Raw genomic sequence first — 52,925 nt, 5'->3', positions numbered from 1 at the left:
TGGATTACGCTAGGATTTAAGACAAGGCCTAATAGCACTTAGATTTGGGACAACCAGAGAACTGATAGAGGCAGCACAAGCTCTTGAGGCATGTATAGTTGAAGGACAGCAAAGTCAGACAGAGGTGGGTAAAAGGAAGGATATCGATTTTTCCTCAAGTAGACCTCCTTTTTCTAAAAAGGGTAAGGGACAGTTCAACCAGTTTAAGAGGAAGGGAGGAGCAGTATCTAGGCCTATTCAGAGTACTGGTGCTGGGACTACTAGTAGACAACCATCTTTTCAGGGAGGTTCTACTGGAGGGACATCAGGATTAAATGCTTTATCTTATCCCCAATGTGTTCGGTGTGAGCAGAGACATCCAGGAGATTGTTCAGTGACACCAGGACGATGCTATATTTGCAGGGCTGAGGGGCATAGATGGCGTGATTGCTCTTATTTAGGCAGAGGATGCTACTATTGTGGAGGACAGGGACACATCCGTAGAGATTGTCCACGGAGAGCTGAGTTCATACAAGGACAAAGACAACAGACCCAAAGCCAGCAACAGTCTGTCACTGTGGATAGACCGGGTAGACCAGCACAGTCGGGGGCTAGTGGAAATAGAGGTCGGCCTAGAATGCAGGGTGACAGGACCCAGGGCAGAGTATTTCATATGACGCAGGAAGAGGTCAGAGTCGCCCCAAATGTAGTAGCAGGTACTTTACAGTTAAATTCATTACCTGTACATGCATTGATTGATCCTGGGGCTACACATTCATTTGTGGCTAATAAAATTGTGGGGAAAATAGGAAAAAGACCTAGTAGGGTAGATAGAGGATTTATGATAAGTACTCCTTTAGGTGAAGTTGTAGTCATTGATGTAGTCTACAAGGGAATTGGGATTAGTATAGATGGGCTCGAGTTGGGAGTAGATTTAATTCCCTTGGAATTACAGGATTTTGAAGTAATACTAGGTATGGATTGGTTAAGAGTATATAAGGCTCAAATGGACTGCTTTGCAAAAACGGTGACTCTTCATGGATCGAATGGAATGAGAGTGATTTTTAGAGGGGAAAAGAACATTATACCGAATTGCATCATTCGGTTATGACTGCAAGGAAGATGGTTAAAAAGGGATGTGAAGCTTACCTTGCTTACGTGTTATATTCGAAAGAAAAAACTGGAGAATTGACAAACATCCCTATAGTGAGAGAATTTACAGATGTGTTCCCAGATGAATTACCGGGGTTACCACCAGATAGGGAAGTGGAAGTTTCCATTGATGTACTACCCGGGACCACACCTGTTGCTCAACCACCATATAGAATGGCGCCTGTGGAATTAGCCGAATTGAAAATTCAACTACAAGAATTACTGGATAAAGGATTTATCCGTCCAAGTAATTCCCCTTGGGGAGCTCCAGTATTATTTGTAAAGAAGAAAGATGGGACCCTTAGACTCTGTATTGATTACAAACAATTAAATAGAGTAACAATAAAAAATAAATATCCACTCCCGCGAATAGATGATTTGTTTGATCAACTTAAGGGAGCGAAGGTGTTTTCGAAGATAGATCTCAGATCCGGGTATTATCAATTAAGAATAAAAGAACAAGATGTGGTAAAGACTGCATTTAGGACTCGGTATGGACATTATGAATTTCTAGTAATGCCATTTGGGTTAACAAATGCACCGGCAGTGTTTATGGACTTAATGAATCGGGTTTTTCGACCTTATCTGGATAAGTTTGTGGTAGTATTCATAGATGACATTTTGGTCTATTCCAATTCATATTTGGAACATGAACACCATTTGAGACAAGTGTTATCAACCTTAAGGGAGCATCAATTGTATGCCAAAGTACGTAAGTGTGAGTTTTGGTTGAAAGAAGTAGTTTTTCTAGGACATGTTATATCAGCTCAAGGAATACTAGTAGATCCTAGAAAGGTTGAAGCAGTGTTGAAATGGGAGAGGCCTACGAATGTGACTGAGATTCGTAGTTTTCTTGGACTGGCAGGATATTACAGGAGATTCATTGAAGGGTTCTCCACTATAGCTATTCCAATGACTCGACTGACACGGAAGGAGACAAAATGGGAATGGACCGATGAGTGTGAACAAAGTTTCCAGGAGCTGAAAAAGAGGCTAACAACCGCACCTGTGTTAACACTTCCATCTGGGTCTGAAGGATTTATAGTTTACAGTGATGCTTCAGGGAAAGGATTGGGTTGTGTTTTGATGCAGCATGGTAAAGTGATTGCCTATGCCTCAAGACAATTAAAAACTCATGAGATTAATTATCCGGTGCATGATTTAGAATTGGCAGCTGTTGTATTTGCTCTCAGAGTATGGAGGCATTTTTTTTATGGATCCCGAGTTCAAATATTCACCGATCATAAGAGTTTGAGGTATCTAATGACGCAAAAAGAGTTGAATATGCGGCAAAGACGTTGGGTGGAGTTAATTAAGGATTATGATTGTGTAATAGAGTATCATCCGGGGAAAGCAAATGTGGTTGCAGATGCCCTTAGCCGAAAAAATAAGATGATAGATGTTGTTTTAGATGACAATGATGAAAGAGAATTGCTTGAGTTGAGGAAGTTAAATGCTAAGGTAGAAGTTGGACCTAGAGGTTCTTTAATTGCCCAATTGCGAGTAAGGTCGATACTCCGGGATAAGGTATTAGAAGCACAACAAAATGATGACAAAGTCGACAAAATAAGGGACAATGTGAAGTCAGGAGTTGGGACTTCCTTCCAAATCCTAGAGGATGGAATGATAGCATTTGGAAAACGAATGTATTTACCTGATGATGAAGCATTAAAAAGAGAAGTGTTGCAAGAAGCACATGAGTCTAGATTTGCAACTCATCCTGGGAGTACTAAAATGTATCAAGATTTAAAAGAATGTTACTGGTGGTCGAATATGAAGAAAGATGTAGCTGAATATGTGGCTAAGTGTGGTATATGTCAGCAAGTAAAGGTGGAGCACCAGAAACCTGCAGGGCCTTTACAGCCATTATTGATACCTCAATGGAAGTGGGAAGACATTTCTATGGACTTTGTATCAGGTCTGCCTAAAGGGAAAAGAGGCAATAATGCTATTTGGGTCATAGTGGATAGATTGACCAAGTCTGCTCTCTTCTTGGCTATGAGAAAGACAGATTCGATTGATAAACTGGCACAATTATATGTAAATGAGGTAATAAGATTGCATGGAGTGCCAGTGTCTATAGTATCAGATCGGGATCCTAGATTCACATCTCGATTATGGCCAAGCATACAACGGGCTTTGGGGACAAGATTGAATTTAAGTACAGCATTTCACCCTCAAACTGATGGGCAGACAGAAAGAACAATTCAAACCCTGGAAGATTTGTTGAGGGCTTGCATATTAGAATTTGGGGGCAATTGGGAGGATTATCTACCATTGGTAGAGTTTACTTATAATAACAGCTACCAGGCAACTGTGGGGATGGCACCGTATGAAGCCTTGTATGGAAGAAAATGTCGAACGCCATTATGTTGGGAAGAGGTAGGGGATAGAAAGTTAAATGGACCTGAGATGGTTCAAATCACCACAGAAAAAGTGAAAATCATAAAAGACCGAATGAAAGCGGCTCAAGATAGACAAAAGAGCTATGCAGATGTTCGAAGAAGACCTCTGGAGTTTAATGTGGGTGATCGAGTATACTTGAAGGTCGCTCCCTGGAAACACATGTTAAGATTTGGAATGAAAGGGAAATTGGCCCCGAGGTATATTGGTCCCTATGAAGTCCTTGAAAGGATTGGATCGGTGGCTTACAAATTGGCCTTGCCCTCACATCTAAATAAGATCCATGATGTATTCCATGTTTCGATGTTAAGAAAGGCTGAAGTAGATCCATCTCGAGTCCTACCACAAGTTCCTTTGGAGATTGCAGAAGACTTGACTCTGGAAGTGAAACCAGTGAAGGTGCTCGATTATAGTGAAAAAGAACTGAGGAATAAAAAAATTCCTATGATTAAGGTGTTATGGAGAAGTTCACAAATCGAAGAAGTAACGTGGGAAAGAGAGTCTGAAATGAGAAGGAAGTATCCTGAGTTATTCATAAATACTGGTAAGAATCTAATTTCAAGGACGAAATTTATATAAGGAGGGGAGGATGTAAAACCCCGAATAATATTATTGATAGTAAGAAAAGTCAGGATTATAAAAAAATGAGGAAAATGGATAAATTAAATTATAAGAATGATGATATATTTGAGAATTTGAATTAAAATGTTTTGTTCAAGTGTTAATAAATAAATATACACGAAAATGTTAATGAGATTTTTTTTAGAAGTGAATTTCATGAAACTAAAAGTACCAACGAGTAACTTAGTGAAATTCAATATAACCCGGGGCAAGATTTGGTATAAACATGTACCAAGATTCGAGAAATTTTACCCAAAATCTTAAAAGTTACTGTTGAGGGATATAGAAGAAAAAAAAAAAAGTGCAACAAAAAAATTTAGGGACATGGATAGTATTAAAAAAAGAAAAAAAAAAAGAAAAAAAAGAAAGCTATATATATATGTGCAAGTGTGTGCGGAAGAAAAAGAAATAAGGACATGGATGGTATTTTTAAAAAAGTTAATTATATATATACATGTATAAGTGCAAGTGTGTGTGCGGAAGAAAAAAAAATAAGGACATGGATGGTATTTTTAAAAAAGTTAATTATATATATATGTGAGTGCAAGTGTGTGCTGGAAGGAGAAAGAAAAATAAAAGTAAACTTACCTTTCAAAGAGGAAGAAGAAGCATTCGGGCAGGAGAGGAGTAAAAATAATTCAAGCAAAGAAAGTTTCAATACAAAAGTGTTAAAGTTTTGGCTATTATTTGGTAAAGTGCTCTTACACTTTTAAATAAGATTCTTGGTGAATAAATACTTTAAATTGATTGAATTTTGTGAAATGAGGAATTAGGGTTCATGATAAATTTTGGGGGAAATTATAATTGATTGTGAAATTGTGTTAAGATTGTTGAAGTGAGTAGAGAAAGTAGGAAATTATGGAAATTGAAGCAAAATTTTAGGTGTTCTTGAAGAAGAGATTTTTTTGGAAAAATAATATTAAGAAGAATAAAGTTTAGGAATTTGAATAAGATGATGAGATTATATAGGAAAGAGATGATGTTAATGTTAAAGAGAGAATGGATCATGAATTTTTTTTTTTATGTTTACCTTTAATTTTAAATTTATATATATATATATATATATATATATATATATATATATATATATATTGTTTTGAATGATGAAATATTATGTGTTACAATGCGGAAATTGAAGAATAGGAAGGAAATTTTTATGTTTCTCTCTAAATTTTATTTTGGCAAATGAAATGATAATTGGAAGGAATTTATTTATTGAGTGTTTCGATATGGAAAGTAGATTAATGATGTGATATACATGTCAATTCAGGAGAGGCTGCCAGGCCGACACCACAGCAGGGAACTACGGCTCGAGCTCAGTCGTCAGGTAATTACACGATACCTGAATTTAACATTAGACAATATGTATTTTTTTTTTATCGGATTGATTGTGGTTGACATGTTAGAAATTATTATGTTGTTTACTTGAGAAAATAAGATATGCGATATGATGAATTAATTCCTGAATGAATGGGATTAGTGCCCTGGTGAATGGGCGTTGTAAGAAATTGAGTCCCTGGTTAATGGGATTAATACCCTGGCGAATGGGTAAATTGTTTAACTAATTCCTGATTTAAATGGAATTAGTGCCCTGGCAAATGGGCGAGATGAATAATGAATTCCCTGGTTAATGGGATTCGTACCCTGATGAATGGGTGAAATGTTTTAGTTTTTGGACTGATGATAACCGTGCTTGTTGAATGGATTGGTAGATTATTCTGAAATTTAATTGATATATAATAATACTAGATGAGCAAGTTAATTTAATGATCTTTTGACTAAATTTACAAAAAAAAAAAGGGGAAGAAAGAAAGAAAGTAGAAATAATTTTATAAATGTCTTTAATTTTATTTGTCTAATTGAATTATTGTATTAAATCTATTTTCAGGTACATCCCCCAACAGGACTGAACAGTAGATTAGTTCCTTATATTTTGTTAAATATCATGTTGTAATGAATGAATTTATCCTTTTGTTATGTAATATAATGCGTCTACAATTTATCGAAAGCTTTTTGTGTAGCATAATCTATGTTATGAATTTCTGCTTTAATTATGAACTTATTTCGATTACAATTTCGTTAACGATCCTTATTAATGTACTCCAGTTACTGTTTTTAGAATCATTCTTTAGATTGCATCCATGTAAATATGGGATATTGGATTGTTTAGACATATGTGAATTTAATTATTGAGAAGTTGTGATGTAATGAGAGGGTGATGTCCTGGATGATAGGACAAGTAAGAAATTTGTTAATTGGGGATTGTGGAAGAAAAGTCGATAACTTGGTACCTAATAATATAGAGGAAACTCTGCCGAATTTTTTATGGATTACAAGAAAAAATAAAAAAATCCCTTATTTTAATTGAATTATCATGTCTTTACTATCTGTTTGAATATATAAAATTGGGGTTGTTACACCTACTGAATTACAATATCAACCTTGAATTTTAGTGTCTTTTTCATATTAGTCCTTAGTCTTGAATTTATATAATTTGACCCTTAGTTGACCATTAAACTTTCAATTTTCTTCAATTTCACCCCTGATTTTCATCAATTGGGTCCTCATAGTTCGACGCCTTTTGCATATTGGTCTTTAGCAGTGAATTTTTTCTATTTAACCCCAAAACTTTGATTTTCTTATATGTTTGAAATCTTCATCGGCCTACTTTCTCTATGTTGTCAGCTTTTATTTTATTTTTTATTTTTATTTTTAAAAAAAAATAGAGAATAACCCACAAATAAATTATGAAACAGAATGCTTGGTTGTGTAAAACACATGCAAATGATTTATCATTATTTGGTGTATAGACATAGTTTTAAAGAAATATATGTAAATGATTATAACAAGAGATAAATAGTATGGGAAATCACTGTAGATTAAAAAAACATTTGTTTTGGTGATGGAAAAATTAGCTTGTATGATAGCAAAAGAAATTACTGAGCAGAAGTGGAAGCCTATTCATGCTCCAAAAGGGGAACCTGTTGTTTCTCACCTCTTTATCGCCGATGACATTCTCTTCTTAGCTAAGGCTCGTAATTCTCAGGTAAGACTTATGGGTAGAGTTCTTTCTGATTTTTGTAAAGCTTCTGGGTTGAAAGTGAATTATGAGAAATCTAGAGTTCTGTGCTAGAAGGCAGTGAGTAGAAAGAAACGAGGTAGGATTTCTTAGTCATCTTCTATTAGAGTTACTAATAATCTCGGCAAGTACCTGAGGCTCCCTTAACTTCAAGGGGGAGTTAGACAAGAGGATTTCAATTTTATCTTTGATAGAATTAACAGGAGATTGGCTAGTTGGAAAGGCAAATTGTTGAATAAAGTTATCCGAAGCTTCATTTGGAAGCATGATGACTCGGGGAGGGGGTTACACGGTGACTCGGCCACAGCAATCAGGTGGGCTTGTCATAAGGGAAACTCGTTCTGCTAATGTTTCTCTTTTAGGTAAGCTTATCTGGCATTTGCTTCAGTCATGGAAAATTGTGGGTCGGTCTCCTTCGGCACAAATATGTAAGTACTTCGACTGCAGTTTCATACACATGGAGGTCGGTTTTGAAAGCTCTGTCCTAACTACGGGATGGGTTCATTAACAGAATAGGGACGTGAGATTTGTCCCTGTGGTATGATAAATGGCTGTCAGAGGGTCCCCTTGCTAGTTTGATTCCCGCTGTCAACATTACGGAAAGATGTGTGGATTCAGGATTCATGGCACCTATCCACTCTTAACACTGATTTTCCCGAAGAATTGAAGCACAGAATTATTGCAATTCCCATTTCTCGGACTGTTCATTCGGAACATAAATGGAGATGGCTTTGGCGGTTAAGAGTTCCAGAAAAGATCAGGAACTTGTTTTGGCTTGTGTTCCACGGAAGTTTACCTACTGCTTCCCTTATGGGGGCACGCAATTTAGCTTCTACTGCAATCTGTAAGAGATGCCAAGCAGCGAATGAAGATACAGCCCATTGTATGTATTGGAATCTACAACACTCTACATATCTGTAAAGTTAAGAGAAATACAAGAGAAAAAGGAACTCTGCATGCAGTATATAGAGTTGTAAACAATTCTTGTTTTCCTTTCAAGAAATTCATTCTCTTCTTCTATTGCAAATTTTATCTGCATATTTTACATTCCTCACGTTGGAATTCTACAGTATGCGGGGACTGTGCTGGGGCGAGAAGAATTAAGGTAACCTCGAGGATATGCACTGCTCCCAACTTCTGGACCACATGGATATTGTAGAGCGGATTACGGTGATGGCTGATTCCGATAATGGGTTCTTGTTCCTGGCGGCTTTGTGGTGGATATGGAGGCAGAGGAATTGTTTTGTCCTTGGAGAGTTGTATAAGGGAGATGTTTGGCTCCTAAGGAATATATATTGTGCGGCTGCTGACTTTCATTTGGCTTGGACTACAGGTCTAGCTATTTAACCCGTGTTTTGTTACCTATTTAAATCATTTTAATTTTGAGAAAAAAAATGAGTATGCAAGCTTTTTCAACATGGTTTTTTACCAAAACAATTCTTAAACAATTATTTAGAATAATCACTGCCTATTTAACCCGTGTTTTGTTACCATTTAAATAATTTTAATTTTGAGAAAAAAAAAATAAGTATGCAAGCATTTTCAATGTATTTTTTACTATAAAAAATTCTTAATAAAAAATTAAAAAGCTTATGTATACATCTAATTAAATAAATTGAGAATTATTTATTCTAATAAATATATATAAAAAACAATTGGTAATAATAAGTAAAGATTAAACTAAAAAAAATTAAGAAATACATTTGAATTAAGATATTTAATCTTACAACACGTGTCGTGTATTCAGTTTTTTAATAAATTTATTTCTTTGAATAAATTTTTTATTTAATTAAATTAAGGATTATACATCCCAATAAAATATATAAAAAAAATTGTTAACAATAACTAAATACTAAACTCAAGAAATATAGAGATAGATGTAAAATTAAAATATTTAATCTTGTAATATGAGCTATGGATATAATAACTTTATTTATTAAAATAAATTCTTTGTTTGAAAAACTAATAATAAAATTGATCTTTTGCGGTTCTCAAAAATTATAATAAAAAAAAAACAATTTTGAACACTCTAGGCATCACTAACATGCCAAGATTTTCATTACAAAATAATTATTTAGCAATCAAAATCGTTTACACGAGTGGATTTTCATAATCATTTGTTCATTTTTAAAAAACAAACGTCTTCCAACTAAGAAATTATCAAATATTTTTTACAGAAATGTCAAGATTAATACAATATTAACATTAACAAAAAAAATTAGAGGACGAGGTTATATTCTTCACTTTACACAAAAGACTACTCACTGTAATAGGTTTTTTTTCATTGGGTTTTTTTTTTTAATTTAATTTTTATCTTTTAATATTATATTTAGATTAGATTTTTTTTAATTTATTTTTTATGAGGTCATCTCAATTTCATGTTCTGAATCATAGGTTTTACATGTTAATTCAGTTGACTCAAGTTTTTTTTTTTTTAATTTCATCATTTAACATTAGATTAATTAGAAACTAAGTTTCGTGATTTATTTTGTTTTTCTTTCTATAAGGTTATTATCGTATCATGACTCGGGTCGTGAGTTTGGCAGGGTAACCCAGATTGACTTGAGTTATTTTTTTTCTTTTTTTAATTATTTTTTATTTCAATTTTATTATTTAACACTGGATTGATTGGGAATTGAGTTTTATAATTTATTTCAATTTGCTTTTTATTAGGTTATACTTGTCACATGACTCGATTCATCATTTGACATATTAACCTCAGTTGACTAATGTTATTTTTTGTGTTCTTTAATTGAATTATTTTTTTAATTTTATCATTGAACATTAGATTTAAATTGAGTTTTATAATTTATTTTTATTTACTTTATATGAGGTTATCATGGTCAATGACACAACATGCAGAATTGACCTGATTTGATCTAATATGTTGTTGTTTCAATTTCTATATATAAAAAATAGCATCTTGAATAATTATTTTATGTCAAATTATATTTTTACAAATCATTTAGATTTTTTGACATAAAAATGATCCAACATTGGGGTTTTTTTTTTTACTGTAGTATACTCTAAAAGACATTGGCATTTTAATGCAACAATAAATAGTGAAATGCTAATGTTTTTTTTATTTTGGTTCTAAACAATTTCGAGGATTATTATTATTATTATTATTATTAAAAAAAATAAACTTAGCTCTTTTTTCAACTGCATTCTCCAACATTCAATTTACTCGGTATTGAATTTCATAATTTATTTTGATTTGTTGTCTATAACGTTATCCCAGTTTCATGATCAGAGTCGTAAGTTTTGTAAGTTAACCATGTTGACTCAGGTTTTTTTTTTTTAAATTTTTTTCTCAACTACATCATTCAACAATAAATTGATTGATAATTAAGCTTTATAATTATTTCTTTATTTTCTTTATTTTGTGTTATCACGATCTTCTAGGTGCATGAGTTCTATAGGTTAGCCAGATTGATTGGGTTGATTGAGAATTGAATTTATTTATTTTTTTACTGAATTTTTATTTCAATTTCATTCTTCAACATTTGTTGATTGGATTAAACTTTATAATCTTTTTTATCTTCTTTCTATAGAGTTATCTTAGTCTTTTAACCCAAATTAACTCAAGTTATTTTTTTTTATTTTTTTTATTTTGTTTTTAATTTTATCCTTCCACATTAAGTTGATTGGTAATTGAGATTCATAATTTTTCTCATTTGTTTTCTATGGATTGTCACGATTTTATGATCCAGGTAACGAGTTAGGCCGGTTGACTCGAGTTTTTTTTTTTTTTATCTTTTTTTCTCAATTTCATTCTTTAATACTAGGTTGATTATCAATTAGGTTTCATAATTTATTTTGATTTGCGCTATGAAATTTTCTCAGTCTCATAACCTGAATTATAAATTTGTTCAGCTGACTCAAGAGTTTTTTGTATTTTTTTTAATTTTATCTTTCAATATTAAGTTGATTGAGAATTAAACTTCATAATTTGTTTTGATTTACTTTTTATATTTTCCCCGATTCCATGGCCTAGGCATAATAGATTAACTCGAGTTGACTCGACTCAACTTTTAGTTAAATTTTATTTTTAATTTTATTATTCAACATTAAATTGATTGATAATTGAATTAAATAATTTTTTATTTTCTTTCTATAAAATTATGAGGGTCTCATAACCTGGATAGCAGATTCGACAGGTTAACCTAAGTTAAGCTGAGTTTATCTAATATATTATCATTTTAATATTTATAAAAAATATATCATCTTGATTTTTTTTTTCAAACTATATTTTTTTTTATTGTTTGACTTATCTTTAAACATGCAAATTCAACTAGATTATATAATATCAATTTTTATATAGTTTAAATTTTTTCTATTAAAAAACACATTAACAATAATTGAATATTTTTTCATGTCAAAAAAAAAAGAAGAAGAAGAAGAAAAAGAAAGTAATCCGAATGCAGCCTAGCAATGGCAATGATATTAAACAACATGATGATTTGGAAATGTACATGACAACATGGTAGTAAAGTAGTTGAGGGTAAAAAAGGTGATACTATTTTAATTTATCAAATTTACTTTTAGTTAACGTTACTTTTTTACTTTATTTCATATTATTTATAAATTAAAAAAATACAAAAACAATGAAACAACGGGAAATAGAAGAAGAGAAAAGAAAAGGGGGAAATCAACCCTATAAATCCAGTCCCCCATCTCATTTAAGTCTTCTGCGATTAGCCCTCACAGAGCGGTTACTCTCTATCTTTTTTATTTATTTTTAAATTTTCATTTCATTTCTTTTTCCTCTTTTTGATGTATTAGTAAAATTAATTTTTCATAGAAAACATTTTACATAGCCCAAGCAAGAGTAAATCATAGCTTAAGCCAGCAACATCCTCTACATTCTACAATATGGGGAGAGAAGGAGATTAATTTTGACATCAAATCATGTTGTGTAGTTGAACAGGTGAATTGGGTTTTGTGCAAGTGCTTTGGTTGTGTATAGAAGAAAAAATAAATGAATAAAGAGTAAAGCATTTTTCTTTTTTGGGCTGGGTTCTTGGAATTGTTGATCCATAAGGGTTTTTGGGGTTTGTTGAATTTGTGCTGCTGCTGTTGTTGTTGCTTGAGAGGGAATAATGGACAAGAAGAAGGTGGCAGTGCCATTAGTGTGCCATGGACATTCACGTCCTGTTGTGGATTTGTTTTACAGTCCTGTCACTCCTGATGGCTTCTTTCTCATCAGTGCTAGCAAGGGTATGCCTGCTCTCTCTCTCTTTCTTTTTACGGCTATCTGTTGTTTTCAGCGGTGAATTTTATCCATTTTCATTTGGGCATCTGTTGTTAACTCTGATTTTGGATTCCATTAAGCAATTGGATTTCCTTTGCATTGTCATTTAGTCGTTACTCATCAAGGTTATCAGTTCATTTCTGTTACCTATGGCTTAGTTGAAAGCTTGGTCTAGCTTTTGTTGACTGGTGTTAACCCTGAATTTGATTGCAGTCGAATTTATTTTTAGATAGCCAATCAGATCTTTTGTTATTTTAGACTGGGAACCCATATTTCAGCGCTGATTATTTTATTATCTGTTTAACCTAGAATTTGGATCCCATATATAATTCTGAATCGGGTTTTCTTCTGCTTGTTTCCATGTTTCACCTGTGGACATTTTGATTAAAGTAACTGCAAGTATAGTTGTAAATCAGGCATTCTTCAAGTAGTTTTGATGTTTGTCTTGTTATTTGGAAATGTAGCTTCAATTTACTTACATGGTTACTTAAGGGTAAGCTTGTTCCAACGTTAGAAGACACAGGTGGGTTATTATCCGAATAATTATTAGGAAAGCAGTTGTTTAGGGTGAAAGTTTTAGTTGTAAATGAAGTTTGATGCATGAGAAAATATGAGGGCTACATTATTAGTGATCAACTTTTTTCCAAGTGTAAATTAGGTGTCAATTTATTCTTGAATCGGGTTTTGGATCTGCAAATTTCCCTGTTTAAAAGAAAATGAAAATGAAAGAAGTTCCTTTCTCTTATTTTCTATGGCAACGAAGGATCAAATAGTCATTATTTTTATTCCTTGCTGCACCACTTCTTCCAAATGCAAGATAACCTGAAAGGTTTGTGGATCATTTTGTCAACTCCTTGTGCAAATGTGGACTTATTCATGAAAAAACTGAACTAGGATTTGCATGATGGTCGATTAGTCAAATGTTAACTGAAAATCGGAGTTGAACCTCTATTCTTCGGGACTTTGTAATTCCTCACTTCAGAATAATATTATCCTTTGAAATTCAGATTCTAGTCCAATGTTGAGAAATGGGGAGACTGGTGATTGGATTGGAACATTTGAGGGGCACAAGGGTGCAGTGTGGAGTTGCTGCCTGGACACTAGTGCTTTGCGTGCAGCATCTGGCTCTGCTGATTTTTCTGCGTATGTTATTAAAGTCCCTTCCTTTTATATTTTGAAATTCATGAATATTTATTAATTTTTGAATTCCTTTCAAGACACCCGTGTACTCCTCTATTAAGACAATTTTCTTTAAGACCCTCTCTCTCTCATGCTTGCACCCATGGTGGCTAGTGCAAAGATGTTGCACGATCAACAAATTATGAACTCAATAAATTTAGAGAGTTTCTATAATATGTCTGGTGTATTGTTTGCAGAAAATTGTGGGATGCATTGACAGGGGATGAATTACACTCTTTTGAGCATAAGCATATTGTTCGAGCATGCACATTTTCAGAGGTAGAATTGAATTTACCTTTTCTATTTTATTACTTTCTTATTCCTTGAGTCTGTTTTTCTTCGTTTTTTACGGTTCTTTAAATGTCCATAGTCTTCACATTTAAAGACAACCTGCTAATCAATGTTAGAGGTGTCAACATGTGATTGATCCATCAAAGAAGATGCTTAAACCACATTCAAAATGGTTGTAGCAGTTATAACAATGTTGTTTTCTGCTATTTGCTTGAAAGTGCCTTCAAAAGTTTAAATGGTGTCTCAATGGCTGTTAAATTTAACTAAGCAGATTGTTTATACATTGATTTACGTAGTTTTGGTTCTCTGCAAATACAAATTCAATCTAGATTGAATTGGGTTTCTTGCCAGATGCTATGAGCCTGGGCCTTGTTCTAGGTGTGTGTCCTTTTTTTTCTTCCTATATTTTGGCGCACCAAAGTTCAAAGATGTTTTAATTTGAGATGGATTGTAAGTAGTCGGGCTATAGTTTTGGTGTCTTTCAATTGCTTTCTAGGTAACCTTAGATTTTTTTCAGCTGGATCTCTTTTCCTCCATTGTATTTTTATACCATCCATTTGATTTTGCTTTTTACATCCTTTCTGTTTGATTTTTACTTTTTTGAAAAATTATTATTTGGTTCTAGGTTTGTATAATCTGATCCGTGTATTATTTGCATTACTTAAGTTAATTACTTGGGTTTGTTTAAATATTAATAAAAAAATAGTTTCTGGTTGAAAAATATTTATCTGTTTCCATGGCATTTTCCTTTGTGTCTAGTGTGCACATGCAATATCTGAGTTGTTCTTTGAGCAGGATACACACCTTCTACTTACTGGTGGAGTTGAAAAAATTCTTCGAATATTTGACTTGAATCGTCCAGATGCACCCCCAAGAGAAGTTGACAATTCACCAGGTTCAATCAGAACTGTTGCATGGCTTCACAGTGATCAGACCATATTAAGTTCTTGTACTGATATTGGTGGTGTGAGGTATGGCCAGTATCAAGTCTGATTCTATGTGATGTCATATAATTACCTGCTTTCATTTGTGTTTGCTCTTTGTTGTTTGACTGGTTTGACCAGGGTATTATATCTTGCTTGTTATATCTGAGATTCTGTCATTGTGAAGTAACAAAATACAGTCTGTGTCATTAAGCTTAGTATTTCTAAAGACAGGATATGTGAATACAAGCTTGTCTTATCCTACAGAAGGTAATTGTAAATGCATTAAGCTTATTTGATTTTTTATTTTTTATTTTTTTTAACAACATCTTTAACATGTTTTACACTATTTAGCTCAAAATTTAGAGCATATACTATCAAATAATAAGCATGATAGAAAATAGAAATTTTTGGGAGGGGGGGTAATTTGATGAGTTATCCAATTCTCTTACATGCTAATGCATTTTTATGCATTTCTGTGTTATTAGAAAGTGATCAAATGATAAGAATTTGTGGGCTTTGATCAGAGACTGTTCCAGTAAAGTTAGTCAGAGATGGTCTCCCAATAAATTACCATATCATGCTCACTAATAATAGACACTAGATTCAGCACTTAGGCAGCCGCAAGATGCTATCTCGCGCTGTTGGATGTACTAATTGGTTGCAGTAGCATGCCTTTGATTTAGAATTATTTCCATCTGTACTCTGTAGGCTTTAGTTTCGGTCCTGGTATTCTCATTATCATACTTGAAGGAAAAACATTTCAATATTGTGCATGGTTTCATCTTGAACAGTCTATTGGAAAGCATGCCTTTTCTTTTTATCTATTGGTACAGATCCTCATCATCTTTATCACCAACATCATGGAAGGAAGAACAGTTACTCGATTGTTTTTCTTCTTTTCCTTTTCAGTTATTGGCCAGAAGTCTTTCATCAACTCATCATTGTATCTTGATTCTTCTTTTAATTTGATCTCTGACTGTATAGGTTATGGGATGTCCGAAGTGGCAAAATTGTTCAAACTCTTGAAACAAAGTCACCTGTAACAAGTGCTGAAGTGAGTCGGGATGGTCGCTATATAACTACTGCTGATGGATCTACAGTTAAATTTTGGGATGCAAATCAGTAAGTTGTGATTTGGATTCTTTCCTTCCTTTTCATAGGCATTCCCTTCTAACATTTCTTCCTTTCGTTTTCCAGCTTTGGATTGGTGAAAAGCTATGACATGCCATGCAATGTGGAATCAGCTTCATTGGAACCAAAACTTGGTAATAAGTTTGTTGCTGGAGGAGAAGATATGTGGATCCATGTCTTTGATTTCCACACAGGAGAACAGATCGGTATGTGCAACTGCTATGGCTTCTTTTTGGGAAAAAAAAATCGTCTAAACACAAAAAGTTGGTGATTAGCATCTTTGTGCTGTATGTTCTTGTTGAATGGGCAATTTACAGTTTAAAAACAATGGTCCATGAAACTTTAATGTCAAAATTTTGTCAATTTTTTTTTTAATGTGAGTTATGCATGGAGGTGCAACTCGATGCACTTGAGCTATAAGAGTATCTGCTGTGTACCGCCAATGCTATGGGCTGCATGTTCTTTTGCAAGTCTTCAACCGGATGTGAAAATGATCTATCTGAGCTGAATATATGATTATTAGTACCATTGGTTGATGGCCCCTATATGGCCATATTCTACAGTGATGCTTTGCTGATCTGAAGTTTCAGTTCTAACCATCTTGCATGCGGTTCTTATCTGCAGGATGCAACAAGGGTCACCATGGTCCTGTTCATTGTTTGCGATTCTCACCTGGAGGAGAATCTTATGCATCAGGATCCGAAGATGGAACCATCAGAATATGGCAACTGGGCCCTGCAAGTCATGATGAGAATGATTCTGTTCCTGCGAACGGACCAACTGGGAAAGTGGAGGTTTCTGCTGACGATGTTGCCCAAAAGATCGAGGGCTTTCATATTAGCGGAGAAGGGAAAACTACGGAGAAGGAAAACGCAACAGATGCCTGACTTGGGCTTCATATTGTTTCAGGTTTCAACTTGTTTGTGTTCGATTGCTGCTTTGCATGTGGATGTGACTTCTTTTGCGTTTGGTCCGCCGTGGAAATAAAATGGACTTGGAAAGAAAAAACAAAAACGAGTAGAAAATTCTGTCTGCCTTGCCTTGTTGGGAAATCCTTGTTTTGTGAACCTAGCCACCCACGTTTAGTTTTTTTATTTTATTTTTTTTTAATGATCTTGTAGAACTTCAAGAAAAGGACGATACGGGTGCTTAATATTACAACAGGTTTTTGTTATATTGATTATCGAATTCATACAAGCTTTTTTGCATCGAGCACGTCATGCATTAGAATTCATGATATTTATTTATAAATGTAAATGTTGGAGAGGAGAGAATGGTTACTAAGATGATTTGCTGATTGTGACCTGCAAAGTTTTATGAAACATTAAATGGAGATGGAATGGAATTTCCCGAGTCCTTCACGTAGTTGTGATGAGATTTTATGTTGATATATGGACTAGGTACAGATGAAATCTGCTAAGCGCCCAATTCCTTTTTTTTTTTTACAATTGTAGTTCTAATTAAGCACACGGATAAATAATTAATTATTCCTGACCGCATAGTATAGTTTAAAAATTTTAAAACAAAAATGGCCAACCATAAATATAATTTCTAGATGTAAGATTGAACATGCTCGGAATAGATGGAAGTTATAACAAATAATCAAACAACGTGTGTGTGTGTGTGTGTCTCTCTCTCTCTCTCTCTCTCTCTCTCTATATATATATATATATATATATATATATATATATATATATATATATTCTAGTCTTTAATTTATAAAATATATTTTAATCAAGTTATACTTAATTAAATTATCTATGTTTAATTTCTGACTAATGATTCTTAATACGTATGACCTATTAGGTTTTTAATATATTAACTTAAATATAAATTATAATTCTAATAAAATAATTTAATATATTATCAATTCAACAATTGATTAATTTATATTGGAAATCAGATGCATTGTCTAACAACGTGTTATGATTCCTAAAATATTAGAAAGTCATTAGTGGTTTGATGATGCGACCCTTGTGATCATGCAACTCACAATCAAAATTGAGATCTGATCCTAAAAGGCTAAAAGAGGTCTAATATGAATGTGACACAATGAAAACATGTCTTAAGGCACCAATGTTATTGGAATCAAATCGAATAACGTCACAAAGTTAGTTAATCTTCGATAAGTCAAATTCAAATCGTTTAAGAACCAAAGAATGCAAGAATCGCTCTCACACGTTAAATTAAAAAGTTCAAAAGTATTATTCATCAAAGGTTCTGAAATTTAAGCTTTACATGTGTTTAAATAGTTCTGAGAAATTAACCCTAATGTATCTACCATTGTGGGTTGAATTGACTCACTTACAAAAACTTACCCAAAACCTTTACTTGTAAATCCAAACCCTTATCCAAACAAGCCTTGGATCTTAGCTGAAAATCAAAATATTAATTAAGCTCAACCATGGAAATAATAATGAAAACAACAAGTTTGGATAGTAGCCTGTTGATGTCGTATATAATAGAAAGAAAAACAAGATAAAATATATTAATTTTCTAGTGTAAATAAATCTTGGTTGAGATCCACCTTTCTACATGCTCTAGGATTGCTTAGTTAACTTTTAAAATCCTTTAGATGCTATGAAACCTGATATGAATAGAAATTTAATTGTTGAAGTCTTCTTTCCTTATAGGACTAGGATTTCCTTTCAGAACATGAAAAATAATCTTAGAAATCAATTCCCCTTTAGCCACCTATTACTTTCCTTCCTTGACTATGAGAATCAAATCTTTAGCAATGAACAATCCTTCCAAGTTTAGAATTAAGATCTGATAGCTCCTTTAGTTTATTTGCATGACTAGGAAACTTCCTCCTTTGTTGCTAAATATTATCCTAAATAATAGAGACAATAATGAACAAATTTCCCTTTTAATTATAGAATAGTATTTTGTTGATCCTTGTAAAAAAAAGGTTTCCAACATCTTAATTGGTCCAAGCCAACTTTAGACTCCATGTGGCTCAAACTCATACGCATTAATATAGCTCAAATCAGACTTGATACAAGCTTCCAATAAGCCTACTTTGTTGCCCAAATCAGACTCATACATGGACTGACCTGATTTGACCGAATGAACCATCAAAGAGATTGGATTGAACTCATCATCATACACAAACCAAGTGATGCGAACCTCGTGATCACGTGGTCACGCAACCCACAATCAAGATTGAGATCTGATTTCGAAAAGCCGAAATAGGTCTGATATGAGTGCGACACAATGGAAACCTGCCCCAAGGCACCAACACTATTGGAATGAGTAGAATGATGCCACGAAACCAGTTAATCTTCGATAAGTCAGATTCAGTTCGTTCAAGAACTGAAGAATGCAAGAATCACTCTCACACGTTAAAACTGAAAAATTCAGAATAATAATCATCAAAGCTGCCGAAATTGTGGCTTACATGAGTTTAAATAGTTCTTGAAAAATTAACCCTAATGGACCTCTTATGTGGACTTATATGAGGTCCACTCAAAACTGGCTCAAAACCCTAAACTAAAAAGCCCATAACCTGATCCAAACAAGCCTTGGATCCTAGCTGAAAACAAACTATTAATTAAGCCCAAACATGAAAGAAAATAATAAAAATAAGTAATTTGTCGTTAAATACCACCAGCCCTTCTTTCCTCGTGTAGCTAGGATGAATAAGGAATCCTTATAAGAAAAGGATTCTGAAACATTAATGAATTCTTGCCACACTAAGAGATTATATTGCAACTCATTAAAGATCCTTGTGGAACTAGAAAATTCCCAAAACCAGCTCCCACATCCTTGGAGGAAAAGAATCATAATCAAATAGGAAGTCCAGAAGTCAAATGGAAGTAAATAACAAAATCCGTACAGCCTCTGTTGACCAGTATTGGGGTGCCTTCCCAAACTCCGATTGACCTGCAATTTTAACCCAAGGTAGTAAGATATGTCTGGATAGTCCGCATAAAATATTAGCCCGATCCAACGGTCGGATTGAGAATTATGACTGTTGCCGTAAACATGGACTGTTGCGCTTTTTACGCCAAAATCCGAATCTGACCTTACTTGGGTCGTATCACAGGGCTGAACCGTATCATTCTAACTCAAACTATCTCATGCCAAAAACCCATCATAACCAAATGGAACACAAGCTAAATTCCAAGGAAAAACACAAGCTTGGCCAAATGACCTCCCCATCAAACCCAAGCACAAAATCAAAGGTCTTTAATGAAAAATTCATGGTTGAACCGTATCATTCCCTCTATCTTCAAGAAGATTCATCCTCGAATCTTTAATAGGAATAATGGTTGTTTCATGGCCTTATTGTTTAAGCCTTCAAAATTCTCTTCTTGCTAACACTTGTCTCCAACAACATTGTATAGACATAATGGTTGATAAGGATTTCAAACAAGTACGCCTTACTAACCACTTACGTACATACTTTTGAATAATAACCATGGCTACTCTTTTTTATCTTTCATACTTGCGATGTTGTTCCTCCTTTTTCATCGAAGCTTGAAGGTTATAGAATAATCTTCTACACTTATCAACTTCTCGTTCTAAAACCCCTACACAAGGCTTTAGTTTTTTCCATTCTTGCTCTGGAATCCTCTTTAATTCTCTCTCCCTTACTGAATACATGACGTCTTTAAAAAAAAAAAAAAAAGACTCAATTCAATGCAACCAATCAAGAATAATGTAAAAAGAAGACAATCTGAATAAAACTGATTTGAAACAAGATCAGGCTCGAAATAAAGATAAATTGACGTGCAACACAAAAACAAAAATACAAGATATAAAAGTATATGACCTAATTTCATAATCTAGCTTTGATACCAACTAATGTGAACCTCGTGATCACGTAATCACGTAACCCACGATCAAAATTGAGATTTGATCCCAGAAAGTTGAAAGAGATTTGATAGGAGTGTGACACAATAAAAACTTATTTCAAGGTATTAACATTATTGGAATAAAATTGAATGACTCCACAAAGCTAGTTAGTATTTGATAAGTCAGATTCAGTTCGTTCAAGACCAAAGAATGCAAGAATCTTTACAAGTTTTGTTGCGTCTTTTATGAGGTTATCGTGATCTAAAAAAAGCATCTTAGTATTGGGTTAGTATTTGATTTTGCAATTATTTATTTTTGTTATCATATAGTTAAATAAAAAATAGTTTTGAAAAAAAAAATTATAATCCTAGTAGAGTCCATAACCCAGTTTAATAGGTTTGTCGTACTAGCCCGGCTTACCTAATGCACAGGTTTGACGAGTTTACCCATTGATAAGATGTTTTTTTTATTTTAATTTTTTTCAATTTTATCATTTAATATTGGATTGGTTGGGAAATGAACTGCATTATTGATTTTAAACGCTTTCTAAGGATAATTATCTCAAATAAGTGTCTATTTTTATGTTGGTACTCAATTTTATTAGTATATATTTTTATTATATAATTAAATAAAAAAATTTATAAAAAAAAATATTAAACTCAATAGAGTTCATGACCCAGGTCGTAAGGGGCAAGGTCAATCCAATTTGTCATTGTCTCAATATTAAAAAAAAAAAAAAAAAAAAAAAAACAATTATGATCTTAAAGTTTTTTTAAAAACTATGTCATGTATCTATCATTAAAGTTTTCTTTGAGCTTGTAAAATCAATCGATTTAAATTAAGTTAGTCTTGACACGGTATAATTAAAAACTTGAGTTAGGCAAAAAGTTGTGTCGGAAGGCTTTAAAATTAACCGACTTAATCAGATTTTAATAAAACTAATAAAAAATTCTCCAAGCACTTAATGTTTTTTTTATATTTTAAAAAAAAATTAGTCTAACTCACAGCAGAGTGCGCATCAATATTCTAGTGATTATCTAAATTGTGTACATTTTCATTGCTAAAACCTGAGATTTTCCAGTAGAACTCTAAATCTTTCTTGAAATCTCAACGATTTATAAACGATGCGTACTCAAAGATTTTGTTGAACACCAACAATGCCTACATGACCCCCTCACCATTTCTCCACTTCCTAATCCTTCACTCAATATCTCAACGACCCATTTGATCTCATTCAACAAAGAATCCAAACCCCTGACCCTTTTTGATTGGGCCTTCTTCAATCATTCAAAATGGTCGCCCATTTTCCCTCAAAGGTAGAGGCTATGGCTTCGCTAAGTGAGTCAGGCATTAGAGCAATTGGGTAATCATCGTTTCCAGGCAAGGTTTATCTAGATGAACTTCAAAACTCATTCTTAATTCCATCATATTATTATTTTGGACTAAGCAAATAGATTTCATGTTACATTTTGACAGAGTAAATTTTTTTTTGTTTCAGGAACAAAGATACAGTAGTCAGAAAAGTAATTATCAGAAAAACAGGCACAGCCAATTAAGTTACTTTTGAAGCATACACTCTCAGAGGCATGCATTCCACTCAGATACATGTACAAATATGAGCTATTTCCCACTCCCTTAAAGAGAAACAGCAGTGACTGTTCGACGAGCTTTGGCTAACTAATTAGACCTGGCCGAGGAAAATTAAAAACAGAAAAAAAAAATGAGAAATGAAGGAGCTATTATAAAATAGAAATCAAAAATACCCAAAAAGAGGAAGACATTAGTCACCCTCCTGGGTAAATTGCTTAGGAAAGAAGGGTGTAGAAAAAGGGAAGAGAACCCTACAAGCCTATATGGATAAGTAGAAAAGAAAAAAGGTATTCTATTGGTCTTCCAAATCTGGTTCAACCAAGAGTCTGCTTATGAACGGTGTTATAGCTGCCAGTAATGCCTTGGGGCACTCTTCATGTGGAAGATGGCCGCATCCAGATATAGCGACCAGTCTCTGCATAGAAAAAACCCACAGCGAAAATCAACTTATTGATAAAAATCCTACTTTTTGTTTCCTTAAGTAACTTCTCCTCTTGAACCCCCTTGTATAGAACCAATATCCATTTTTAAATAGTATCCTAGAAAGGAAGTAGTTTGCTTCAGTTTTTACATATGAAATCATGGTTGGTTATATCTATCATGTATAAAAAGACTGGAATTTGGATTTCTGACCACTACGTATTTACGGCAGCTAATTAGCAATATGGCAACTGAATTTCCCAACCTTGGTTAGTTAAATGATGCTGCATGAGAAATTTCATTATGTCCAATCCAAGACTCTAGTAGAACAGAGAGGCACTCACAGAATTTACAAGTTTTGAAGCCATGGCTTGAGAAGATTTAAGTGGAACGAGGGCATCTTCAGCACCTGCAATGACTAACACTGGCATGCCTTCTACAGCCTTCAACAACGATGCAGAATTTTGTGGTGAAAGGACTGTCTCACACGAAAGTTTACCTATCTCATGGACTGCTTCATCCCAACCTTCGACGCATAATTGTGCCTGATTCCACACCATGTCAGCCAAGCCAATATCAAGGTTGACATATTAGACTATCATAATCACTGGATAACAAAATTTATGCGTCTTTTCTTTCATGCACATCTACTCAGTAGAAACAAATAAAGCTTTTCACATTAATATACAACTACAGCCATTACTCGAGGATGAAGAAAAACCAGATCAAACATAATGAGCACTAGGAAATGAATTACAGATGTGCGTCATAGATATATTTGATTAGATAATTAGGTTTAGTGCTTGTGGCATATACAGGGGAATTTGGCTGGAATTATTGCTGTTGTATTCATACCTTCCCCGGAACATTATACCCACTTCATCAATAAGCAACAATTCCCTCAGAAAAAGTATTGTGTAGATTACTATATTTCTCTATCCATTGTGTTCCAACTGCATGAATTTCTCACCCTTTAATGGCTTACAAAATTAGATTAGATAAAAAGCAGCCAAAACACAACATGATGGTAAAATAACAACGTATAAGGTATGGTATCAGAGAGAGGATTTCTACAATTTTGAATACTTAATGGACAAAGTTATATGCTTCCCAGGTGTGACTCATGACATGAGAGAATAGTCATGCCAGGAGGCATAAACATACCTTATAAAGACTCAAAACCTCTGTTGTTAGCTTGGTAGCATCATACCATGCACGCCTATTCACCACTTGAATAATTTCTGTTCGCAGTAGAGAACGAACCAAGTGTTTTTTCCCAAGAGAAGTGCGTAGAAGTATCCTAGCAAAGGCAGGAACCACTTCTCTAGACAAGCTAACATTTAGCAATACCACCCCTTTAATTGTAACCTGAACAATCCATAAACACACACATAATGAGCAACATGGGAACCGCCATACAAATTTCAGACACTTAACAAAATGCCCATGATGAGAAAGTTCATGTTTACTGTTGTATATGAAATCAGATGAAATACTCTAGAGTTTTAGTCATACTTCAAAGAATAACTTGATAGTGAGGCATCAAAATTCCACAAACTAGCCATCTGAGATATGCCATCATAACAGGACACATGCATATATACAACATCAAATGCATTTTATGCAAAAGTCAAATTTTCTAAACCACGGGACAGAGCTTGCTAAAATCATCCATCAAAGTTTCCTTTCGTTGGAAAAATAAATCCTAAAAATTCTACAACCTAACTAATCAAGAGGATGTTCTGGTAGCAGAAAAGCACTACCGTACTCCCTCATAAAAAATTCCATGATAGACAAAGAGGTAACATCCTTCAAGCAACCACACTAATAACTGGATAACCAGATTACCCTCTTACTCATCATCATCTCAACCATAAAAACCAATGAGTGGCAGGAGCATGCATAACATTCCTCGAGTTACTTACTACAATTCAACTGTCTTCCAATATGGTTTTGTATAGAGATGCAGCATCACATTATTTAAATGTTGAAAGACTTACATTGAAAGAATTCATTGATGCTTGAACTCTTTGAACAGCTTTTAAAGCAAGCAAGCCTCCATCATCATGACCGATAAGCACCACTGAAGAAAAACCCATCTCAGAACAGAAAGAAAGAAGCAGGTCAATCTGAAAAACACCAGAGCAGAGTTGAGCTTCAAAAACATAATTACGTATCCAAACAGAGCAGGTAAAGATGAAAAGACAACTTGTCAAAGCAAGACAGAATACGAAACCATAAAACATGCCCAAAGTATGTGAAAATGCTTGTTACGAGCACACTACACAAATCTACTTGACAGAACAATGAATTAAAAGCTGTAAACGGTGACAGTACATATAGATAGCTAAATGGATACTTCTGCAAGAGAACAAGATTTCATTTGAAAGCGTGCTTCTCATTCCGTTGTTGTTTTTCTCACATAGCATGAAAAGACATCAAATTGTTTCCTGAGTCCAAAATGCTTAAAGAACTTTGACTTCATTCTCTATCAACTAACATTGCGGCGTACCTGAGTTTCAAGCTTGTATGGGTTGGGCAGTTCTTTATCCTCCCAATCCTTATGGCGTAGCCGAGAAGTTAACCCCCAACCAGGCCTATCAAAAGCAGCAACTTTACAACCAACCTGCTGACATAACACTCCCATCACATGCCTCCATGAGAAAACTCCACCTCCAAACCCATGAACTAGAACAATACCTAACTGGCTATTTTCCTCCATGTCTTGACCAGGAATCACAGGTTTCCGTTCACATATTCCATCCTCCTGAACAGCATCTTCTAGGTTGAGAACAGGAATTTCTTCAGATAGAACAGAAGTTGGAGAGCTATCCAATAGCGGAGCGTACAGTGAAGAGCTGTAAAATTGATTGCTACAACTCCTAAGTAGATGATGCTGGGTTTTTACTATCGCGCTAAATGGCTGCCTTTCAAGTCTTAACCTTCCCGGTGCTAGCTTTGGTGAGCTACAGCTAGAACTAGATTCAAGAGCGGCAGTTGAGTATAAATAACACGGGGGCGCACCAGGAAAGCAGAGCTTGTAGTGGACTGTAAGTCCCCGGCACGTAATGAACAGGCTGTCAATGTCAGCAAGTAGTCTGACTGGGAGTTCCCCTTCATCACGAGTTGTTCCGAAAGGCTTTCGCTTCATTTCACTGTCACTTTTTGGGGTTCTTCCTGCTGTGGGAGTGGGAGATCGTGGAACCTTCTGATAGCCCGAGAAGACACTTTTACATGAAAGCACCTGGTAAGTCAATTTAAACAGCAAAAAAGAACATTAACATTTTAGATTTTATTGAAAATTTCAAGAGCAAATATATGAAACTAACAAGAACAAATTTGTTCACTGGAAACAGAAAACCCAACAATTTTCACTTTTCTTTGGACATATAACTTCATTAAATACTTGATTCAAAACAAGATAAGAGACTACACAACAAACTGGAAAGGGCAAGAAATTCGGCGTGCAAACATACAGCTTCGGGGTCAGCTCGGTGAAACATAAGCTTTCTCCTTGCTCTGCAGCTAGTTCTATAAGCAACCACGGTGTGACCAAGCGCAAAGACTACTGAAGAAAGAAACAAAACAGGCATCCCCCACGACTTCTTCAGATGAAGCTTCTGCCTTGAGATTGAAGAAGTTGAAGCTTCAGCCTCAATTTGAGAATTGACGGTGAAAACACACGTCTTAATCGAAAGAAGCACGATTGAAACAACAGAACATAGTGTCACAGTTCCAAGGTAAGGTCCATGTGATAGTGCTGGTGCATCACACATTGAATAAACACCTGTTCATCATCATCAAACAACACATAAATAAAACACAAACTCCATATAACTAATTAATTAATCAATCAATCAAAGAAAGAAAGCAGCTAATTAAAAAAAATACTCACAGATGATGAGGAAAGATCTGATAAGAGAAACGAGCGGGATATCGGTGAAGGAGCTCCTAAAAGAGTATTTACGCAAATGACTTTTGAATCCATAACACGTCAGGCACGTGAAACTGGAAACCAAAAAGAAAGGAACCACCACGTCGCCAATAGCCACAAGCACCGGCATCGATGATACCAAGAGCGACGCTACCATCGCCACCATGAAAATCACAGTACGCACACACCTCCTCGCCTTCTCCGCCGCCACCCCCCAGCATCCTCTCGGCGCCGGCGCCATGACCTTCCTCGTCTCTCAAAAGAAACTAATAAAAGTAAGTAATCAATTAATTAGGAGATTCTCTATACTGGGAATAAAATATTGCACAGGAAGCCCTAGCCAACAAAAGGGAATGAAGAGGAGAATTCTGATAAGCCGGCGGTTTACTGGCCATTCCTTGGAAGATCAATGTCACCGGAGAGTGGTTATTCAAATCGAAATGGCCAATAGAAAATCCATTGAATCAATCATTTTGGCTAGGGTTTCAAAGACATCGAGCGAGAAAGAGAGCGAGCGCTCGTTCTTCTTCCTCGGGCTTTCTTTTTTTGAAATTGAAAGGTCTGCCGTGGTGGTGCTCCTTGTATCTCTCCGCCTGGGATTTGTTTTTGAATTCTCTCTTTTTTAATGAGTTTTTTTTTCTCTCTCCTCTCTTTTTCTTTCCTGTGTTTTTGTTGTTTCAAATTTCAATCGCTGAATTAATTGATTGATTAATTAAAAAAAAAGCGGTAGTCAAAATTAAAAAGGAATATTCTAAAAACGGTAAACAAAAAAAACAAAAAAAAAAAAAAGATCTATCTCATAATCTGACAAACACCCAACTTGATTCCGGTCTGGTGCGTATCTGGCGCTACTTCCATGCCAAGCTTTGCTTTTTGTGTTGTTCTTGTGTGGACTCAATTACCCTTCCCTTTTTTGTTTTTTTCTATTTTCCTTTCCTTTCTCTGTTTCAGATATCTACTTTTGTTGTCAGAATTGCCCTTTGCATCTCTTTGGCTTGTGGTGAAAATTTTCACCTTTTTTCTTTCCTTCTTTTTCAGTACTACACGTTCGTTGAGCATAAGGTTAATTGTGCACCAAGAAAATAAAAATAAAAATAAAAAATTTAGATATAGTTTTGAAATCCGGCCCTGCCTAGTAGGTCTATCTAGAACCCGACCAATCTAGGGCTAGAACCACTTTGGATTGATGAAAAATAATAAAAAAAAAAAAATAGTGAGACTTGACTAATCTGTTAAAATTTCGTTGTAACATGTTAACTTTTATTTTTTTTATTAAAACAATATCGTTTTAATTTTTTAAAAATAATAATTGATTATGACCGGCTTTAAAAACTATGCTTTCAAATAATTAGAATTAAATTCATGGAAAATGTGAAGAAATTAAATTTATATTATGTATTTAAATTTCGCAATTTTATATTACAGATTTTCACTATCATTGGGTTGAATTGAGATATTACTGGTCCTTCAAGAATTTAGACGTGCTTACATGAAAAATAAATAAATCATGTATTAATGATTTTTATTGTAATTATAAAGATTAGTGGCTTTTTTTTCACTTTTATTTTATTTTTGTCAATGAAACTTGTTATAGCAATCAAAAAAACTTCTCACTATTTTGCTGAAATGAACATCTATGATCATATTATTTTGCGATATCTTTTAGATCAAAATGAAGCTTTTGGTCTTACGCTACAATCACTTCTCCAGAGTACTCCAATTGATGGTTATGTATTAAATAAAAAGGCTAGTGTTTGGTATTACAGCACCAGTTATTATTTAAAATATATTTTATTTAAAAATATATAAAAATAAATTTTTTTATATTTTTAAAATTTTATTTGTAACATTAATATATTAAAATGATCTAAAAAAAATTATAAAAAGCACAGGTGGACCATGAGACAAATAGTGCTAGAGTGATTAGGATTTTTAGCTTCTTTTTTTTTGTAATTATGGGTATTCGGGCTAGCTTTCATGCATCTCGATTAATCTCTTGAGATCCTAAAGTTAACAACTAGGTAAACCTCTAGTGGCTATGAGTTTGTGACACTCGAATTAGTAATCTTTAAGGAACAAATATAAGGTCTAACTAGTTGAGTTATACCCCTTAGAATTGGATTTTTATCATTTTAATTACAAGAGTGTTTGTGATGGCAATAAAAGTTGTTTTTAAAAATTATTTTTTAATTTTTTAAAATTTACTTTTGAAATCAACTCATGAAGACAATCTAAAAATATCAAAAAAATAATTTTAAATAAATCAAAAATATAATTGAATGGCAATAACAAACAAAATCTTAATAGCGAAAAATAATTTTCTAAACAATAAACGAACAAAAACAAATTCATTGAAAAAAAATTATGAATTTAATTCATCATAAAATAAATATTATTATCAAAATTTGTGTTGATGAAATATTAAAAACCATTTATCTATATCAATTTCCTTTATCAAACTAGAAAAAAAATCACCAGATTTCTTAAATTTAGTTTGGAATTGGTCCTTAACTTCTAAGAGTCAATATTTCAATTGAGAACATGCATTCGTCCTATTTGTTATACCTTCTCTTTCATGCTGTACGATATTTCACTACAAGGAAAAAAGTCATTAAAAACGAACATGTGCAAGAAAAATGCTGTATAGATCTAGAATTGCTTAATTGACTAAAAAACCAAGCATATTTGACTTTTTTTATTATTATTTTATATTTTAAAAGTGTTTTAAAAATAAATATTTTTTTATTTTTTTATGTTTTCAAATTATTTTGATATACTGATGTTAAAAATAATTTTTAAAAAAATAAAAAAATATATTATTTTAGTGCATTTCTGAGTGAAAAACATTTTGAAAAATAACCGCAAACACACTCTTAAACAAGTTCGCTTATATTAAATGAGGTTGTTGATCAATTATTATTTGTAAATATATTATATGTTATTTTTTAAAATAATATTTATTTAAAAATATATTAAAATAATATTTTTATTTTTTAAAATTATTTTTAATGTAACATAATAATGCAATTTAAAAATATAAAAAAATAATTTTCTTATAAAGCGGCGTACAATTCCAAACCGCGTATTTTGATTTCTATTATTAACCTTTTACTATGATGTTCTATGAATTTTTCACACGAAAACTCTATTTTTTTATATATCTTACATTCATTATCGTAGTATAAATTACATAAATCTAAACTTTATAAAAATTCAATTTGACTCGAGCGATATATATATATATATATATATATATATATATATTTGGTTATTGATAATTAAACGATTTTTTTAGGTTAATTTGTATATAAAGTGAACAGGCATGTCTTTTTAATATAGTAAAGAATAAAATTTAAGGATTATAAAAGGCATAATTTATACATACATTTATCTTTTCAGTTACCATTGAATCATGAATAACCCATATAACCAAGGAAGAGAATATATAGAAATGCGGTACAAACAACATTTTATAAAAAATTAAAGTTTATTTTTTCTAAAAAATTAAATTTTTTTATGTTATAAATTATTTTAATACACAGGATCACAAAAATAATTTTTTAAAATAAAAAAAATACCATTTTAATATAAAAAAATAATTATAACCAAACAAGCCAAAAAAACAGAGCAATCTGTGGTGGGAAGCTGCGGTTATTTCTTTTTTATTTTTCTCAAACATTAAAGTTTAATTAATAATGATTGGCAACAAAATTATTGAAGGGAATTCAAAGAGTGACAGAGAAGGTTACCGTTAAAGAGGTCGGAACTTGAAATCTAAACCGCTGACTCAGGGTCACGTCAACATCACCACCACCACCGTGGATGGAGCCAGAAGGGACCATGTGGGTCCTAGGCCAGCGTGCAGCCTGTGGGTTCTTGCCATGTGGAAGCTCGGTGCTTATGGGCTTCCAAAAACCAACGTCCCCACTTTTTCAAATTCAACGCCCCGCGAGAACCACACACCGTTAGAACTGCACAGACCATGTGGGTGAACCTTTTTAAATACAATTTGATTTCTGACATTCAAATGAATTATTTAAGCACAAAATAAAATATAATTATTTATTTGAGTTTTATAATTTATATTTTATGAACATGAATAGAAAATCCAAATATAGGAAGGGCTCTTGTGATTGGTTTTAGGTTTTGTCTGTTGTGATATAGGAGTTTATTCAAAATAAATAAGTAAGATTAAACCTTGTTTCAATATAAATTTATTTATTTATACAAATCAAATTTTATTTCTAATAAAACACATTTATAAAATAAAGAGAAAATTCGAATGAGTAATAAAATTAAACCAACTCTATGCACATTGTGATTTTAAAAAAAAATCTAAAAAGTGACACAAAATAAAACCTATAAAATAAAAGTTAATAGAAATAGCATGCTCTGGTAAAAATATATCAAATTCATATTTTTTATGGTTTTAATATATTGGTATTCAAAATTAAAAAAAAAAATTGATATATTTTTAAATAAAAAATATTATTAAAAAATAGAATGCAGCATAATAATAAACACAGTAGAGGCTTGTTTAGCATTATAGTTAAACTTTCATTTTGCTATTTTTTAGAATTTTTTTTACTTTAAAAAAATATTTTATATTTTTAAATTGTTTTAATTTATTGATATTAAAAATAATTTTAATATATATTATTTTAATATATTTTAAAATAAATAAATAAAAAACTTTTTACAAAATCCTTACACCTCTAAAGCAAGGTACTTGGATGATGATGACTTGGGGATAAAATGATTGAAAGTCAAAGAATGCTTAATTCTTTTTTTTTTTTTTAAATCATTTCACATAAATCATCGGGGAAAGGAGGGATGAGATTCAAATTGGCTGGAATATTAAATACAGAAGAACTCTTCAATTTCAAGGCCGTCGTGGTCCTTTCCCATACGAAAACTACTTGTCGTTTCTTTCAATACATGAATCTCTCTCTCTCTCTCTCTATATATATATATATATATATAAAAAAAATTTCTGACCTTTATTACAGAAAAAGTCAAAGGAAATGAAGCTTTTTTCGTAGCAGCGTATGAGACAAAAGGAAGACCAAAAATATGAAAAAGGTGCACAAAGGCTGCTGCAAATGGCAGACGTATATCGTATATGACTCATTCTCTGTCCTTTCTGCCTCTGAAGATGACGTTCCGTGGGCCCCACCCCTGTCTGCTTGCTTTTCCGTATTTTATCGGGTAAGAGACACACCTACCTTTCCAACCATCAATAGAACTTAAAAAAAAAAAAACCATTTAATTATTTTTATTTGTTTTTCGGTTTTTCTTAAAACAATTTAGTTCTATTTAATTTTGTATTTTAAAAAAAAAATTCAAATTTTTTTATTTTTATTTTAAATTAATATGTTTTGATGTTTTTAGATCATTTTGATACGCTGATATCATATAATTTTTAAAAAATAAAAAAAAATATATAATATTTTAATACATTTCTAAATAAAAAACATTTTAAAAACAATCACAACTATACTCACAAACAAGCTTACCCCAATTCTAAAAATAAATTTAACATTTGTCAGCTTTCTCATTTAGAAAAAACAAAAACAAACCACTTTTTTTTTTTGTTTTTAAAACTTTTGAAATAAAGACATGAAACAAAAGTAATATCAAAAAACCTCTTTAAGTGTGTTTTTGTAGGAGAAGTGACTTCTATTTCTTTAGTTTTTTTATAAAATATTTTTATTTCAAAATATATTAATTTTTTATTTTATTTTTTTATAAAAAAACAAACTACTTTAACATTGAATTAATTATAAATTAAATTTTATGCTTTATTTTGGTATATTTTCCATGAAGTTATCATCATATCATACGATCTGGGTTACAGATTTGACGGATTAATTCTAGTTAACTTGAGTCGTTTTTTTATATTTTTGTAATTGATTTTTCATAATTTCATCTTTTAATACTGAGTTGATTGAGAATTGAATTTCATAGTTTGTTTTAATTTTTTTTTATTGGGTTATCCTAACTTTATAACCTGAATTGTGGGTTTGATAGGTTAACTCGAGTTAAATTGGATTATTTTTTTGTCCTTTTTTTCATTGATTTTTTTTTTAATTTCATCATTTAACACTGAGTTTATTAAAAATCAAGTTTTGTAATGTATTTTCTTTTGCTTTTTATAGGTTTATCATGATCTCATGACTTTTTATGTGTATTGGCAAGTTAATTCATGTTAACCTGAATTAATCCAATGTGTTATCGTCTAAATTTTTATTAAAACAATTTTCATTTTAAATATTTATTTTAAGCCAAACTATTTTCTTATTGGTCATCCAGGTTGTTTTCGAACCTGCCAAGACAATCAAGACATATCAAATCAATTCTTATATGGTTTTATTTTTTTTGCCAAAAAAAACATCTATAATGCCACAATATTTTTTTTTACATTAAAAGAAAATATTTGATCCGACATGTGATATAATGTAGTTCAATAATCTAGTTTTAGCTAAAAAAAAATATTTTTTAAAATATTTTTTATTTAGAAAATATTAAAATATTTTTAAATTTTTTACATTAATAAATTAAAATTATATAAAAAAATTCAGTTTAATACATAAAATCAAACCAATCACTAAGGCCCCGTTTGTTTGCTGGAAAGTAGTTTCCTCTTTTGGAAAAGTGAATTCCGAAAGGAATTCTGAAAAAGTATTTTCCGATGTTTGGTAGTGTAATGGAAAATAAGTTGGAAAACACTTTCCAATGTTTGGTTATGTCATGGAAAATGAGCTGGAAAATAACTTATTAATATTTTATTTTTCTCAAGTTTATTAAAATAATGAGAAACAAATCTTACAAATTAAAAAGTTGAATGAGAATGAAATTAGAAAAAAAAATATAATTCATAAATTATCTCAAATAAAATAAATAATAATCAACATAATAATCAAATCAAAATAATAATAATCAACATTTCATAAATTATTTCAAATAAAATAAGTAACAATCAAAAGAATGAGGACCAAATTTGATAGATAAAAAATTTCAATAAAAAAAATGATAAGGAAAAAGCAAAATAGCAATTATAAAAATAAGGACTAAAGTTAATATAAAAATAAAAATTTTAAGAGATGAAATTGAAAAATAAATATTCAAAACAAAATATATATATAGCAATCAAAAGTTTGAGGATCAAATTTGATATAATCAGCAAATAATCACATTTCTAAATTTTTCACAACTTCCGGAAAGTGTTTTCCCCCCAAATTTTCAGGAAAACACTTTCCTGAAAACCAAACCAAATTTTTCTTTTGACTGGAAAGTGTTTTCATTGACCAACTTTTCTACTGACAAACAAACACAGTTACAGGGAAAACACTTTCCTGAAAACCAAGTCAAATTTTTTTTTTACTGAAATTGATCGGAAAGTGTTTTTCGTTGACCGAAAAGTGTTTTCCACTTACTAGAAAGTGTTTTTTATTAACCAACTTCCCTAATCACAAACAAACACAGAAAAATTTAAAAAATGATTTCTCGAAAACTACTTTCCAGAAAACAAACATGGTCTAAGCTTAATATCAAAACCTAGCCATCATCACGGTGGAACTGCCATCATAATTGTTTGAGGAGGATAATGAGGATGAATAGGTGTTGAACTAAAAATATTAATTAACAAAAAAAAAATTAAAAAAGATTTTATTGTACCTCCTTTTTAGTTTTTTTTTTCTTTTTTTTTTTCTTTTATAATCTTTTTTTTTTCAATTTCAATTATATTTTTAACTATCAGGTTCTAAGGATTGATTTTCATAATTTTTTTCAATTTATTTGTTATGAGATTATCCAAAACCCATGATCCTGTCACGGGTTTAAAAAATTAACTCGGTTGATTCAAGTTTTTTTTTTAATTGATATTTTTTTCTCAATTTCATTATTTAATACTGAGTTGATTAGGAATTAGGTTTCGTTATTTATTTCAGTATGCTTTATATGAAGTTATTATCATCTCATGATTTGGATCACAAGTTTGACGGATGATTAATCCTAATTAACTTGAATTATTTTTTTTTATTATTTTTAATTGATTTATTTTCAAGACTTAGTTGATTGATAATTGAACTTCATACTTTATTTTAATTTCTTTTTATTAGATTATCCCGGTTTCATAACTTGGATCGTGGGCTTGTTAGTTAACTCGGGTTAACTTGAGTTATTTTTTTATCTTTTTTTTAATTGATTATTTTTTCAGTTTTATTTTTCAACATTGAATTTATATGAAATTGAGTTTTGTAATATGTTTTATTTTACTTTTCATGGACTTTATCATGATTTCATAATTTAGTACGTATATTGACAAATTAACTCGAATTGATTTGAATAAATCTAATATATTACATTTACCGTCTTAATATTTATTAAAACAATTCCATCTTAATATTTATTTGAGTAAAACTATATTTTTATTCATAAATCAAATTACTTTAAAACCCACCAAAACAATTGAGACATACCTAATCAATTTCCATATAATTTTATTTTTTTTACTAGAAAAGATATTTGCAATGCGTCGATATTTTTTTTTTACATTAAAAGAAAATATTTGATCTTACTCGTAGTGTATAGCGTGTACCAACAATCTAGGGTGATTGATTTGTTTAGCATCTTAATAATTGATACTTTTTTACTATTAAGATGTAATCTTGCTGACATTCAAGCCATATCAAAGTCACTATCGCACTGCTCATAGACTCACCTTATTTGACTAAAGCCAGATCTCCGCACCATATCCTTGCCAGTGCTCCCATCTCTGAATCTCTAGCTCAAGTGCTTAGCCTGTACAATTTCGATAAAAATAATAGATTCTATATGATTTTTTTTTTCAGAATTTTTTAATATTAATATATTAAATAATCTGAAAATATAAAACAATAAATTGTAATAAAAAAATTATTTAAAAAAAAACATCTTTAAAACATGAAACATCCTTGTGTGACCTTATGTCTGGTTGTACATAATTAATAATTAAGTTAAATTTTTTTATATTTTTTATTTTATTTTGACATGTTAATTATTAAAAATAATTTTTAAAAATTAAAAAAAAAATATTATTTTAATATATTTTAAAATAAAAAAATATTTTAAAAATAATTATTATACCACTTTACAGGCTTTTTTTACAGCTGCTTCCAAAAAGAAGAGGAAAGAAAAAAGCTGAGAAATCTGATTGCTATATACGTTTATATGTGTAGCTAAGCAACTTAAAAAACATGAGAATATGGTTCTTCTTGCTTTTCAAAATGTTTTTCACTTAAAAAAATATGTCAATAATATTTTTTTTATTTTTTAAAAATTATTTTTGAGATTAGCACATCAAAATGATTTAAAAACATCAAAAATATATTAATTTAAAGCAAAATAAAAAATAAATTTTTTTAAAATTTTTTTCAAACTTTTTTTTTGAAAAAGCACTTCAAACATGTAATAACTAATTTAACGGTCCCATTGTGAGCCTTTCCACCCAGCAGCCCTGACAACAACATCTCTGTATGCTTCACCATCTTTCTTAGGATTTTCTCCTTGAACTCATTGTACAAGAACAATCTTCGTACAATATGAAACAAAAGCCACTTTTTTTAGTTTTTTTACAGCAATATATATATATATATATATATATATATAATTTGAGAAGGGTGCTGGTTAATTATACGTTCTTAATTTGATTTTTGCGTTGGGTCATGGACGTACCATGGTGTGTGTAATACAGACTATGCTTGTTGTAGTCAAGGGCGAAGCAAGATTAAAAAAAAAAATCAGATTAAAATAATTATTCTAAATATAAATTGAAATTTTAGTTATTTTATTATTAAAATTATAAATATTATAAAAAAAAAACTAAAAAAAAATATTTCCTTGCAAGGACCAGGACTTCTACCAACCCATGCCTCCACCACTAGCTACAATGACTTGGAGTTAATAACTTCAAGCACATGGTTACATTTAATCATTGTATTAAGATAATTAAATCCCATAAAGAGAAAAGATAACAGGTTGTGTTAGCATAATACATTTTGTTTGAAAATTTAATAAAAATTGTATTTTAAAATGTGTTTTGTTTAAAAATATATTAAAATTATTTTTTTATCTTTTAAATTTTACTTTTTATATCAATATATAAAAATAATCTAAAAACACTAAAATTTAAATTTTAAACAAATAATATTTTAGCCTATCATACATCCCAGAATCTAATAATGCTAATTAAGCTGGCTAAGCATTTTCACTGGCCGAGCCAATAATATAACATGCACTATAAGCTACAAGTTCTTTTAGTAATTATTATTCTCTAAAGAATTCATATATATTCAACAAATTAAGCCGTTTATTCTAAATTTGAATTTTCTGGAAGATCATTGAATTCACAAACGATCATCAATATAAACACAAGGATCAATTTGTTGCATATCAAAGTTGTAAACAAAAGTAGGGATTAATTGCCATTTAACCATGAATTTGGTGCATACACGTAAGTACGAAAAAACGATTTTTTTTGCCAAAATAAAAAACAAAAGGAAAAATAAAGATGCATGTTTACGTCATTTTTGCTAGTAGTTATTATTTTTTATTCGGTTTAGTTTTTATCAAAAAAATAACCTAACTGAATTAAAAAAAAAATCGAACAAATTGGAACCGGTTTAAACCAACAAGTTTAGGTTTGGTTTGGTTTTTTAGGATAAAAACCTGATTCAAATCGGTTTGGTTCTTTTTCCCTGGTTTGACTTGGTTTTTTTCCCTGATTTAGATTTGGTTCAGTTTTTTTTATTTCAAGTTTATAAAACCAAAACCAAACCAAACTAATTAATTATTTTAAAATTTTAATTGATTTTTTTCACCATTCAATTGTTTTTATTATATTTTTTTAACTTTCTTAATTTAATCAATTTTTTCAGTTTTTTAGTCACGTCTAAGTTTTAACATTCAATAATGCATTAACTGTTCCCACAAGGGATGTCCAAAAGATCTTGATAAGGTAATCTCTGTTTTGGTTTCAATATAGATATGGTGGGATCCTTTCAAATGTATGCGTGTAAAAAAAAGGCACAATATTTTTGTATTGGATGTATAGTCGGTCTCTTTGTATCCTCTACACACCGATTTGTTTTTTCTCTAACAACAAAATTAACATTAACAATACATTAAAAAAAGGGGTGGTAGCACACCCTCCTATTCATTATAATAGTTTTAAATTTTAACAATTAATTTATTATAGATTGGACCTTGTGATTTTTTTATATATATAAATGGTTAACTTGATTTCATAACTATGGTTCTGACATGTTAACTTGGTTGACTTGATTCATTTTATAACTTATGTCATGGTTTTGACATGTTAACTGTCTGACTCGAGGTATATATATATATATATATATATTCTTTCTATGAGATTATCCTGATCTCATAACTCGGGTTAATAGTATTATCTTAAATTTTTTTAGAATTAAATTATATTTTTACTGATTATTTAAATCCATCAGATCAATTAAATGCCATTAAATTAATGTTTAAATGATTTAAATTTTTTTAACAAGAAAAACGTTAATAACATTTGGATGTTTCTTTTATACACACACAATTGTCCACCCAACATTATAGCGGGCGTCTAGTTTAGAAATATAGTGGGTCCTAATCGAATGACATTTTAGGAGATTTTGTGCAATCTGCGCTTTCATTACAAGATTTTATAAAAAAATTCTAAAATAAGCTTTAATATACCTAAAAGATAATCTTATCGTCAAATCATAATAAATATGGCCTTACTTGGTCAACTTTACTGATAGGAAGGCAGGGAAGTCGAGGAAATTTGCCATGAACGACGGCTCTAAAATTGTTCTTCAGTGATATTTCAACTGCCAGATGAATTGAATTGTTTAACATTAAAAGTATATTTGAAGTAAAATTGATATGTAAGAATATTTAGAAACTAAATTGATAATGGGATAATATATTCAGAGGCAGGCGACATTGAGATTTCTTCGAAAGAAGCTGTCCCTTCAATGTGAGGTGGAAAGGTTCGGAGTGATGCAATCAGGGGCCAGTGGCGTAGCCGTCCATATTGTTAAAGTTAATAAACAAGGACCTTATCAACTGTCGATCTCTACTTAACATGGATGGCTCTAATCTCTTTGAAAGATCTCCCTCTGTGTGCATGTCATTTTCTATCTGCAAATGAAAAGATTAGATGTGCTTGACGCTGTCGGTAATCATGGCAGCTTAATAGAAGATTTTTTTAAAACATTTTTTATTTATAAATATATTAAACTAATTTTTTAATATATTTTCCATTGATATTTCAAAATAATTCGAAAATATATATAAAAAAATTTCCATACAATTATGGTGTGTTAATTCACAAAGTGAAAGCTGGCCAAGGCGAGTGGAGTGGAGTAACCGAAATATATGTAAAACGACAAGTAGTTGAGATGTACATGGAACTTCGAAGGGATACTAAGATTTTGTCCTCAAGCATAGAGTTTGTTGAAAGGTTCGCGTCCCTTGTTTGGTAAGATTTTTAGCATTACGGCCACCACCTATGGAGGAGCACGTGCTTCGACAAGGAAAAAAAAAAAAAAAACTTACTTGGGAAGGGAATGTTAGAGAAGGAATGACGTCATCCATTCATATTGGAGTTACAGTTGTTAAAACTAGATTCGACAACTCGTATGAAGTCAATTTATTAGGTCTAGTTCGGTTGGATTATAAATAAAGCAACCAGGAAAAGTTGCCCCATCAATATTTTTCTCAATTCAACTTCTCTCGCAAGGTTTCTCCATTAACCTGCCAAATTAGTTCAGTATAAAGTACAATATATATTAGAATAATATTTTTTTAAAATTTTTAATATAGCACTTCAAAACGATAAATTTAAAACTAAATAAAAAAAAATATTATATATTTTTTTAAAATCACCTTTTAAAATAAAAAATAAACAAACTATAATTTGGAGACAAGTAATTAAATAGCTGACTCGAACATTTTGTCCTTTAGCTCTTGTTACCGTGACAGAGGGAGCATCTTTTACCACCCAGTGTCAAGTATCCATAAACAAGGTCCCTTCTACTCTGGGAATCCACCGTTCCAGAAAACAAAAAAAAATTAGAAAGTTGCTTATATATATATATATATATATATATATATATATATATATATATCAAAACTCAGCTGCTAGAAACTAAATAAAGCATCATAATAGGAAAGGCTCTTATGTTTTAAGCTGTGGCGGATTCTTTTAAGAAAACAGGGACGGGCTTGATAAAATCATCCTACAAACTAGTTTTTTCGAACCATTGCTGCTGTCCCCGGTTTTAGAAGCTCGGATTTTTCCTCAAAATCCACCATGAAACTGCTTATCACTTAAGAATCTCAATTTCTAATCTATGCAAGTTGTAGATTGGGCTCCTTTCGAAATGGTTAATTAATGGCTGGGATGGAATCCACTACTAGCAGAGTTCACGCACACAGACTACAGTATGCCAAGTCATCCATCTCATTATCCCATGAAACAACATTACAAAATTGGACCTGCTCCTAGGTGTAAAAAGGGAGCCGCAAGAATGCTTGTGTTACTATGAACAGACCGATTGACAGACATTATTATGAAGTAAATTTGACTCGGATATCTAATGTTTCTCTCTCTCATACTAACCTTGCATATAAATCCCCATGGAGTGGGCAGTGGTTAATCCCTTGTGACTTTTGAGAAATTTACTGTTCAGTTCTCTGAACCGCCTGTGTATCATCATCCTCTAGTCGACCAGAGTATAAAAGTGAAGCTAGGCAAATCAGCGCATCGGTAAGAACAAGGCCGACCACATCAAAAACAAATTTTGGAGCAAATAGTCCCCATACCTGCATGGAGTCGGAAGCAAACAAAATGTCAGTAGGTGTTCAATGCAGGCTAGTACGGAATGTTTAAATGATCCAATACCATTAGATGGCGCCTTTGAATGGTAACGCATATTATGGTGACAGTGACCGTGGTGGCAGTAATAAGTCCATACATCATATACATCTGAAAAATGGAAGAAGATCTATAATAAGTCTCTGCCACTGGTTATGACATTCTTGAAAATAAAAGAAGAAAAATAAAAATCACACAAGAACTTCTTTAAAAGCGAGGGCAGAAATATATAAAAATTGCAGGGAGCATGACCAACAGTGATGTTCAGGCAATTAACTAACCTGAGACAACTGGGTGAAACGAAAATCCTTCCCATGGTCATTCTGACCAAACAAAAAATTGCAAACAGCCAGAAATGGAAGTGCAAGAACAGGAAGAATGTGAGAAAAGCCAAATGTATCTATTGTAAGAAGGATCGCTTGACGAACAAGGACAAATTCATCAAACCTGAAATATGGAATAGGCTAAAAATAAGTCAATTGGCAATGGTAATTTACCCCTGCGGATGGAGCACTACCACATCATCTGCATTATCATTAGCAATTAATTTAAGAATCGCGCAATATGTCTGCATGCACTCCCATACCCAAGACTCACCCAATAAATGCAGCACCATACCGCAGGCCATCAAATGCACACCTGCAGGGAGAGAGGTGTGAGGTTATGAAATATATATTGGATGGATTAGTAAAGCTGCTTAAATTAGAGTTTCAAAACTACATGATAAGTAAATCTGCTTCCAGTGTTAGTCAACTACATATAGTCACGAATAATAATAATAAAATTTAAAGACAAAAATATACGCAACATATGCACAAGCATCAGAGTAGATCACAAGCATCTCACCAATGACCAGTGGCAAAAAATAGACACACAGCTAAGAGGTTCCACTGTGCAATAGCAAGAGGGTTGAAAGTAAAAATAGCATCAGAGTCACTGTCTTCCACACTTTCCAACTTCACTATGCAATAACCTGTAAACAGAGACTTTCTATGAGCCTAATCCTTTGTAAAATAGTGCACCAATAATCACTTATGAAAATACTACTAAACAGAAGAAAAACAAAGGACTCAAGTAAGACAACAGCTCAACATGATGCAATTTGATGTAATACCAAAAGAATATTAAGAAAATAAGCACCTCCAATTATCAGTGCCAATGCTACCAAGGAACCTTGTTTTCCTGACAGAATGATGATTGTTGGACTCCAAGCAGATAAAATGGATACTGTTTTCACTACCAAGCTCCTCTTGTAATCTAACTCTCTATCTTTAACAAACAAATGTGCAACCGCAAACAAAAGCAGTTGACCCAGCCCAATTGCATAAATCATTCTTGGGATGTGACCTTTTGCCATTCCTTGAAGCAACAGTGCTAGGGTCGGTATGCTACTTTCAGCTCCCCAATACACTGCTATAAGCACATAGCTTAAAATGGTTGCCATGGTAATATACTTCCAAAGTCCCCCAAAAATGCTGTTGGCGATGGTCCTGCATAGCAAGCATGCCAATAATATGACAGCAAGAATTGGGCCAATTTCAGCCATGTATGTCCACAGTGGATGACCTGGGGCAACCCCAAGCACCCATGAAGGAGACGCGCTCAGGAATAAAGAAGTGGCAGCCTGCTTTGACAGCCCAACTTCAATGGTAAATCTGAGAATGGATATCAACAGCAGAAAACTTAATGCCTGCAAGGTGAAGCCCATGAAAATTAGCATCACAAAAACAATCTATGATATATTTTCTGATCATAAACATCAACATAATGTGACAAACTTTTAAGGCCACCAATACGTACTTCAAATAGCATCTTCTTTTTCATGATTGAAGAACGTAGCCTGACAATGCTGGTGGTGGCCAAAAGAAAACTTGCCACTTTTCCTTCCTCCACTGAGATCAGGGTTTAGAAAAAAGGGATGTCAGGAAAGGAGGAAAAGCACTTCTCAAACCATGAAAAAGCTAGCCAGGCTCAGAACTTACAAATAAAACTGTTTGACAGGAAGCTACATGCACGTATTGCCACAACAAAGAAGGCAAATATTAATTCAAAGGAAATTCCAGAACCTCCAGGAGACAAAAGAGAAGTCGTATACAGATTATTCACTCTTTGAATGGCAAGAAATATTATAAAGAGTGAAATTAACATGGTCCCGAGACCAATTCCCATCAGCTTCAGATTAAATTCAGTCCATTTGGAGCGAGCCAGCTCTGAGACATTTGATAGGAAGCTAAAATAAAAATCAATTTGCCTTGTAAGAGCAGGTAACAATGTGTGGCTTCTTTCATTTCTATGCAATAGTAGGTTCTTAGTACTGTTTGCCCAATTCTGCTCTGCCTGAACATATGCATTTGATATGTGCAACAAGTCTTCAGAGGAAAATCCAATGACAGATGAAGCTGAATAGACATCAATGTATCTTTTCACCTGCAGAAGAGAGTTAACATCACATTGGAAAATAGAGATGGTGAATAACTGCAAGATTGCCTTAAGAGAGTATTAGTCAAAGTGGAAAACAGGCAACGGTGGTGGTTCGAATTCCACCAAACCCCATCCCCTACAGGGAAAAGAAAAGGAATATATAAATAGTTGAAAACAAAGATAAAACTTTATCTTCACAGTTGATGACAATGTACCACCTCCAGCTAATCCACAACCAAATGACCAACAAATAATTAAAAATTCCTATACCAAGAATTGAAAGGCTATTGGTATTACCTAAGGTGGACAACACTTATTCTGCCTTGTTTGTCTAGCATTCCTTTCTGTTATCTATATCCTTCTAAGATTGGAGAGGGTGGTGATGAGACATTTTCTCAGGTCTGATGTGGAGGAAATGTGCTGCTACTTAAGGTCTAGGGGATTTGGGTACAGCCTTTAGCTTTGTCAGGTAAGTGGTTATGGCATTTTCCTTAAAAACTGAATCTTTACAACAAGGTAGATATACATGCAAACTGCTCAGATCCCATTGTACAAATTCATATAAATACAAATTATACAATACAAACATAAAATCAGACCCTCTGAAGCATGTCAGCAAAAATTATATAATCATATGGGATTAAATATTTGAATTACATTCCATTGATGCCATTTACTCATAGGTCAAAGTGTGATCATAAATTTTGACAACATCCACATATCACAAGTATTAATACCATACAAATATTTGAGATAGGAGAGTGTTATGCATCCACATAACACACTGTTCATTATTTTTTAAATGCACAATTCTGTATCTTTTTAACACATGGCCAAAGGAGCTGCCAGAAACCTGCACCTCTTTTTGAAAAGTGGTTGACAGCAGTTCAGAGCTCATTCAACTTATTCAAATGAAGTCTTTTTTTTTTTTTTTTTAAATCACTACATGGATCTGGTCAGCCCATCATGGGGGTTCCAAACCAGAATCCAAAATCTAATAAGGTCGCTAACAATTGTAGTCCCCTGTAAATGTTTAAAATGCTACCATGATAACTTCTATTGCTCATGCAAGTCCGAAGAAATTCTTGTATATCACACGTATGAATTTTTATGTTTTGTAGCACAGTGAAAAAAAATAATTGGTGAAGTAGCATAGTAGAGAAAATAACATAGTTTAATAAGTCGTAGATGATATATATGACTCGAGAGTCGCAATTTAATATTTGTCATGCTCTATCCTATTTAAGGTTTGGTTGGCCAAAAAGGAGTTGGTTTTCCTGTTAAGGACATCTTGCCTATATATCAATTTTTTAAACTATGTAAACTGGACACCAATTAATTTGTTGGACCGAGTTCTCTCCACTGTGATACAAACCTAAAAAAGTGATTGCTATGTGGTGAGGCACCGTACACCAATTAATTTTTAATTCATATCTCGGTAAATTATATTTTTTATTCAAGTTTAGAATTTTCTTCAGCTGGAATAACTTGTATCGTGAGTAACGAACTCCTTTTCAAAATCATTTTTTATGGAATAATGCTTCAAAGAGGTCGCAGATGCTAACTGAAACTCTCATGTCGCAGATAGCATCTGCGACTCACTAAATGAACTCATTTTCTTAGACAATTTAACATAAATCTTCCGCTTGGTAATGAAAAATGCTTCAATGACAGTCGCAGTTGGCATCTGCCACTCGTTAATCCGTGTTATTTTCCTAAATATTTTCTCTTCTATGTTACTTTACCAATTATTTTTTTCACTGTGCTACAAACCCAAGAAGCTCTCATAAATATATCCTTTTTTTTTTCTTCCCTCCTATGATACAAAAGGTAGACATGTACTTCATTTTTTATGGGAGGATTTGTGGGTAGGACTACTCTTTTTTTTTCCTCAAGTAATTAAAGCCAAAGAATATGTTTTTGGCATCTCTATGGAGGCATCATTACGAACCTTTTAGGTCTCTTTAGCAGATACTTGAAGGAGATGGCACACGCTTCTTATTTTTTTCTTATCTCTTGATATTAGGATAATATCTAATCCTTGTTTTATTTTTAGATTTCACTATCTTCTTCCTCAATTTACTGAAAATTTTCAGGTAACAGTGAAAGAAGACACAGGAATGGCATGATCTCTTTGGAATGTATAGATGAAACAACCATGTAGTTTAAAATTTAGAAAAATAAATAGATTAGCAATAAAATATGTAATTTATATCATGCTATTTAAGTGTATTTAATATTCAAGACCAGCAAAGAAAATGTACCTGCCAGGAATTGATGCAGAGTACATTGACATAATTCAGTAACCATTCCTCCAATTCTGACAGATTGGAGGAATCCCTCGCATTTATGCCACCCAAATTCCATGTACCAGCACCTAAAGCATATAGCTCAGGATTAACTCGTCCGATGCTGAAAAAACAAAACTTACAAGCATTATTCTGGATGAAAATTCCATTGCAGCAAACTAAAAGCAATGTAAATGACAACAGGCAATAGCTCAAACTTGAAAATGTGATCCCAAGCGACAAAGAAGCTCTTTTACTAGGTGAAAAAACTGATACATGACTTTGGAAGCAAGTGGAAATTTTCAAGTTTTTACAAGCCAGAGATTAGTTAATACAAAAGACCAAAGCTGGTTAATTTATATCTTTCACAGCTTAGTAGTAGTGTTCTTTTAAAAATTAAGATTTATAAACATCCAATATTTGGACATTCAGTTGTGAGATTATAGATCAACAAAATAATGCTAGTCTGCACATCAATTATACAATGATCTGTTTTGCTAGCGATAATTATTATGTTGTTATGTACAATGACAGAAAGGAGCAATCAGGGAAAATATTATCACAAGCAAAAGTGCTCATTGGAATAAAGATCACTGATCAAGGTAATGGATGGAAAAGGAGATCAACCTCATCTCCGCTGCCAAATTTTTTTTTCCAGTATAGAAAGTCTAAGAATGATCTACATATTGTAGCATTCTGTCAACACCAATGACTTTCACGACATATTGGAGAGAACAGAAACTGCCAAACTAAGTAAAGAAAGTGGTCTCGTTTACCTAGAAAACCATCAGTCAATAAGGATATATTATAAACATGCAACGGATCAAATGTTAAAACTAAACCATGCTTACACGGCACCTTCCAAAAGGAAACGGAATACCAAGCAGAGCAGACACTGTCACTGCAAAATCAAGCTGCATAAAATGACATCAATAAGTACTTATCATGAGGTTAATACATAATTGAAATGAAATCGCAATAGAATGACAGAAGTGAAATGATAATTTTTACCTGTTGGATGGAGCTGGCACATTTCTTCTTTCCATCCTGAAATTGGAATACATAAAGCTCAATCCAGTCAGAAGGACCAACAAGAATCCTGACACATGTACCGATTAAATTCTACCTATTTTCCTTTTCAATTTGGTATTCTATCTGATTTTCCAAATTCTTTCATTGCAAGTTTGAAAGAAGTTTCATGTCTATCAAAGTTGCAAGATGCACAGTCTACTTTTGCAACTACATAAGTAGAGATTTATAGAGAACACAAAACCGCATTTCTGTTAACAATTCGTGCTCCTTTTCTTCTCCCCCTCTTTTATTCATTGTTGAGTAATCGAGAAGAAGTGACATAGTCAAAGCTAAAACAACTAGGAATATAATGCTTCATTAATGTAGTGGAAACTCAAAAGGTGGAAGGATGAGCTGATTAAGTGAAATAGACATTAGTATATACAGTGGTTGGCAAAATTTATGCGTTCATTTAAAGAGTGGGGAAGTACCAAATCTAGTTTACAAGATGACGTATCTAATTCAGATGGAATGGAAGTTGGAGGCTTCTTAAAACTCATTGCAAAAATTGATGTTTCAACCTGCATAGCATGATTCCAATTTTCAGAAATCAGCAAAAACAAAGCCAATCAAGTTTCTTTGAGAACAAGACAAATAGTATACCTCTTCAGCACTTCCACCACCATGATCACCATTTAAGGTTTGTCCATGGTCACCCATAACCAGAAGAAAAGTATTTTCATGTAAGCCACCTGGTTCAGATTGGCTCCCGAGGACTTTGATTACTTTCTGAAGCAAAAAACATAGTCATCTCATATACATATACATAAACATACATATGTTTTTACACACACATGATCACACACAAGTGGACTACTATTAATTATGCATTTTCTTTATTTCCTTTTTACAATTGTTATTGTAGTTATAGGAAATTACTAAGGCAAGTATAGTTTTTACTAGTGTAATGGCTTAAATAGCAATCAATTGATTTTCCTAAATCCGGGTTTAAGTTAAAGAAATAATGCTTACACATAGTTAAATGCACAGAGGATAACTAAAAGGTTACATTTGCAGCTTATTGTTGTAGACATATCGTTTTTCCCAGAACTTATGTAGTACATCACTAGTCTGATACGCACCTATTCCAGCTAAATCTAAAAAAGAAGGCGGTCCAAGAAACTCAAAATTCAAAATATCTGACCAGTTTATCACAGAGGTGCAAAGTGCCAAACCAACCAACAAAATCAACAGTATGGAAAATTCAAAGCAAGCTGCAAGATCAAGTATATGATGCAACTTAGATAATCATAATTGAGAAAATTACCTCTAACATGAGATTGTACTGCTCCAACTTTTCTATCATTGGCAAGGAATCAACACCAAATATATGCCCAGCATGATCCTATGCCACATAGATCACACAATTCAGATTCCAGTCAAAGCTTGTGAAAAAATTGTTCCAATTTTAAGAGGACATGGAGAAATTTGATGCTGGAAAGAAAATCATTGGGGGGGGGGGGGTTAGGATGGTGCTCTTTTCAAAGTTCAAATGGTACATAACTCAAACCAGAACCCTCTTTTGAATTTCATAATATATTTGGAACATAAGCTGATAACAAAGTATGTCTTATAGCACACATAAATTCAATAACAGACCAGACATATTAGTCACTTGCAGAAATAAAGCATTTTGAATCTCACCACGCCAAGAAAATGCGCAATAAGAACATCCCAGTCGTCTTGATATAGGGCAGGAAATAGGTGTTCGATGCATCCATTATCTACCTAAAAGATTTAAATTTTCACCAAGGTTGTCAATGTATAGAGAAGTATTAATCATGAAGTCTCTTGGAAATGAGAAAAGCAAGGCAAATTGTTAAAAATTGCATACCGTATGAAGATCCTTAACATTAAAAGACGGGTAAGGATGAGAATTATTAAAATGATGAGGAAACAACTGGATCCATGTATCATCACCCATCATCACTACTCGCTTCCCGTTTTCAACCAGCTGCCAGTGAGACCAACCAGGTCGATAACAACAAACATGGCAATTAAACTGTTGTTGTAGAAGGCAACAAAATAAATAAATAACCTGATGTATAAAGTTATCTTCAACAATGGCAGGAGCACCAAAGCTATTTCCAACATCTATAAAAGTCGGCAATCCACCCGTTGTCAAACCCTAAAACATTACAATTACATCACAATAAATACATAAAGGAGGATGCATTGCAATTCAAAAATTATAAAAATAAAATAAAAGCAGACCTTCAAACGCTGGAGGCTAGTGGTAGGAGGATCAGCAATAGCTTTGAAAATCTTGGCAGACGATCCTTCAGCAAATGCCATCTTTTGCAGCACAGATAATTTGTCCATCCATGCCTTCTTTTCTATAACAACAACAACAATAAATCAACACAAAGATAATATAGATTTAATTAATTAAAAACCTTGAACAGGAATGAGCAGAGCTCCTCTAACCTTGAAAAAATACGCTCGGAGCAACGAAATCAAACCTGAAAATGCAAAAAAAATAAAATAAATAACAATAATCAAATAAATGAAGTAAATAAATAAGAAATGGTTGATAACTGAGATGAAGAACCTGATTGCATCGAGAACAATGATGACAAGGCGATCCACAACTGGTTTATTCCAACTGTGATTAGTGCTGGTAGAGGAGAAGCAGGGAGATTGAGATATGTCGCTGCCGTGGCTGTAATATGGAAGTTCTGTTCGAGTAAGCAAGAATCCTCTAGTGAATATCAGTATTGCAAACACGTGAGCCACCAGTATCACCCAGCTGTACCATTTCATCCACCAACGTCTCCCCATTTCGCGTCACTAGGGAAGTCGTGTGTCGTTGAGGCACGGCGGTGATGCTAAATCAAATGAAAATATAATAATTAAAAAAAAACTGCTCAAATTTACATTTGTGGCCGGGCCGAGCTATGCAGGACTAGGACAACAGGCTAAAAGCCCGAAATCAAGCCCATCTAAATGTCCTTGAGGGCTTTTGTATATGGCCGGTGTGCCCTTTTTAAAATCAAACGGGATTCATGGGGGGGGGGGGGGGGGGTGGCATGAAAGTGATCCGTGAGAGAGATGTCAAACTCTACAAGTGTGTGAGCTCCTCCATTATCTTTCATTGCCATGGATGTCAATTTAACCTCAGGATGATACTTGTTTACCCAAATCAATTTAAACGTATAGATTTATTTTTTATATTTATTTCATCTTATAAATAATAAATATAATATAAATATCATTACACTTGATTTGAGATATTTACATTAGTATTATATAAGTATATATATTTATGTATATATAGAATCCTTATAGTTTTTAAATATAATATAATATAATATATGCATACTCCAATATTATCATCGTGTTAACATATATGCATAGTTTTAAAACTAAGCTCCGCCCGGTAGATTGACCAGGGACCTGACCCACCTTGAGCTGGAACCAGGCCGAGATTAAGAAAAAAATAGGAAAAGAAAAAACCTGGTGTGACCCGGTTGACCTGCGTGATCCAATTGACCAGACAAAACCCGATCAAAAACTCGGTTGTAATCCGTTGATTTTTGTTATTTTTACTAAAATGACATCACTTTGATATATATATATATATAAAAGAATTAACTTGGGTGATCCGGTGATCCGATCAAAACTTGAAACCCGGGTCTTGAACTGGGCCGAGTTTAAAAACTATGCATATATGTATGTAAATGCACGCATGCACAACATTAATTTTTATTAATAAATAGCAATGTAATATTTTTTGTCTAAAATTGATGAATAAGATATAAATACTTAAATTATTTATACAATGGGTAATAAATAAAATATAAATATATAATAAATTCAACTAATAAATATTCATTCTCATCCTTATTAATCACATATTCATCCACTCCAAATTTCTATGGGTTGCATGGTTGTGATATTTTCAACTGGATTTTTTTTTTTTTATTTTAATTAATTTGAGTGTATTCTTTTACATATTATATTATATATATATTTAAAAAATCTTTGCCAAAATGATAGCCCACATGTAGAATGATGGGTGGAACCATTTTTTTTTTAATAAATGTGGTTGTTTGGGCAGCTTGCGTGTACCTCGATTAATTTTATGGGCTCTGAAGTTAACGACCATGTAAGCCTCCAATGATCTTAAAGTTTGTGAGACTCGAACTGGTAATCTCTAGAAAACAAATATAAAGTCTATGCAATTAAGCTATACTCTTTAGGATTGAGTGGAATCATATTATTATTATTATTATTTTATTAATATAGATATCTAGATCAACTTTCACATATCTTGATTAATTCCTATAAATTCTAAAATAATAATTATATAAATCTTCAATAAATATTCATATTATGAACGACGTCACTCGAACTTGAAAATACAAAACCATATTATTCTTCCGATAGGTTTCATCCGTGGATCACCTGTAGATTGTCGAATGACCTAAGGATGGATATCCTCGTCACCAAATGATTTATTTCTCCCTTCATCAACGGCGTGATTAGGCTTGGGTGCTTGTTTCTTGCAAGGTTCTTATAGTTCCCTGTTCAGAATTTAAGATTCTTTGCACTCTAATTTTCAGAGTCAAACCAGGTAGCTTCCCACGCTATAACTTCTTTGTTCATCGAACGCTAGTTACATGTATATAGATTTAGTTAGATTAGATCATTTACCCATGGTATGTTATAGGTAACACTAATTTTTTAAAAAATATATTTAAATATTATTATATGTTTTTTTTTAAATATACCATATAAAAATTGATTTAATATAATCTGATTAACTCAATAATTTCAAAGATATTATTGGACATACAAGAAAAAAAGACATGTTTTGACTAAAAAAATTTACGATATTTTTTTATAAAAATATCAAAACTATAACATATTGGATTGACCTAAATCAACCAAAGTTAATATATATAATTTGTGACCCGAGTCATGAGAATATAATAACTTTATAAAAAGAAAATAAAAATATATGTTACAACTCAATTCTCAATTAATCTAATGTTGAAAAATAAAATTGAGAAAAATCAATTAAAAAAAGATGGAAAATACCGAGTCATCCGAGGTTAATTTATTAAACTTCAATCATGAGACTGAGATAACCTAATAGAAAATAAATAAAAACAAATTATAAAATTTAATTCTCAATCAATTCAATATTAAATAATAAAAATATTTTATAAAAAAAAACTCGAAGTCAACCTAGTTTAATTCGACAAGCCCTTGACGAGTTATGATATTGAGTCTCATATCAAATAAATTATTAAAGTTAATTTATGGGAATTAAATTATTACAAGATAGACTCGTAAACCACCACTCCGACTTGATGGATTACAAGTATTAAATTAACCCATCCTAAATTCGCTTGCTAAGAAAAATAGGAAGAAAGAAAGCAACACTTTAAGATTAATATGTTTAACAAACCAAAACATCTAGAAATTCAAACAAATAAAATAAAATACCAAGCAACTTTAAAAACCCAACATCGGGGGAAAAAAGTATAATATTTACAAATATCTCAAATATTAAACACACAAATGCAATCACCCTACATGTGATATAACTAATTAAGCAATGGACGGATGAAAAACCAATGGAAGCCAAAGGCATCCTTAAACACATAGATCTCGGTACACAACTCCAAATAATAATAATAAAAAGTTAAGAACATTAATTAAAAAATAAATAAAATAACACATTAACTATTTGTGTATCTATAATATAACTTATCAAGGTAATAAAAATCAAGGGGCATATTTTTTTTGTATCAATTATTATGTCACAATTGAGCGTGATTTCAAAAAATCCAATAAATATATGTTTATACTCTAAATATCTAGTATCTAGAAGAGATAATCATCATCATTTAAAATACAACTTTAAGACTGAACACCATAAACATAAAAACTAGACAAATGAGAATAAGCAGATAAGTTGTTTTAGTGAATAAGAAAGCATGGTTATAGTTTTTAGAGGGTGTTTGGTTTGAAGATAATTTTAGCATTTTTTATGGGACCAAATATAAAAATTATATATTTTTAGCTTTTAAAGATATGTTTTTTGCTTTAAAAGGGTTGTATCTTTGAAAAAAAACCACTACATCTTCCATCCAAACACACTATCATATAAATTAATTTTGCATTCAAGATACCCTTTAATGAATAGAAAAATATTAAACTAGAATTATAATACTGGCTTACATAAAAAAATTATTTAAATATTTCATGCATCAAAATAATAATTCAAAAATATTGGTTTTTATTTTTTATTTAAAAATATTTTTAAAATAAAAAATAAATAGTATAAATAATATGAAAAGTTGGGTGGAAGGTAAGATATTGTACACCGGGTTCCAAAGAAAGCATGAAAAACCATGATCCACAGATGACTCACTATCTACGTGGCCACTGTCCCTTTTTTTTTTTCCTCTATATTTTGACATTCTAGGTGCCCATCAAATCCCTTGAAAA

At 32.2% G+C, this 52,925-nt stretch overlaps 3 protein-coding genes across 6 annotated transcripts; 1 reads left to right on the top strand and 2 right to left on the bottom strand.

The window, feature by feature from the left end:
- The first annotated feature begins 11,844 nt into the window (after window positions 1-11,844).
- LOC118037910 (uncharacterized) lies at window positions 11,845-17,189 on the top strand. The gene is made up of 7 exons (XM_035044071.2): window positions 11,845-12,454; window positions 13,496-13,631; window positions 13,865-13,946; window positions 14,754-14,929; window positions 15,869-16,006; window positions 16,082-16,221; window positions 16,640-17,189. Exons 1-7 carry the CDS (start codon window positions 12,337-12,339, stop codon window positions 16,900-16,902), a joined length of 1,053 nt encoding a protein of 350 aa, XP_034899962.1. The 5' UTR covers window positions 11,845-12,336; the 3' UTR covers window positions 16,903-17,189.
- Window positions 17,190-22,342: 5,153 nt separating this feature from the next.
- On the bottom strand, window positions 22,343-27,511 carry LOC118038095 (uncharacterized). Its single transcript, XM_035044393.2, has 7 exons — window positions 26,721-27,511; window positions 26,302-26,612; window positions 25,338-26,069; window positions 24,826-24,954; window positions 23,990-24,193; window positions 23,170-23,370; window positions 22,343-22,820 (listed from the first exon to the last, which is right to left on the bottom strand). Exons 1-7 carry the CDS (start codon window positions 26,998-27,000, stop codon window positions 22,698-22,700), a joined length of 1,980 nt encoding a protein of 659 aa, XP_034900284.1. The 5' UTR covers window positions 27,001-27,511; the 3' UTR covers window positions 22,343-22,697.
- Window positions 27,512-38,624: 11,113 nt separating this feature from the next.
- On the bottom strand, window positions 38,625-49,295 carry LOC118037904 (uncharacterized). Of its 4 annotated transcripts, none has more exons than XR_004685681.2 (21): window positions 49,015-49,295; window positions 48,891-48,925; window positions 48,678-48,799; window positions 48,502-48,591; window positions 48,298-48,417; window positions 48,108-48,191; window positions 47,731-47,808; window positions 47,067-47,192; window positions 46,895-46,984; window positions 46,404-46,439; window positions 46,251-46,306; window positions 45,369-45,516; window positions 42,666-43,110; window positions 42,484-42,575; window positions 41,824-42,373; window positions 41,530-41,656; window positions 41,281-41,322; window positions 40,965-41,130; window positions 40,711-40,794; window positions 40,429-40,631; window positions 38,625-38,945 (listed from the first exon to the last, which is right to left on the bottom strand). XR_004685681.2 is itself a non-coding variant. In XM_035044060.2 (20 exons), the coding sequence occupies exons 1-20, from the start codon at window positions 49,242-49,244 to the stop codon at window positions 40,488-40,490; spliced, it is 2,865 nt and encodes a 954-aa protein (XP_034899951.1). In that variant the 5' UTR covers window positions 49,245-49,295; the 3' UTR covers window positions 39,973-40,487. The 4 variants fall into 4 exon arrangements, 1 of the variants encoding a protein (XP_034899951.1); XR_004685680.2 differs by lacking the exon at window positions 38,625-38,945 and adding an exon at window positions 38,970-39,560; XR_004685682.2 differs by lacking the exon at window positions 38,625-38,945 and adding an exon at window positions 39,625-39,844.
- Window positions 49,296-52,925: the final 3,630 nt, after the last annotated feature.

The sequence above is a fragment of the Populus alba genome, chromosome 3 (assembly GCF_005239225.2).
Source record: "Populus alba chromosome 3, ASM523922v2, whole genome shotgun sequence".
NCBI classification, from domain to species: Eukaryota; Viridiplantae; Streptophyta; class Magnoliopsida; order Malpighiales; family Salicaceae; genus Populus; species Populus alba.
Note: the sequence above shows the minus strand (reverse complement) of the source record. Positions and strands in the feature narration are given on the sequence as shown.

Bases quoted from the DNA above. Each gene is read 5' to 3' on its own strand.
- LOC118037910 (XM_035044071.2), top strand. From the start codon at position 12,337: ATGGACAAGAAGAAGGTGGCAGTGCCATTAGTGTGCCATGGACATTCA. The intron at 13,632-13,864 runs GTATGTTATTAA...TATTGTTTGCAG, and splicing joins GGCTCTGCTGATTTTTCTGC to AAAATTGTGGGATGCATTGA. The intron at 16,007-16,081 runs GTAAGTTGTGAT...TTCGTTTTCCAG, and splicing joins AAATTTTGGGATGCAAATCA to CTTTGGATTGGTGAAAAGCT.
- LOC118038095 (XM_035044393.2), bottom strand. From the start codon at position 27,000: ATGGCGCCGGCGCCGAGAGGATGCTGGGGGGTGGCGGCGGAGAAGGCG. The intron at 24,194-24,825 runs GTAAGTCTTTCA...TGGATTGTTCAG, and splicing joins CATCAATGAATTCTTTCAAT to GTTACAATTAAAGGGGTGGT. The intron at 22,821-23,169 runs GTGAGTGCCTCT...TTTTCTATGCAG, and splicing joins CTTCAAAACTTGTAAATTCT to AGACTGGTCGCTATATCTGG.
- LOC118037904 (XM_035044060.2), bottom strand. From the start codon at position 49,244: ATGGGGAGACGTTGGTGGATGAAATGGTACAGCTGGGTGATACTGGTG. The intron at 48,192-48,297 runs GTATGCAATTTT...TAAATCTTTTAG, and splicing joins ATGTTAAGGATCTTCATACG to GTAGATAATGGATGCATCGA. The intron at 41,323-41,529 runs GTGAGATGCTTG...CTCTCCCTGCAG, and splicing joins TTTTTTGCCACTGGTCATTG to GTGTGCATTTGATGGCCTGC.